This window comes from Oryx dammah, unplaced genomic scaffold (genome assembly GCF_014754425.2).
Source record: "Oryx dammah isolate SB20612 unplaced genomic scaffold, SCBI_Odam_1.1 HiC_scaffold_20, whole genome shotgun sequence".
In the NCBI taxonomy this organism is placed as follows: domain Eukaryota; kingdom Metazoa; phylum Chordata; class Mammalia; order Artiodactyla; family Bovidae; genus Oryx; species Oryx dammah.
In genome coordinates this window covers 37,012,813-37,084,901 of record NW_024070204.1, presented here as the reverse complement: position 1 = coordinate 37,084,901, position 72,089 = coordinate 37,012,813, and the positions used below count along the sequence as shown (strand labels likewise).

Here is a 72,089-nt window from a genome sequence, read left to right as displayed (position 1 = left end):
TCATTATAACTCTAACCTTAACATTGATTAGTAAGATTCAGTAGTACCTCATGAAATGTTACCTTCTAGAGGAAGGATTAGTTTGAATATGAGATAATTTCAGTTTAGTCTTTTTAATCTACAGTCTCATTTTCTTGAGCGACCACAAAATTCTTTATAAATAGCAGCTTGCGAAAAAAAATATGGGCTCAGGTTCTGCTGAGAGAAAAGAAAATGGCTCCCTGGGAACAGAACCTCAGTTGTGGCTTGACTCCTATCAAGGGCCAGAGCAAATATGAGCCCACAGAATGAAGAGGGCTGCTTCCGGTTTTGAATTGCTGTTGCATTCACTGCAACATAACTCATTGTTCACCAAGCAAGACGTAAACTGTTCAAATGGACTGGATGTGTCACTCATTGGAACTAGGCAAAGGGCTTAAAATCCTAGCTATTTCCTTATGCAAAGGATTGACTGTACTATTCATTTTCTGAGATAAACATCCTTAAAACTGTTGGCAATTTGCAATATGTGAGCAGTGTACTTTTGGATTTGGGGATGCATAGCTGTGGTTTTGAATTCTCCTTCTGTTGCTTAGGTGTATATCCTTAGACAGTTTTGTAAATCCCTCTGAGTCCCAATTTCCTTATCTTTGAAATCACTAATGTCTGTCTTCTTAGGGTTGTTGTGGAGATTTTAAATGAAATGACGTAAGTAAAATCTTTGGTGGACTATGTGGGAAGGGCCACCAAAAGGAAGAGGCACAGAAAGCAAGATTGTAATGAGCCAGGAGATTGTAATGCCCTTTTAATGTGCTCTCACTGAACCCCATACAAAATTGATTTTGAAACTTACTTAGCAAATCCTGCATTTGGCTTATCTCTCTCTGTCAATGGCGAACTTCTTAAAGGAAGACACTGTCTTTTTTTTTCCTTCTTTTTTATTTCAGAATTTGACAGAGTGGCTGACTCAGTTATTTTTGATTAAATGTTTGTTTGTTAAATGAATAATAGAATAGCCTCAGAGACACTGTGACCTGAGAAAGATTTTGTCACCAGAGGCAGTAAAGTCTTCGGACAACTGATCCATGGATAAGCCACAAACTATTGATCTCAAATGCTCTTTTACCAATCCTAAATTAATATTAGAACTATTTTTTAAAGTACAGATTTCAAGAAATGATGATCTGTGAATCTGTAATTTTAACAAGCTACCTAGGTTATTCTAATTTGCAGTCAGATTTTTCTTTGTCAGTTCTCAAGCTCTTGGCAGTCTTACTAGTGACTCAACACAAATTTAGTATTAGAGCGCCCAAGGTCAACTAGCCAGGTCCCACCGAGAAGACTGAGAACAGCAGAGGCTAGCAGGAGAGGGAATTCTGAGAAATCTAGGCAAGCTTGCATGCAATACTGATCTTGGATGGTACTTGTCAAACTTCTCTGATTATTTAACCAGGACAGGAAATCAGAATAAAAATCTGAAAACAGGCTGGCAGGGTTGGAATTCTATCATCACTTGGAATAACAATATTTTATACTTCAGTTCCTTATCTGTAAAATAAAGATAATCATATTTCTACTTTATAAGATACTATGAAGACTAAATGAAATAATTATATAAAGCACAATGCTTGGCATAACTGTGTGCTCAATTCATACTACTATTACCTTCATCACCAGCATCGATAACAAAACCATTATCATCTTTTCAGGATCGAACAAGTCCTTCATGAAGCCTTACCTGACTTTTCCAGTTCATAAATATTTAAATCTCTTTGAAGAACCTCAACAAATAAATTATGAAACAATTTTAGCATCTAGTTCTATACTCTCTTGTATAATGATGTTTTTCAGTAATATTTTCCTATCTTATTCTTAGATCTTTGCCTTTTGAAGCAAAATATATGCTTACTGATAGCCTATAGCAAAAACGTCTCTTTTGGGTCAGAAATACAGTCAATTTCAAAATCACATATTAGGTGAACAATTATATTCTAAAAAACAATACCAATTACAGTCAATTCCCACTGGAACATTATAGAACATCATCAACAACAATCAAAATGGAGGTAATTATTGTCACTCTGTAACTTGGGCTTGGAAAATTAATTCCAACCACTGAAACACATATAATATGCTTTAGTTTTAAAAATAGGCCATACACATGCTTTGAGGTCACAATTCTAAACACTAGTTACATTTTTGCATTTTTCAAGAGAATTCTGTATTGGAATTTTGGATTGTGCAAATATGAGACAAACTTAAAGCTGAACATTCAGAAAATGAAGATCATGGCATCTAGTCCCATCACTTCATGGGAAATAGATGGGGAAACAGTGGAAACAGTGTCAGACTTTATTTTGGGGGGCTCCAAAATCACTGCAGATGGTGACTGCAGCCATGAAATTAAAAGACGCTTACTCCTTGGAAGAAAAGTTATGACCAACCTAAATAGCATATTCAAAAGCAGAGACATTACTTTGCCAACAATGATCCGTCTAGTCAAGGCTATGGTTTTTGCAGTGGTCATGTATGGATGTGAGAGTTGGACTGTGAAGAAGGCTGAGCGCCGAAGAATTGATGCTTTTGAACTGTGGTGTTGGAGAAGACTCTTGAGAGCCCCTTGGACTGCAAGGAGATCCAACCAGTCCATTCTGAAAGAGATCAGCCCTGGGATTTCTTTGGAAGGAATGATGCTAAACCTGAAACTCCAGTACTTTGGCCACCTCGTGCAAAGAGCTGACTCATTGGAAAAGACTCTGATGCTGGGAGGGATTGGGGGCAGGAGGAGAAGGGGACGACAGAGGATGAGATGGCTGGATGGCATCACTGACTCTATGGACGTGAGTCTGAGTGAACTCTGGGAGTTGGTGCTGGACAGGGAGGCCTGGCGTGCTGCGATTCATGGGGTCGCAAAGAGTCGGACACGACTGAGCGACTGAACTGAACTGAGAAATAAAATTATTTGACCTCACTTAACTCTAAACTTGCTGACTCCTAAACACAGCTGAAGAAGGTTTGATTATTATTTTCTTTTCTATGTCACGTTATCAAAAATGGTTATAAAATAGATAATATCTTTCATCAGTTTCAAATGATATTACATTAGGTTGAGGTTTCCCTAATATATGTGTACAGGGACATGCACACATGCACAAATATTGATAGCTTAACAAAAAGTAATTTTATTTCATAAATGAATTCCTCTTGCTTTACTTTGTTTAGAATAATTAGGTAATTACATAATTGCATTTTCTTAATTTGCTTTGTGTTTGATCTTAAAATTTTGAAAATATATGGAATGATTAAAATCATTAAAGTATGTTAGTTGCAAAAAGAAAAAAGGAGAAAAATGGAAAAATTCCACCCATAATTGAAACCATGTACAAGCTCCTGTGTCCTTGTCTTTTGAAGTAAAATGCTGACTGAAGAGTTAATGATTGGGAAATAGGAAGATGTAGAGACAAAGAATAGCTGTTGGGTTGGGGAACTGGTAACAATTTAGACTACAATTCTGCTGCATGATGTAATCAACAAACTCCCAGTTCCCTGAAAGATATAGATAAAGGCCTGAGACACGTTCTGAAGTTGTTCTTATAGGAAGCAGACTGCTCCAGATGAAAAACTGCTGACCATAAAAACATAGACCCTAGACTGGGTCTATGAAACCAGAAGGCTGATGATGCTTGAAACTTCACCTTGTTGCCAACCAATCTGAGAACCAATCCATATTTTATTTGTCATTTCCCCCTCTCTCAACATACTAGCAATTGCGAAGCATGACATTCACATGAGGTTTTTATTACTGTTCAGTTACTAAGTCATGGCTGACTCTGCAAACCCCATGGACTCTAGCACACCAGGCTACCCTATCCTTCACCATCTCCTGGAGCTTGCTCAAACTCATGTCTATTGAGTCGATGACACCATCCAACCACCTCATTTTCTGTAGTCCCCTTCTCTTTCTGCCCTCAATCTTTCCCAGCATCAGGGTCTTTTCCAATGAGTTGGCTCTTCACATCATGTGGCCAAAGTATTAGAGCTTCAGCTTCAGCATCAGTCCTTCCAATGAATATTCAGCATTGGTTTCCTAATTCTACTCTAAAAATTTCTGTATATGGCTTAGCAAGCTTTCAACAATTTTAATGATTTAGAATTATGAATGTTACAGCTTATAAATATATCCATAGAAGTGAAATCAAAGGACCCATATAACATATTAATTAGTGGCTCTAACTCTGTACACTAAACTAAGGAGACAAACAATTCTAGCAATCCAATTATCACATTGAAGGGCAAGTCTCGCAGAGGGCAAGGTCAGAAAAATCTCAAAAGCATAGCCAAAACTCATGTCAGAAAAAGATAAGGAAGGCATCTGGTTTTTAGAGGTCAGAATACCAAATATGTAATAATTCTTGAAAGATATATAATTGGATTCTGAACCCAGGAGTGAATTTTATAGCCAGTTTTTGGAAAACAGGAAAAGTACCTCAGCAACAGAGGAAAGGGTCAAAACAGGCGGGGGTTGACAAGAATTGTTTCCAGGTGTGCGTTTTGATTTGTAGACTTCTAAGATTTTTTAGAAGCTTGGATGACAATCAACGAGGGCTGGATGCCATAGTCAAAGGAGGTTTCCTGGTACAGCTGGAGCAAACCTTGAAGCTCCCAGTGTTCTGGCAGAGCCTTGGGTTCTGATCAACCCTGAGGGGAGTGGGAGAGGTCAAACACAGGGGTTCACTTAGTGTTACCCACCTTGGCCAAGTTGTTCAGATGAGACATTCTCAAAGCACTCAGTGACGTTTGCATTTCTGGTTAGAAATACAGATACATTTCAGTTCAGTTCAGTCACTCAGTCGTGTCTGACTCTGCAACCCCATGAACTGCAGCACACCAGGACTTGCTGTCCATCACCAACTACCGGAGTTCACCCAAACTCATGTCCATTGACTTGGTGATGCCATCCAGCAATCTCATCCTCTGTTGTCCCCTTCTCCTCCTGCTCCTAATCCCTCCCAGCATCAGAGTCTTTTCCAAAGAGTCAAATCTTCACATGATGTGGCCAAAGTATTGGAGTTTCAGCTTTAGCATCATTCCTTCCAAAGAACACCCAGGGCTGATCTCCTTTAGAATGGACTGGTTGGATTTCCTTGCAGTCCAAGCGGCTCTCAAGAGTCTTCTCCAACACCACAGTTCAAAAGCATCAATTCTTCGGCCCTCAGCTTTCTTCATAGTCCAGCTTTCTCATACATGACCACTGGAAAAACCATAGCCTTGACTAGACGGACCATTGTTGGCAAAGTAATGTCTCAGCTTTTGAGTATGCTATCTAGGTTGATCATAACTTTTCTTCCAAGGAGTAAGCGTCTTTTAATTTCATGGCTGCAATCACCATCTGCAGTGATTCTGGAGCCCCCAAAAATAAAGTCTGACACTGTTTCCACTGTTTCCCCATCTATTTCCCATGAAGTGATGGGACCAGATGCCATGATCTTCGTTTTCTGACTGTTGAGCTTTAGGCCAACTTTTTCACTATCCTCTTTCACTTTCATCAAGAGGCTTTTAAGTTCCTCTTCACTTTCTGCCATAAGGGTGGTGTCATTTGCATATCTGAGGTTATTGATATTTTTCCCGGCAATCTTAATTCCAGCTTGTACTTCCTCCAGCCCAGCATTTCTCATGATGTCCTCTGCATAGAAGTTAAATAAGCAGAGTGACAAAATATAGCCTTGACGTACTCCTTTTCCTATTTGGAACCAGTCTGTTGTTCCATGTCCAGTTCTAACTGTTGCTTCCTGACCTGCATACAGATTTCTCAACATGCAGGTTAGGTGGTCTGGTATTCACATCTCTTGAAGAATTTTCCACAGTTTCTTGTGATCCACACAGTCAAAGGCTTTGGCATAGTCAATAAAGCAGATGATTTTCTGGAACTCTCTTGCTTTTTCCATGATCCATTGAATGTTGGCAATTTGATCTCTGGTTCCTCTGCCTTTTCTAAAACCAACTTGAACATCTAGAAGTTCACGGTTCATGTATTGCTGAAGCCTGGCTTGGAGAATTTTGAGCATTACTTTACTAGCATGTGAGATGAGTGCAATTGTGCAGTAGTTTGAACATTCTTTGGCATTGCCTGTCTTTGGGATTGGAATGAAAACTGACCTTTTCCAGTCCTGGGATCACTCCTGAGTTTTCCAAATTTGCTGGCATATTGAGTGCAGCACTTTCACAGCATCATCTTTCAGGATTTGAAATAGCTCAACTGGAATTCCATCACCTCCACTAGCTTTGTTCGTAGTGATGTTTTCTAAGGCCCACTTGACTTCACATTCCAGAATGTGTGGCTCTAGGTGAGTGATCACACCTTCGTGATTATCTTGGTCATGAAGCTCTTTTTTGTAAGTTCTTCTGTGTATTCTTGCCACCTCTTCTTAATATCTTCTGCTTCTGTTAGGTCCAAACCATTTCTGTCCTTTATCGAGCCTATATTTGCATGAAATGTTCCCTTGGTATCTCTAATTTTCTTGAAAAGATATCTAGTTTTTCCCATTCTGTTGTTTTCCTCTATTTCTTTGCATTGATCTCTGAGGAAGGCTTTCTTATTTCTCTTTGCTATTCTTTGGAACTCGGCATTCAGATGCTTATATTTTTCCTTTTCTCCTTTGCTTTTCACTTCTCTTCTTTTCACAGCTCTTTGTAAGGCCTCCCCAGACAGCCATTTTACTTTTTTGCATTTCTTTTCCATGAGGATGATCTTGATCCCTGTCTCCTGTACAATGTCATGAACCTCTGTCCATAGTTCATCAGGCACTCTATCTATCAGATCTAGTCCCTTAAATCTATTTCTCACTTCCACTGTATAATCATAAGGGATTTGATTTAGGTCATATCTGAATGGTCTAGTGGTTTTCCCTACTTTCTTCAATTTCAGTCTGAATTTGGCAATAAGGAGTTCATGATCTGAGCCACAGTCAGCTCCTGGTCTTGTTTTTGTTGACTGTGTAGAGCTTCTCCGTCTTGGCTGCAAAGAATATAATCAATCTGATTTCAATGTTGACCATCTGGTGATGTCCATGTGTAAAGTCTTCTCTTGTGTGGTTGGAAGAGGGTGTTTGCCATGACCAGTGCATTCTCTTGGCAAAACTCTATTAGCCTTTGCCCTGCTTCATTCTGTATTCCAAGGCCAAATTTGCCTGTTGCTCCAGGTGTTTCTTGACCTCCTACTTTTGCATTCCAGTCCCCTAGAATGAAAAGGATATCTTTTTTGGGTGTTAGTTCTAAAAGGTCTCGTAGGTCTTCGTAGAACCGTTCAACTTCAGCTTCTTCATCATTACTGATTGGGGCATAGACTTGGATTACTGTGATATTGAATGGTTTGCCTTGGAAACAAACAGAGATCATTCTGTCATTTTTGAGATTGCATCCAAGTACTGCATTTTGGACTCTTTTGTTTACCATGATGGTACTCCATTTCTTCTAAGGGATTCCTGCGAGCAGTAGTAGATATAATGGTCATCTGAGTTAAATTCACCCATTCCTGTCCATTTTAGTTTGCTGATTCCTAGAACGTTGAGGTTCACTCTTGCCATCTCTTGTTTGACCGCTTCCAATTTGCCTTGATTCGGACTTCCCTGGTGGCTCAGAGGTTAAAGCGTCTGCCTCCAATGCGGGAGAACTGGGTTCGATCCCTGGGTTGAGAAGATCCCCTGGAGAAGGAAATGGCAACCCACTCCAGTATTCTTGCCTGGAGAATCCTATGGACGGAGGAGCCTGGTAGGCTACAGTCCATGGGGTCACAAAGAGTCGGACACAACTGAGCGACTTCACCACACCTCACCTTCACCTCACCTCACCTTCACCTCATGGACCTAACCTTCCAGGATCCTATGCAATATTGCTCTTTACAGCATCGGACCTTGCTTCTATCACCAGTTATATCCACAACTGGGTGTTGTTTTTGGTTTGGCTCTATCCCTTCATTCTTTCTGGAGTTATTTCTCCATTGATCTCCAGTAGCCTATTGGGCACCTACCGACCTGAGGAGTTACTCTTTCAGTATCGTATCATTTTGCCTTTTCATACTGTTCATGGGGTTCTCAAGGCAAGAATACTGCAGTGGTTTGCCATTCCCTTCTCCAGTGGGCCACATTTTGTCAGACCTCTCCACCATGACCCGCCCGTCTTGGGTGGCCCCACATGGCATGGCTTAGTTTCATTGAGTTAGACAAGGTTGTAGCCCATGTGAGTAGAATGACTTGTTTTCTGTGATTATGGTTTGTGTGTCTTCTCATTGATGCCTCTCACAACACCTACCGTCCTACTTGGGTTTCTCTTACCTTGTATGTAGGGTATCTCTTCACGGCTGCTCCAGCAAAGCAGATAACATTTAATAGATGTCAAATCCAAATATTTGGATTTGGAGTTCTGGATCTAGATGTTGCCTCGTGTTCAGTTGTATATACCTCTGTCCCCTGTGAAGTCTTCATCTACTTAAATTTTCTCTAAGGGGATAGTTTTGCCTCTAACTTACCAGATGAGGATTCTACAAATACTTCTATTTGGTATTAATTGTTTTCATTCTCCAAGAGTTCTTTCCATGACTAAATTTTGTTTTGATTGTACCCTTATCTCTTTGGTTCTGTCTATCTTGATATAAAGTACAAATAGAATATTTCATTACTTATTGAATGCAGTTGTAAATTTTTTTGTGTTTAATTTTCTCTAGACTAGGATACCAACTTCAGTATTCTTGGATTTCCCTTATGGCTCAGCTGGTAAAGAATCTGCCTGCAATGAGAGAGACCTGGGTTCAATCCCTGGGTTGGGAAGATTCAAGACCCCTGGAGAAGACAAAGGCTACCCACTCTAGTATTCTGGCCTGGAGAATCCCATGGACTATACAGTCCATGGGGTCACAAAGAGTTGGACACTACTGAGTGACTGTCACTTTCACTTTCACTTTCAATATAAACCCAAATCCTTTTAAGATTAATCCTTAAGTTCATTGCCCTTCCTTGATCATTTCTGGGGCTCTTCTTTGAACCCTCTTCAGTTTTCCTATATTCTTCTTAAAAGAGAGGAACTGAAGCTGACAGTAAATCTCTAATTAGGATCTGCTGCACAAATGGCATGTAACTGTATAGCTGTTATGTTATTTTTTTCTATTAACATATTCCATTTTAGTGATGGTACCACATTGCCCAAGGTAAGCATGTCTGTGGTGGTTTTTAAAGCCAAAAGCTCTTTGAGTCAACTTCCTTATCAACAGAACTCAACCTAAAGAATGAAAGGGAAAGAAGTGCCTTTATGAAAGCCTCCCTCTCAGCTCTATGTTTTCAGTGACTCATCCCTGAAACCAGTTTTTTTTTTTTCCTTTCCTGCTATGACAGAGATCTTTTGTTAGATTGTCCTTAGAATTTGTTTAACAGTTGCTAAATGCCAATGGTGCTGACAAGAAGCAAGAATTAGGATCAGCTTCGGTAGTAAAGGTATCATATTCATAAAGCTCCGCAGTGCTGAAATGGGGAATATGTTTATTTGGAGGGTATTATCACTCACAAATAATTGGCTTTCACTTACTAAGTTTTAGCAAAACTATATATTTTTGCTGACTTATTAAGTGGTAACATTCTACAGACCATTTTTTTTAGGTAGCAAGATATCATACTTTAATCTTATTTAGTAGAAAAACAACCAAATGGATGATATTCATAGGCAAATAAAGTTAGTTGGATTTTTGATAAAGCAGCTTCTGCTGTTAGAATGTATACATTTATCTGTTGTCAATCAAAGATGCCAGTAACTAGACAAATTATATTATGTAAATTAACTAATTAAGGAGGAAAGGGGATGATAGAGGATGAGGTGGTTCAGTAGCATCACTGACTCAATGGACATGAGTTTGAGCAAGCTCCAGGAGATGGTGAAGGACAGGGAAGCAAGTCCATGGGGTCGCAAAGAGTGAGACACAAAGAGCTGAGCAATTGAACAATAATAACAAAACTAAGTGTGCATGCGCATGCTAAGTGGCAGGTGGGTTTTTTTTTACCACTGGCACCATCTGGGAAGCCCAAATAAATAAGTAAATAACTAAATGTCTGCATGCTAAAGATGCTCAGTCCTGTCTAACTCTTTGTGACCTCATGGACTGAAGCCTACTAGGCCCCTCTGTCCATGGGATTGTCCAGGCAAGAATACTGGAGTGGGCTGCCATTCCCTTCTCCAGGGGATCTTCCAGACCCAGGGACTGAACCCAAGTCTCATGTCTGCTGCAATGGCAGCTGGGTTCTTTACCACTAGCACCACCTGGGAAGAAAATAACTAAATCAACTGCCCTCAAAATGAACGAAGAAAGAAGGAAAAAAGAAAAACAAGGGGAAAATGCAAGCAAATAGAATCCTGCAAGTGCAGGTAGCATTTAAAATTAAATTTCTCTGAAGAAGTTAATATAAGTTATTTTGGTAGATGTGATATATGTGCCAGGCAGGCAAAAGAAAACTGAATATGAAATGTGTGATTTGAAGTTGCCTTTCTGATGTTATTGATGCTTCTCTGCTGGCTCAGTCAGTAAAGAATCTGACTGCAATGAGGGAGACCCAGGTTCGATCCCTGGGTCAGGAAGATCCTCTGGGGAAGGAAGTGGCTACCCACTCCAGTGTTCTTGCCTAGGGAATCCCATGGACAGAGGAGCCTAGAGGGCTATAGTCCATGGGGTCGCAAAGAGGCAGACATGACTGAACAATTAACACTTTTCTTCCTTCTGATATTATTATTTGTACTCTTAGTCTTAACCTCTTAGGAGCTTGAAATATTGAGTTATACATAAAGAGAATCCATTTTTCTTAGCTGCGTATTGTTATACCAATAGAAATTTAGGAGCACCCAAAGGCAGTTACTTTATTAAAATGGGAACCATTGACTAGATTTGTGTGACTCTAATAACAGAGAGGACCTGGCAAACTAGCTGGTAAGAGTAGATTCTTTGTAAGTTGCTTTTAGTGAGAGGGAAACATACTGTAGGGATTCCTTTAAAACAAAATTTAACAAATAATGGAAAACTAGAGTGGGATAAACAAAATGTGTTACATCAACTGGTAGCATCCATTTCATTGATAAGACACACAAAATGAGATTTGAGATGCTCTACATTCACAAAATACATGGGAATTTTCTACCTTGTATTCCATTTGGAGATGATTAAAAATGGTTCAGATCAATCTCAGGCTTGTCAAAAAAATATGTTCTTTAATTTCTAAGGCTTCCCAGGTGGCTCAGCTGGTAAAGAACTCTCCTGCCAACGCAAGATATGCAAGAGATGTGGGTTCAATCTCTGGATCGGGACGATCCCCTGGAGAAGGAAAGGGCAACCCACTCCAGTATTCTTGCCTAGGAAATCCTATGGACACAGGAACCTGGTGGGCTACAGTCCATTGATTTCTAATATTTTTTCCTTAATTCAAGTAAGTGTCAATCCAACGTCTTTATCTATCTTATTCAAAATGTCTCATCTGTCCAACATGTTTGTTCATACCAAAGTCTACTCTTTTCTCCCTTCACCGGGAGTATGATAGCTATTTGCAGGAAATATTCAGTTCTGTTTATCCAAGTTACATTGCATGAATTGCATAAATTCATTTATGATTTCTTTAAAATATACACAACAGAGATTATGGCTGGCTTTTTAAATCAAAATTATGATCAAAAGAATCTGCTAGATCAAATCTACAATTCAAAATCACCAAAAGAGGGAAAATGTGGCTTAAAGGGCAAGCTTACTTGTACCTATTTGTAACAAGTATACCCTTCTGACATTATATGTGTGTATCCTTAGGGGCATAAAGAAATAAATACTTGATTCTTGGAGAAAGAATATGTCTTGAAGTGGCTGTGAAAATAAAGGCAAAAGAAACACCAGTGACTAACAGGAGGCGGGCTGTGTGTGACTAGTAATTATTATAATCTGTAAAATAGCTCACTGTTCACCATGCAAGATGAGGGATTTGGTTTGGCTGAAGATGTTACCTACTTGCCCTGTACTCAGAGCTCACATTAAAGCTCATGTGTTCACTGATTTGTTTATCCCAAGGCCTTGAAGCAGCGTGAGTGCTGTGGGTGGTGCTCTTGCACAGTAAGTGCTGAGAGAGGCTTTCTGAGTCGTTCACGCAATGAATGCCTTCTGGGTACACATGGCAAAGTGCTGCCAAATCATTCCTTTCCTTCACATTTTAAAGAGTGCTCATTCAAGGAGACTGATTTGAACTTCAGTTCTGCTCTTGCTTAACTGCTCGTCACTGGCTGAATTATTCAAACTCAATGAACTGTTCATCTCTAAATAGATTCATAAGGATATTATTAAGATTAACTGAGGACATATATGTAAAAAAAATAATATTTCAGGGCAACATGACTCATGGCAAAGTGAGTATTATAATTGGATATACATAAACTTACACTTGGCCAGTGAAAAATTGGGTTATTATCAGTTTGATATGTGACTTGGAAGTGTTTCCTGCTACGGCTGGAATAGATTTCCTGATGTTGGGTTTGGCCACGGGAATTGCTTTGACCAATGGAGTGTTAGTGGAAGTGTAAAGGCTATGAAAGGCAGCATATGTTCCCCCTCTCTCCCTTTCTCTTCTGCATTGGCCCGAGGAGAACATTTCCAAGTTGGTCTGTCCTTTAAAAAAAAATGAGGAGACATATAGAGTAAGTGAGCTCAGACTGCTAATTGGAGGCAAGTGCACGATCCACAGTTTATCTTTAGGCCGAGAAGTGATAAATGAATACTTGTTGTTGTTAGTTAGTGGAAACTTTAGAGTTGTGTGTTACCTAGCCCTATCTTAGCACTAGTTGACTACTATATGGTCCCACTCAATTATCTTGAATGCAGAATTGATTTTTTTCCAAAGTTGTTCAGATGATTTACCATTTAATCTCTTAACATGTCTGTAAGGCCATGAATATGATAGTCTTTGTGTACATTTATGGAAATTTGGGGACTAAGAAGCAAAATATCTTTTAGCATTAAATCTGGTATCTTAACATAATTTTGTATATTATTCATAAAGCTTGCTGTATATTTCATTGTATTTATTTTAAAATATGCAATACAAATAGACTGGTTTATATATACTTTATCTCTGTGATAGCATTTATAAAATTTACTTCTAACAGGCATAGTCCTCCTCTTGAGCCACATCTGCTGATATCAGATAATAAAACATTCTCAGAAAATTCTGAAAATTCCAAGTCCTTGAGGTCTGTCTTCACTGGAAGAGATCTAGAGTATTGGTTTAATTATGTTGCTGAAATATGGGGATAAAGTGATGAGGGGAGCTCTCCATTTTATGCAGTGTTTACATGCATAGCCTTAACTTGACAGCTTCAACTTTCTCTGTGTATGTAGGGCTGAGATATGCTGAAGTACAAAAAAGAAAAAAAAAAGGCCCCAGAATAGAAGATGAAAGAACAGAGATGCTTATTTCTGTCTCATAGTTTAATAGTAGTAATAGTTTTAAAGTGACTCATCCTGGAAGGGACAACAACTCTGATCCTCATGGTTACTGGTGTAATCAAGTTTCTTCTGAGATATAACTCTGCTATCAAATAGAACACCTTTATTATGTCATAAGGGTAAAACTAAGTCAGTGACATGCTCCACTTTCTAGCAGAGTGACATCAGACAAGATACTCTGGAGTGTCAGTTGCTTTATCTTTAAAATGAGAACTGAAATACTCATCTTGGAGAGTTATAAAATATAATGGGATATTTGTTTAAGTACTTGAAACACTGGCTGGCACATGCTGAATCTAGTCAGCATATCCTGTTGCAATTCTAGCCACCATAGAGGTTCTGTATCATAATGGCAGGGGATCAGCATTGATCTATAGGTGCTATTCAGGCTGTTGTTATTTTTGAAATGAACTTGAGATCTAGATTTCCACTTGAATAAGATCCTCAGAAGGAACTTTTGCTTTCTCACACCTCTACATGACTGCTCCTCACACCATGCCCTGGTGTGGTCCAAGCACATATGCTGTGTCCCATATTGCAGCAGTCCCCAACCTTTTTGACACCAGGGACCAATTTCGTGGAAGACAATTCTATGGACAGGGTGGGATGGTTTCAGGTTGACTCAAGCACATTGCATTTGTATACTTTATTATTGTATTAGTTCTATCTCAAATCATCAGACATGATGATCCATTAGATCTTGGAGTTTGGGAACCCCTGCCGTATTGGATTTGGTCAACTGGAGCCTTCTTGGACCCTCACTTGTTCTCACAGCCTGATTTCTACCAGTGTTGCTCTTCCTTTCTCCCCACTCCACCCCCACTCCCAACCTGGCTGCCTCTAGTGGTACTAGAGATGCACAGTGCAAGCCATATATTTCTCCACCAAGTATTCATTTGAGATTGTTCATGAAAGAAGAAGATCTATTCCTGCAGAGCCTTAACAGCTCAGCTTAGTCAGCCCCTGACTACCGCGTAGAGTTCTGTGGTCTGAGACATCATAAAGCAGGCCTGAAGACAGCTTTACCATAAGCCTAGATAGGAGCTAGCAAACCCAATTTGGCTCCAAACATACTCTGTCTTGCCTACTCCCTAAGGCATACCCTACTCTAAGGCAGTAAAATGGATTTCATCTTGGTTGCTCGTGAAACTGCCATCCTCAGTGAAGATCCCAAAATTTTCCCTGAAGGTTTCTTGGCCTGTATGACCTCATGGTCTCTGGTAGGTGGAGATTACCTTGTATTTTTGCTGCCTGAGTGTAGTAAGCATATTCAAACCTGTCACCTTCACCTAACACACTCACTAGAACTGCACTGACCAATATGGTGTTGGACTACCTGTGGCTACTGAGCTCTTTAAATGGGGCTAATCTTAATGGAGATGTACTGAAATTTTAAATGTATACCAAGTCTCAAAAGATATGCTTAATATGAAAAACATTAAATATCACTAAATAATTTTTATATTGATGATGTCAAAGTATTTTGGAAACATTGAATTAAATAAAATGCGTTGTTAAAATTAATTTCATTTGTTTTTCTTAAATACAGTTACTAGGAAATTTAAAATTACATATGAGACTCATATTTCCATTGGACAGACTGCAGCAGTTTCTATGGGCTCAAGCCATGTGGGAATATAAATTTCAACTCTGTCTAGGTCCCAGTAAAGTTGATTTATATGTCCGCATTAGACAAAATATAATCAGAAAAGCAGAACCATTAGGAGCCATCTTCATTCATTCATTCACGTATTTATATTAAGGGTTTTATTACAAGGGTTTGACCTTCCACAGTTGTGAGAGTTGATGAGCAGGCACAGTGAGGCTGTTGTCTTGTATCTGATCCTAAAGCTGGAAGTCCACAAGGATAAGGAGATGTGTGGAAAGTGGAGGTGAGCAGGGAGAAGCTGGAAGCCATAAGCATCTGTTCTTATTCTTTCACCTCCATGGCCTGGGTTTCCTGGAGAAACTGGGGCCTTTTTTCATCCTGGAGCTAGCTACACACGCACACACAAACACACTTTGGAAAAGCAGAGAAATCAATGGAAGAAGTAGTTGTTTCAGACTTAGCCCGTTTCACAACAACAAGATGAGCCAGAGGATAAGTGATGATTTGTATGACCTGGGAAAATGGTTGCTGATTTACTTCAGTCCTCCAAATTTGAGTTTGTCTGTGGCTCACCACCTGTGGATACATAAAGGGATAGGAAATCATTGTAGCCAAGTAGATACAATATAAAACCACTGCAGTGTCTCCTCACATGTGTCTTTTAAACAATGCTTATGATCCATCCTCTGTGCCTAGTGTCATCAAGTATATAGGTATATCCTCTCTTGTCTTTCTCTTCTCTTTGTGCAGGTGGTGAACACATTTGCATTTGTCTTCTTGGGGTATCTCTGTTGCTGTTTCTTTGGGGCCCATTTCTTTCTCTGACTTTCTGTCTTTGTCTTCCTATGTCCTCATCACTTGGTCTCTTGCCTGTCTTCCATTCTCTTCCTATTTTATGACCAAGAGACTAAATTTCTTTTAGCCATTTTTTAGTCCATTTAGTGAAGATATTTTTGTGATCTCTATTCCTAATGTTCAAATAGACCACAGGGCAATTTGGACTTCCTTCTAGAAAAAAATAAACTTTAAAAGAAAAGTTGAATGGGCCCAGATTAATGTTTCCTATAGGTAAATAGCCTGGAGAAATAGTCTAATCAATATTAAAAGTAATTGATTCCAAGCTTTAATGGATGCCTTCAAGCAGCTCTGACAGCGACCTTGCCTCACCTCTGCCACCATGCTGTGTTTGACCAATACTCCTGCTGGTTGTTAAAGAATATCTATCACTTCATTTCACTGTTTTTCATTTTCCAGGTTAAAGATTGCTTCATGCATGGCAGAGCAGATAGCCACCTCTAAAATTAAGGGATCTCTTGAAAGTTTGCTTTTCCAAAGTGTTTTCTAGAGATCTTTTAAAACCATCTCTATTTCTATGACTAAACAAATTATTAAACATATTTCCCATGTGGATTTTCTTATTCTTTGTCTCACTCCCCTGTGGACTAGATTAACAAGACATTTTTTCTTCTGTAGCCTAAAGGCATGGCAATTGGGTTTGGAAGTAAGGTAATGTGGAAACCTAACACCTCCAGTGATTCTGGAGGCATTAAGTAATAGGGAAGATTTGGACTTGTTGGAGAACAGCAGGAACAGTGGGATACTTGAGTGGAGAAAAAAAAATGTTAGGAGACAGGCAAGATGGGAGAGCCCAAACACATTTTCTCTGCTTCTTGGCTTAACTGGGACAGACCTTCTGCTGCTGCATATCTTCAAAAAAATCTCACACCTGAGTTTGTTATGAGTTAGAGATATCTTGCTATCTATGTGGGTTCAGGCTGTCTCTGGGCAGGAAGGGGTAATGTTCAGGATGGAGAACCATTCATGAGAGCTAACCCTTTCTCTCATGGGCACATAAACTCACCCACACTGTACACCCACATCTACTTACAATTGGAAAAGGTGGAAGGACAACAATAACATTGATATCTGACATTGTTATAGAATTTTAGATTTTACAGAATGTTTTCGCATACATGGTCTCAGAATGAAGAAAGTAAGAGCCAGTGACAACAATCAGGAACAGCTGTGGAGAGAATGAATAAGAAAGAATAAAGAATACACAGAGATTTATATAGGGGAAAAAGTGCCTGTGGGTGGGGACTAGTGAAAAAAGTAAACATTGTAGAGAATGGCAGTTAACTGGAAAACCTGGAACCTTGTCACTCGTCTATTCAAACAATGACTATTGTTTTCTGTAAGTGCTTTTCGGCATCTTGAAAGGAGATGCAGCAAACTGGAGAGTGCCAGTATGTCACAGTCTAGACTCCAAAGTTAGTTAAGCACATTTGGAAGAAATTTGTGCCAAGATGTCAGCAAAGGACAGCTCTGCAGGCTGCTTTTACTTAGTAGTCCGTATGAACTGTGGCCTAAAAAAAACTTCAAGCCTTGAAGGATTTGGAACCCTGAAGGCCCACGTGTATTCCATTCAGCTCTTTGGCTCTGGGGAAGCACAGCTGAACAGCCCTCATGCTGTCACCTCATTCAGCACTCAGGATCTGATGGCCAACTAAGAGTCCAACCTGACCTCACTGACATAACCAGGACTGTGTCATAGGACTCAGGACGGACTGACTTGTCAAGTCTGAGAAAACAGTTCTATGGGTCTCGCTACCCCATCCCAGAAAGCTGATACCAAGAGGGAGAAAGACCAACCACCTGTGCTCTTGAAGGATTGATCCCGCTTAGTTCCTTAGTTCCTTAGTTCCTTTCGTGTTGATTAAATGCCTTTTTTCCCACCTAGTTTATGGTGGCTACATCCAAACTAAGATGCTTTTGATCTTAGCAGCAAAGTTGCTTTTTCTTCTCTTTCTCTTCTCATTGCTGCTCTCTCCAGCATCTCTTTTCAGGCATCCTGGATAAGCAGAATTGGACTGTTCAGAATAGTAGGCTTCGTGAGACTTTTCAGATTTGTTGTGGTCTTCTCTATAGCATGGCTCTCCCTGATGCAAGAAAAAAGAAAATAAAAGCCACATGCTTTCAGACCTGACTGCCCCTTAATAGAGGCATCATAACTGGGCTTGTTTTTCTCATTTTCAATGGGAGGTGATCTTGTTGGGTTGTCTCCAAGTTTGCTTGAGTTTTGATAATGTGTGATGGAAACAGCTTTAATGCCTTCTGTAAGAACCCACAGATTTGCTTCTTGTCATAAGCATATGTTTCTTGTCTCTAAATTACCAGCAGATTGGCCCAAAGTTTTGGAAGCTTTCAAAACATGAAGATGAAGTTTTATTCAAATATAGAGAATTTGGGGGTGTCTCTTACAATAGGTCACTAAATGGTATCAGTGCCCAGCTTGTCCCTGGCTCAATGGTAAAGAGTCCACCAGAAATGTGGGAGACCTGGGTTCGATCCCTGGGTTGGGAGATTCCCTGGAGGAGGGCATGGCAACCCACTCCAGGATACTTGCCTGGAGGATCTCCATGGACAGAGCAGCCTGGTGGGCTACAATCCATTGGGCTGCAAAGAATCGGATATGACTGATGGACTAAGCACAGCACAGCTTGTCAATACGAATAAGGGGATGGATTTGAGAGGGTATGGAAAATGTAGGGTGTGCAAAAGCTGTGATGAAGAGATGAGCTGGAAAATGATGGCTTCTCTGTCCTGCCTGGAAAGTGTCTGGGGCCAGGGTATGTGGTGACAAATTGGAAGGCACCTATAGACTGTCCTTGCAAGAATGTGTAAAAGTTAGGTCATGTGAAGCCTGGGAATCTGAAGACCCTGTCCAGAGACAGGTTGCCTTACTTACTGGTGGGCTAGGTCCAGAAGCCTGGTAGGGCCCAAAGGATGAAGATAATATCAGAATTATATTCTTTTTCAGGTAAGGACTCTAAGAAAGGAGCTCTCAGTGCAAGCTGATCTTATACAGTATGTCCCCTACATATGAACAAGTTCTGTTTCAAGAGTGCCTTCTTAAGTTCAATTTGTCTGTAAGTCCAACAATGTTAGCCTCGGTACCCAACTAACACAATCAAGGGGCTCAGACAGCAAAGAATTTGCCTTCATTTCAGGATATCCAGGTTCCATCCCTGGGTTGGGAAGATTCCCTGGAGTAAGAAATGGCTACCCACTCCAGAATTCTTTCCTAGAAAATTCCAAGGACAAAGGAGCCTGGCGGCCTACAGTCCATGAGGTCACAAAGAGTCAGACATGACTGAGCAACAAGCACTGTACTGTAATGGGTTTATAATACTTACACAAGTAATATATTAAAACAATAAAATAATAAAGAAAATATTTTTAATCTTATAGTACAGTACCTTGGAAAGTATATGTACCAGCTACATTACCATTGCTTTTATGCTTGCTTTTGGACATCCTGGGCTTGAAAGAAACATACCGTGCTACTGTACTCTATACAGTGCTGTGCTGTGCTTAGCCACTCAGTTGTGTCTGACTCTTTGCAACCCTATGAACCGTAGCCCCACCAGCCTCTTCTGTCCATGGGAATTCTCCAGGCAAGAATACTGGAGTGGGTTCTTGCCCTCCTCCAGGGGATCTTCCCATCCCAGGCATTGATCCCAGGTCTCCCACATTGCAGGCAGATTCTTTACCATCTGAACCACAAGATAAACCCATGAATACTGGAGTAGGTGGCTTGTCTCTTCTCCAAGGGATCTTCCCGACCCAGGAATCAAACAGGGGTCTCCTGCATTGCAGGTGGATTTTTTTTACCAGCTGAGCTACAGGGAAGTCCCACTCTATAGAGCACTGGACGGTAAAGTACACAAAAGCACAAGCACTTATAGTGGATGCACATGTGATGATGTACACCAGACACATGAACTAACCTATGTGATTGAACATGTGAATGCATGTTCACATCTTTGAAAGTTGGCAACTTGAAGGTCCATACGTAGAGGACTTACTGTAAACTACATTGCTTAGAACAGACATCTGGGAGATTTACACTGCATTTCACTATAGTAAGATGTCATGAGTTGCTTTGATGTGACACATTAAGTTGTGTCTTCAGAAATGCTGAATTAGGTCATGTCTACTGGCTAAACTCCTTTCATTGAAAACTACAAAGAGAGTAAAAATATGCATAATATTATTTTTCTGCTATCTCTTTATCTTCACTATACCAAGGAACAATATATGATTTTAACCTGGTAAGACTGCTTGGGGACTAACCATTATTTCAAGGACAAACCAAGGATTTGGTTTATATGTTCAGTCTTGTATCATGCAGTTTAGCGAGGAGACACAAAAGTAAACTGAGTAGGCATATTCTTGAATTATTTTGCCATATTATCCATAATCATATTTTGTAATTATTTGTTTTTTCTTGTAACCATGCTCATTATAGAGCTCTTGAAAAGTACAGAACATAATATAAAATATTACCAATAGTTTCACCAGCAGAGGCCATCACTATTAACATTTGGAAACACTTTTTTGTGGTTGTTTTCCTTGGCTCTGTAAATCATATTATTAGCAAAAAAAATTTTTTAAGTTAAAAACCAGGCATGATTCTTATTTTCTCTTATTAAAGAGGGCTGTAATAATCCAGCACTGATTCTCAGCAATGTTTTCAATAGACCAAACTTGTCTGCTGTCTCAAATATTGTCAGCTCTGCCCACTTGTCCACTCCAAGTGCCTCACTTGGGATTGCCTCAGGCCAACCACCCCGTTTCATCTCATCAGCTACTGCCTCTCTCTGTCTTCTCTTGTAGCTATTCATTCATCCCCATCCTGTACTCCTGTGCCAAATTCAGTAACATGTACGTATTCAAATAGGGATTTCTCAAACACCCAGAACCCACTGATGACAAAACTTGTATGTGAGATCTACCGATGACTGAGCTGGAATGAAAGGTCCCCATTATCCCAACCATGTTGTACTTAGAGTCCTTAGTTGAAGCTACATAAGGGCTGATTAGAAAATGTTCACTTACTGGTGCTTCAGATAGGTTCCCATCCCCACTCCCATCCCCCACCCCCTGCCTTTCTCTTTCTGCTTTAGCCTTAAATGTATAACTTGTTTATGAAGACATTTTACATTTTACTATCTGAGAATTTACCTATTTTCTCTTGTTTCTCTTCCAAAAAAATACTATCTTATCTTCTAGCTGGGTCTCTATATGCCCTATTCCAGTGAAGGAATTTAGCTGGGATCATGCATCTAGTGAGACTATTCCACAAGAACAAAGTTTAATGAACAAACTTGGAGTCATCCTTGATTCCTCTCTTTATCTCATCTGCTAACCTCACATGCACCCTTTCACACTCACAAGCACACACATATGCACACCCACACCTGTACTAATCCACACACGCACACCCCTGTTCTACCAGCAAGTCCAATCAGTTAAGATTTCAAAACATCTCTATAATTTAGCACAGTTTTCTGTACTTACTATCACTGTCCTTGTCCAAGCTCCTGACGGGAAAAATTGTGAAATACTTAGAAATGAACAAAAGCAAAAAAAAAAAAAAAAAAAACAGATGTCTTTTGAGAGTAATTTAATTTTTCTGGTTATCTGTGACTTTTATAGTCTTTGAGCTATTTTACAAGTTTTTTAAATTGCAGAAAACTGATCATAATATACATGATCTTATTCATATAAATGCAGTTGATTATTGCCCTGTGGTTATGGGCCAGTTTTGCATCTGCATTATTTGAAATTCATTTCTGAACTTTGGAGTGCTTATACATATGTCTTTTTTTTTTTTGAAGACTTACTTTTAATATGCTGTATACATGTAATAGGAATCTGGGGACAGATGATTGAGAAAATAGAGGCTCTATCAAGTTCTAGAAATAGTCAATGAAAAAGATGGTATATTTCATGATGACCAGTGAATCAGGTGGAGGTGTGGATATATCCAGGAGTAGGAGCCTGTAAGGATATAGTGCCAATATTGTTATGACACTCTGAAAGAGTAGACCACTCTATCCCTTTTTAAAGATTTTTTTTAAAAAATTAGGATCATTTTAAAAGTCTTTATTGATTTTGTTACAATATTGCATCTGTTGTTTTGGTTGCATTCTTTTTTTTTTTTTTGGTGGTGAATTATGTGGGCTGTTAGCTCTCTGACCACACCTCCTGTGTTGGAAGGCAAAGTTTTAACCACTTGACCACCAGGGAAGTCCCTAGACTGCCAGGGAAGCCCCCATTTTTATCCACTTGTCAGTCAGATGTAGTTAATCATAGTTTCCAGACTCTTATCTTGAGAATTAGGTAGAAATTTAATACTTACTTATTTCTGATCTCATCAATATAGTGACTTTGTGGGTTTTTAGAATATCATATGTATGTAATTAATGCTGGGCTGGTATAGAATGAGTAAGTAACTTGTATGTCAATATAGTTACTAGAAAGAGAGATAAAGATGATGACTTGATACACTGATGACAGTAGAACTAACATGGGGAAAATAAATGTTTTGAGAGTAGTTTGGATAGTAGATGACATATTCAAAAGCAGAGACATTACTTTGCCAACAATGGTCCATCTCGTCAAGGCTATGTTTTTTCCTGTGGTCATGTATGGATGTGAGAGTTGGACTGTGAAGAAAGCTGAGCACCGAAGAATTGGTGCTTTTGAACTGTGGTGTTGGGGAAGACTCTTGGGGGTCCCTTGGACTGCAAGGAGATCCAACTAGTCCATTCTAAAGGAGATCAGCCCTGGGATTTCTTTGGAAGGACTGATGCTAAAGCTGAAACTCTAGTACTTTGGCCACCTCATGCGAAGAGTTAACTCATCGGAAAAGACTCTGATGCTGGGAGGGATTGAGGGCAGGAGGAGAAGGGGACGACAGAGGATGAGATGGCTGGATGGCATCACTGACTCGATGGACGTGAGTCTGAGTGAACTGGAGTTGGTGATGTACAGGGAGGCCTGGTGTGCTGCAATTCATGGGGTCACAAAGAGTTGGACACAACTGAGCGACTGAACCGAACTGGATAGTGAGAGAACCACTCTTTCTCTCATTCCAAGTTTTTCTTCATCCTATTCTCCATCTCAATCTCCTTTCATCTTTTAATCAGTTTGTTTTTCTCTGTGATGTCCTATTTTTTCTGGGTACTTTTTACTTTCCATTGACATTTGTCTACTGTCTACCTTCTTGAGAGAAGGAGTATGGAAGGATGTCAGAGCACCAAATATATTGCACTCACTGGCTCTGCTGAGACTTTTGAGAAGAACAAATACATGAAGAGCATAGATTGATGGTATGGTGATACTGATGTTTTAATGATAACAGTGATGAGATCATTAAAGCATTAAAGCCTCTAGACCATGAAAATTGGGCATTGACCATGAAATTAAGATTAGATAACAGAAGAAAGGTAATGTCTTCACGTAGATTCTTTAGAAAGTAGAACTTCATCCAAAGGCTTAAGACCTAATGTTTTATCAAGGAGTGAGACTCAAGGAGATGAAGAAAAGCCTGGGTCACCAGAGAAGGAGGAAGAGCAGTGCAAAGGTTCATTATGAAGTTGACCACTGCCACAAGTGACTAGTTGTGGGAACTCCCACATTTGCTTAAGGGCACATTTCAAATGCATCTCAAGATTATCTCAAGGGAATACAAATGGAAAGCAAATCCATCAGTTTACATTCCCCAGAGGTCATAGGTTTATCCCATGGGATAATGACTTTTCAGCATTTTGAGATTGCATATATTTGAACCTCAAGAGCTTTTGTAAGGTGTTTACTACTGTGTAATTAACATGCCGTTAGGCAAAAGGTCAATGATCTGAGGCAGGGTATCATCAGATTGTACTGGCATGATGCCAGGTGGCCAGAATAAGAGACAGGTGAGGCCAAGAGAACCCGAAGTGGTATAAATAACTGTTTAAAACATAGGGAAAGCAACAACATTTTTAAAAAAAGGAAGAGAGAAGACTGAATGAGACAAAGAACAAGTAAGAAATTTGACCTCACATAATGCAGTTAGTTTCTTGCAACCTCAGACTCTTCAGCTGTGAAAAGATGGGAGTTAATGTTTGTTGAACCGTGAAATCATCTTGTGATCTTTAAAAGCACTAATGCCTAGGTCCCACCCCCAGATGTTCTGATTTAATATGTCTTTGATGCAGCTTGAGCATTGGAATTTTTTTATATAACTGCCTAGGTGATTCTAGTATGTAGACAATATTGAAAATCTTCATCTAGAAATTCTAAGGGCTCATTTTCTTATTTTATTATTCTATCTGCTACTATTTTATTATTCTTTTATTCTTAAAACATCTAAGGAAAATTATACTCCAATCATCTTCTGCCAAATAGGCTTTGTAAGAAACTTCAAACTCAGTGAACTCCTGCTTACATTTCTCCATTTGAGAACTATATCTCAGTTAAGCAGATTCCTCAGTTTGGGACAAATTATAAATGAAATTAATTATTTCAATTGACTTTTGATTAATATGTTTTTGTTTTCCCAAAATAATTCTGTTGCAATTTCTATTGACTTCATAGTAGAGTTCTTCAGAATGTCTGCCTGGTGATCTTTCTTATTGCCAAATTCTTTTGGAGAAATTACTAACTGGAAACTCTTTTTTTTCTCATTTTGCAATAATTGGACAGTTTTTAAATTATTCTTCTCTAAAAGTATGAAATACTAAGTAAATAAAATTTTTAAATAAAATGTATATAAGATGAGAGAGATAAAAATGCCCACATATCCACTACCCATTTTTGAAAAAACACATTTTTATTAAATCAAAATTTATGCTTTGGCATCCTATCTTATTCCATTATTACCACTGAATGGTAGTCACCATTGTAAATGTGTGTGCATGTGCTTGAGAGAGAGCCAGAGAAAGAAAATAGAAAGACAAAGACAGAGAAGAAGGAGAGAGAGAAAGAGAGAGGGAAAGAAAAGATGGCTGCAGGAACAGAAAGGAAGCATTTAGGACCATTACTGAAATGAATGTACACAAATTTTCCCACATTTTAGATGGAACTTAATTACACATCCCTCCTAAATGGCATAAAGACTGAAAAATATAGTATTTTTATGTGCCCAGAATGAAAATAAAGTTCTTTGGGAAACACATGACATACTCTCTGTTGTACCTGTCCATGGAATTCTCCAGGCAAGAATACTGGAGTAGGTTACCATTCCCTTCTCCAAGGGATCTTCCTAATTCAGGGGTTGAACCAAGTCTCTTACACTGCAAGCAGATTCTTTACTATCTGAGCCATCATTGATTAACATTCAGTTCAGTTCAGTTCAGTTCAGTTGCTCAGTCGTGTCTGACTCTTTGCGACCCCATGAATCACAGCACGCCAGGCCTCCCTGTCCATCATCAACTCCCGGAGTTCACTCAGACTCATGTCCATTGAGTCAGCGATGCCATCCAGCCATCTCACCCTCTGTCGTCCCCTTCTCCTCCTGCCCCCAATCCCTCCCAGCATCAGAGTTTTTTCCAATGAGTCAACTCTTCGCATGAGGTTGCCACTGGAGTTTCAACTTTAGCATCATTCCTTCCAAAGAAATCCCAGGGCTGATCTCCTTCAGAATGGACTGGTTGGATCTCCTTGCAGTCCAAGGGACCCTCAAGAGTCTTCTCCAACACAACAGTTCAAACGCATCAATTCTTCGGTGCTCAGCCTTCTTCACAGTCCAACTCTCACATCCATACATGACCAATGCAAAAACCATAGCCTTGACTAGACGGACCTTAGTCGGCAAAGGAATGTCTCTGCTTCTGAATATACTATCTAGGTTGGTCATAACTTTTCTTCCAAGGAGTAAGCATCTTTTAATTTCATGGCTGCAGTCACCATCTGCAGTGATTTTGGAGCCCCAAAAAGTAAAGTCTGACACTGTTTCCACTGTTTCCCCATCTATTTCCCATGAAGTGATGGGACCGGATGGCATGATCTTCGTTTTCAGAATGTTGAGCTGTAAGCCAACTTTTTCATTCTCCACTTTCACTTTCATCAAGAGGCTTTTTAGTTCCTCTTCACTTTCTGCCATAAGGGTGGTGTCATCTGCATATCTGAGGTTATTGATATTTCTCCCGGCAATCTTGATTCCAGCTTGTGTTTCTTCCAGTCCAGCGTTTCTCATGATGTCCTCTGCATAGAAGTTAAATAAGCAGGGTGACAATATACAGCCTTGCCGCATTCCTTTTCCTATTTGGAACCAGTCTGTTGTTTCATGTCCAGTTCTAACTGTTGTTTTCTGACCTGCATACAGATTAACATTAATCAATGTTAATGTTTTGATTGACATTGAAATTGTTTTCCTTTATTACAATTGAGTTGCTCTTTTTTGTCTCTCAACATTCATGTGCATGGATTTCTCTTATACAGACTTTTGCACTTTTTAAAAACAGTATAAAAAGTGTATTTTATATCATCTCCAAATATAAGCATATACTCACATAAATACTTAAAACCGGGAGAAAATTTTCACCAAGAAATACTTATTTAATCTTTAAAGACACCAACTTAGAGTTTTCAATTTCTATTGTTTCCAAACTGTGTAAACTTTAATACTAATTCTCGAGTAGAAAGACCTGCTGAGATGTTATGTATTTTTGTTCAGTGTCAACAAACTTTTCAACCATAATTTTTCCATGAAAAACAACTCGCTTATTTCAGAAAAATGGATTTTTTCTATAGTGTCCTTTTTACCAAGATCATCTGATCTCTTTCCTGAGTCCAGGTGAGGCCACGGATGAACCAATCTAAATAAAGGAATTTACTCAAGTCTGATGGGGAAACACTGATTTCATGATCACAACCTATTTTACTATTAGTTTTTTTTCTTCCAGTTTTGTCAGTGGGTAGGAAAAATACCATATTCCTTTAACCTGGATTTCTTGTAGAACTTATAAGGAAAAACATTTTACTTTATGAATGTTCATGGACCTCTGTATGGATGTATGGATAGATCTGTGTATATGTGCAATTGTTTAATTATACATTTCCTATAAAATTATTTTCCTCTCTCCTTATATCTCTGCTTATATTTTTATATTTTAAGAGTTCTTTATGTATATGTGTGTATGTATATATATATAAAGTGTATGTATGTGTATGTATATTTCTTAATTTTATAATAACCACAATGACAGTATCTATAATTGAAGAGTACTAATAAGAAAGTCATTTTGAAGTCAGTTAAAAGAAAAAGTAAAACTGCGTGTTGAGATAATTTAGTAAGTTTTTGCATTAGTCTGTAAGAAAAGGTTGTGAAATGTAAAAGAGCAAAGAGGAGACACTAGAAGCTTCAAATGAGTGTTTTCCAAAAATTTAAGTTGGGTAGTTAATTTATTGCCCATAAGAGGTGGTGCTGGCAATGCTGACTATAAATTATTGTCTATTGCCTTGGAGAAAGGTACTGCCAAGTAGAAAAATGGGAGTTGGTACAAAGAACAGTTGTTTTGGAGGGAATTGTCGACGTGGGAGATTTAAAAAGTATTAAGAAGCAGAAAAAATTCCCATAACCCTAGAGGGCAACTGATACCAAGATTTTAAAGTTTACATTTTTAGACCACTCAAGATCTTGAGATATTATTTTCAGATTTGAGATAGTATTTTAAGTACAGTTTTTAAACTGTTAATAAACTTTTAAATTAATAGTTATTAAAATATGTGCAGAATAGTCTTACTTACACATGCCATTTCCTCACTTTTGGATGATGTCATTCATTTCAATTTGCTATTTTTTTTTTTAATCAGTGTAATCTGAAATATTTTTGTATATAAACTTTAAAAATCTGATTATTACCTAAAATACTGTCTCAAAAATGTTATTATTGCAACGATTATGTTTGTCTTATGCCATCTGTCATGTGGCTTCTATTTCTCAGAAGAATTATGTCATATGTACATTCTCAAGCAATGTGTCAAAATTCATGTTTATCATAACTTCTATATTGAATACTCTATAAAAACAGACAAAAGCAAAAAAATAAAACTTTGCTAATAGGGTGAAAAATGAAATACCAGCATCACATTGTTGCCTTGTTTTTTGTTTTTTTTTTTTCACTTTTTATAGTATCTATTCAAATAGTCTAGTCTTTTAACATGGTGTGTATGTGTATATCTGTTTGTGTGCACACATGGGTTTGTGTACAAACTTTATTTATTTTGACTACTAAGACTCAGTATTTTTTAAATTGTGTTTTACATGTATCAATTCTTTCTACTTTTACTTTATTAATATTTTTGCAAATCCATTTCCCCAAGTTTGTTGTTTAAGAAGGTCATGTTTCAATATGCTGATTTTATGGAATTCTTTGTTACAATTAAAATAATCATCAAAGAAGTGAAATAATAGGAGCCTCAGGGGATCCTTGGGTCAGCAAGGGAGCCCTGGGCATTTCAAGTTACATTAGAAAAAATGAGAACATTTTTTAAAAAAGGAAGGATGCCAAGGATAAATACTGCCCATGGGTCACCAACAATCTAATAAGCACTTAATAAATATATGTTGTCTGCCTGATTCTAAATCCTGCCTGGGATATGCCTTATATCTACCTCTTCTCCAGTCAAGATGTAGCAGTGAATTTCTATTCTTCAATGAAGGCTAACATTCCTGTAATTCATGTGTGTTCATTGCGCAGTCCTGTCCAGCTCTTTGGGACCTCATGGACTGTAGCCCGCCAGGCTCCTCTGTCCCTGGAATTCTCCAGAAAAGAATGTTGGAGTGGGCAGTCATTCCTTCTCCAGGGATTCATTGTTGTTGTAGCTCAGGTGCCCAGTCATATCCGACTCCTTGCGACCCCATGGACCGCAGCATGCCAGGCCTCCCTGTTCCTCACCATCTCCCAAAGTTTTCCCAAGTTCATGTCCATTGCATCGGTGATGCCATCCAGCCATTTTGTCCTCTGACACACTCTTCTTCTTCTGCCCTCAACCTTTGCCATCAACAGGGACTTCTCCAATGACTCAGCTGTTCACATCAGATGACCAAAATACTGGAGTTTCAGCTTCAGCATCAGTCTTTTCAATGAGTATTCAGAGTTGATTTCCCTTAAGATTGATTGGTTTGATTTCCCTTAAGATTGATTGGTTTGATCTCCTTGCTGTCCAAGAGACTTTCAAGAGTCTTCTCAAGCACCACAGTTTGGAGGCATCAATTCTTTGGCACTCTGCCTTCATTAGAGTCTAGCTCTCACAATCTTATGTGACCACTGGGAAGACCATAGCCTTCTTTGACTATATGGACCTTTGTTGGCACAGTAATGTCTCTGCTTTTCAACACACTATCTAGGTTTGTCATAGCTTCCCTGCCAAGAAACAATCATATTCTAATTTCATGGCTGCAGTCACCATCCTCAGTGATTTTAGAGCTCAAGAAGAGGAAATCTGTCACTACTTCCACCTTTCCCCCCTCTATTTGCCATGAAGCAATGGGGCCGGATGCCATGATCTTAGTTTTTTTTAATATTTAGTTTTAAGCTGACACTTTCACTCTCCTCCTTCACTCTCATCAAAAGGCTCTTTAGTTCCTCTTTACTTTCTGCCATTAGAGTGGTTTCATCGGCATATCTGAGGTTGTTGGTGTTTCTCCCACCTATCTTGATTCCAGCCCTGCATTTCTCATGATGTGCTCAGCATACAGGTTAAACAAAGAGTGACAGCAGACAGCCTTGTCATACTCCTTTTTCAACCTTGAACCATCATTCGTTCTATACAGGTTCTAACTGTTGCTTCTTGACCTGCATACAGGTTTATCAGGAGACAGGTAAAATGTTCTGGTATTCCCATCTCTTTCAGAGCTTTCTACAGTTTTTTATGTGCCACACAGTCAAAGGCTTTAGCGTAGTTGATGAAACACAGTTCGATGACTTTCTGGAATTCCCTTGCTTTCTCTATGATCCAGAAAATGTTGGCAATTTCATCTCTGGTTCCTCTGTCTTTTCTAAGCCCGGCTTGGACATCTGGAAGTTCTTGGATTGCATAATGCTGAAGCTTGGCATGCAAGATTTTAAGCATGACCTTACTAGCTTGGGAGATTAATGCAATTGTTGGATAGTTAGAACATTCTTTAGTTCTATCCTTCTTGGGAATTAGGATGAGGATTGACTTCCCAGTCCTGCGGCCGCCGGGTCTTTCAGATTTGCTGACATATTGACTGAAACACCTTGACGGCATCATTCTTTAGGGTTTTGAATAGCTCTACTGGAATTCCATCACATCCACTAGCTTTATTAACAACAGTGCTTCCTAAGGACCACTTGACTTCACACTCCAGAATGTCTGGCTCTGGGTGACTGACCGCACCAAGATAGAAATCTGGTTCATTATGATCTTTTTTATATGATTCTTCCATGTATTCTTTCCATCTCTCCTTGATCTCTTTAGTGTCTACTAGGTCTCAACTGTTCCTGTCTTTAATTGTGCCTATCTTCAGGCAAAATATTCCCTTGATATTTCCAATTTTCATGAAGAGATCTCTAGTCTTTCCCCTTCTGTTGTTTTCTTCTAGTTTTATGCACTGTTCATTGAAGAAGTCCTTTTTGTCTCTCTGTGCTGTTTTTTGGAAATCTGTGTTTAGTTGGATGTACCTTTTCCTTTCTCCCTTGCTTTTCATTTCTCTTCTTTCTTTAGTTACTTGTAAAGCCTCCTCAGATAACCACTTTGCCTTCTTGCTTTCATTTTTCTTTGGGATGGTTTTGTTTTATGCTTCCTGTACAATATTATGAACCCCCATCCATAGTTCCTCAGGTGAACTGTTTACTAGATCTAATCTCTTGAATCTATTTGTTACTTCCACTGCATATTCATAGGGGATTTGATGTAAGTCATACCTGGCTGATCTAGTGGTTCTCTCTGCTTTCTTAGTTTAAGCCTGAATTTTGCTATGAGAAGCTGATGATCTGAGCCACAGTCAGCTCCAGGTCTTGTTTGTGCTGACAGTATACAGCCTCTCCATTTTTGGCTGCAAAGACTATAATCCTTTTGATTTCAGTATTGTCCATCTGGTGATGTTCATGTGTAAAGTTGTCTCTTGTGTTATTGAAAAAGGCTATTTTCTACAACCAATGTGTTCTCTTGGCAGAATTCAGTTCGCCTTTGCCCTGCTTCATTTTGTTCTCCAAGGCCAAACTTGCCTGTTACTCCAGGTATCTCTTGTCTTCCTACTTTCACTTTCCAATCCCCAATGATGAATAGAACATCTTTTTTGGTGTTATTTCTAGGAGGTCTTCTAAGTCTTCATAGAACTGATGGGCTTCAGACTTACCACTAGGCAAAATTGAGAAATCTTTCTGACTCCCTACTTTGAATCCAAATGGTTACCACACTTAGATAAGCTTTAGTGGATCATGTCCTTAGCTATAACAAAAGCCTATGGTTTTGACCCTTTTCTATGTAGTGTTTGAACTTGCTGACATAGTCTTGTTTCTTCACATAACACAGAAGCAGGAAGAGGAGCCACTGTTTGTTTGTTTGTTGACTGAGTAATACTTTAAAAATTGTACCTCCTGGGCAGATTAGGCAAAGTGATGGCTTAGCCAAGAGGCTTCTTATTAAAGCAAATAGATTTGTTGTCTCTCCTACGTTGCACTATATCTGAAAGAGATAAAAGCTTTGTCTCCAATGGTCATATCTCCTTATAAACAGATTCTTCTTCTAAACCTAATGGAAAGTTTTTTTTTTTAATTATTTTATCTTGAGTATAGTTGATTAACAATGTTGCATTAGTCTTATGTGTACAGCAAAGTGACTCAGTTATACATATACATATATCAGTTCTTTTACAAATTCTTTTCCCATTTAGGTTATTTAGGAATATGAGTAGCATCCCCTTGTTGGACCTTGCTGGTTATCTATTTTAAATATAGCAATGTGTACATGTCAATCCCAAATTCCCAATCAACAACCCCCGCTTTCCGCCCTGGTAACCATAGTTCATGTTCTCTAAGTCTATGAATCTGTTTCTGTTTTGTAAATAAGTTACCTCTCTTCTTGGTTTGCAGCTAGGTAGCTTCCTACTGTATCCTCGCAATGGCCTTTCCTTTGTGCAAATGTTTGGGGGGAAACCTAGGGGAAAGGAAAAGAGATGGTGAGGGAGAGAGAGTGCTCCATTTTCTGTTCCTCTTCTTGTAAGACACCACTTCTATTGCATTAAGCCTCTCCCTGCCAGGGTGTCAAATTATTCAAACAAGCCAATCACATCTTTCCATGATGAGCAGAATGTACTCCATTCTTTTGTTACTACAAAGTTTGCCTCCCACAGATCTTGCTTGTTCGCTCACTTCCTGAGTGCAACCCTCCATGTCCTCCTGCTTGGAACATTGTGTCTTCTCTTGTGCTTTAAGTATATGAACTGCTATCTGTCCCATCAGTCTCATGTCAGGTGTTGTGTGTTTAGTCCTTTCAGAACCCTAGGGCAGGAACCCTTCCCTCACTAATGGGGTAAAGAGGAGGTGATCAAAATAAAAAAGTATAATTGGTGATTGATTTCATTGTCCTCTCTTTGCTTGTGTGGTAGGATATTACATAACATTATTCGTTTGTATTTGTCCTATTGTCTCTAGTTTCTTTCTCCATCCTCTGGTTTTTATTTTCTGGAATAAACAAAATAAATATTCTCAGGAATATTTCAGGGCAGAAAGCAGTAGATGTCGGAAATCATACTACTTCCTTATGTTCTGTGAAAGCCTGAGCCATATAGTTGAAGAGAGTGATAGGGTCTTAGAGGATGGAATTGTTTGGAGGCTGGCAGGGGTTGAAAGAGAGCTACTGATTATAAAGTCTTCGACTTTGAAGTTCACCTGGAGACTCTGAAACTTAGTCTTATTGCCAACCTTAGAAAATATTCCATCCACACTCTCTTAGTGTGACATGGAGCAGCAGTCATTGGTTTAGATGGGCTATGTGGGCTTGGATCAATATGAAGAGGATAGCAGCCAGAATTGCTTCATGTAGTTGGACTGACCAATAAGTAAGTGGTCAATGTCTATTTTGAGTGAAAGTCTTACAATTCTACAGAAATGATAAAACAATAAAAGAAATCTTTGATGCCACCAAAATAAGAGATTATATATCCAATGATTGCAAGTCTAAGAATTAATGTGTGACCATTAACAGTGGTAGTGATGAATAGTAGGATGTTGCAAGGTGAGACAGTTTGCCCAGAACTCTATAAACTGAGATTGAATTTTGGTGATGCATAGAGTTTCCTGTTAAAATAAGTATCACTTCCTTTGTAAGTAGGAAAACTTCTGTGGTTCAAGTGACAGGTAGTTGGAAATATTACTTTCTTTTTTATTTTTGGTAAAAGAAATATATGGTGTAGGCAGGAGATACTCAGTCCAGAACTTAACCTCCACAGAAGCCAAGTCTGCTAATTGACAGAGACTTATTATTTGTTACTATTTTGAGATGCTCCTTTCTTGGTTTTGAAAGATCTTGTCAGACAGAAAAAAAAGCTAACTAAACAACTGTAGAATTCCCAAAGGAATGCCCCAGACAGTGTTTTCCCTAAAGCTTCTAACTCCTATGTCTACCTTGCTAACTTGCTAGAACAGTAGTGTAATGAGGTGAAAAATCACTCAGTCATGTCCAACTCTTTGTGACCCCATGGGCTGTAGCCCTTCAGGCACCTCTGTCCATGGGATTCTCCAGGTAAGAAATATGGCATGGTTAGCCTATCCCTTCTCCAGGAGATCTTCCCACCCCAGGGCTCGAACCCAGGTCTCCCACATTGCAGGCAGATTCCTATCTGAGCCACCAGGGAGGCCCAAGAATACTGGAGTAGGCAGCCTATCTCTTCTCCAGGGATCTTCCCGACCCAGGAATGAATCCTGCACTGCAGGTGGATTTTTACCAGCTAAGCCACCAGGAGTAGAATTAGTGATTGCAGGTGGGCAATTAAATGCTCTATTATAAAAAGGGAAAACTGTAACAGTAGTTTAGGTTTCAAAGCCATTAGGAAATTTGTTATAGAATGAGGTCCACATTTTGACATGTATTTGATGAATTCCCTTTCTGTCATTCACTGTGTTATCTGCAATGTTTGTGAGTAGGAAAGGTTGCTTTTGACCTCCATCATTCCCTGCCCCTTCACCTCTTCACATGAATTACTCCCTGAAGTACTCCTCGAAGTCTTTCTAGATTGGGGTTCCTCCAATTGTAATCTTCAATGGTCCTCAGACAAGTGTGAAAAAAATGTGACAATTAGGATGATTATCGAAGAGTCTTTCATTTGATAAATATTTATTTGATTTTTAAATTTAAAAAAAAGTGTGTTTCTAGAATATGCTGAAGGTGTAAAACCTAAAAATTCATATGTTTTGTAGCTTCTAGATAATTTAGTAGTGAAAAGTGAAAGTAGTGGATGAAGAGTCAGAAAACCTGGATTTGGGTTCTGGTTTCACCAGTTCCTACCAATGTGACCTTTAGTGTATTTTCTGAGTTTCATTTTCTGCATATATACAATAGAAATTCAGTTTCATGTTTTCTAACATCATACTGTATTGTGGAAATGTGAGAAGGTAATGAATGTCATGCTTGGAAGAAAAGTTATGACCAACTTAGATGGCATATTAAAAAGCAGAGACATTACTTTGCCCACAAAGGTCTGTCTAGTCAAGGCTATGGATTTTCCAGTAGTCATGCATGGATGTGAGAGTTGGACTATAAAGAAAGCTGAGCACCAAAGAATTGATGCTTTTGAACTGTGGCATTGGAAAAGACTCTTGAGAATCCCTCAGACTACAAGATCTAACCAGTCCATCCTAAAGGAAATCAGTCCTGAATATTCATTGGAAGGACTGATGTTGAAGCTGAAACTCCAATACTTTGGCCACCTGATGTGAAGAACTGACTCATTTCAATAGACCCTGATGCTGGGAAAGATTGAAGAAAGGAGGAAAACGAGAGAACAGAGGATGAGATGGTTGGATGACATCATCAACTCAATGGACATGAGTTGGTGTAAACTGAGAGTTGGTGATGGACAGGGAGGCCTGGCGTGCTGCAGTCCATGGGGTCTCAAAGAGTCAGACATGACTGAGCAACTGAACTGAACTGAATGAATGTGAAGATGCTCTGTAATTAGTGAAACAATTTATAATTTTAAATTATTATGATCTACTCCAAAGTTGTCCTTTTACAGATGAGGAAAGCAAACTCTTGGTTTATTGTTCATCCAAGTTCAAATAAATAACTCTCATAAGTAGACAGTTTTAGTATAATATTTCAGAAGCATCCTACTAAACCTTCTAAATACTCTCCACTCTAGTCGGTGCATTCTATCCCCTACATCAAGCACCTCTGTTTATGTTAAAAGTAAGTGAAAGATCTATCATTTTTACTGTGGTTATGTATTTCACCGCTTCTAGTTTTTTACTTGCAGTTACAAGAGGAATGAACTTCAATGGAAGTATATGATTTTTCAGTTGTAGGCATAAACTATTAATTCCCCAGGATTCATGAGTATAGCAAAATCATGTCATCTTGGTAAACTATAAGAGATTCCATTACTATGACTTGTAATATTTAGAGCTTTTGTTGTCATTTGCTTTGTTTAATAGAGGAGGATCTCTCTCAGTTCCTTTACTGTTAAATCTATAGTACTTAAAATACTACCTAGCATATAATAGGTAGATATTGCTGAATAAATGAAGTCTGGCTTTTATAAGGGGAACCCAAATAAGTTACTACTACTAAAAATCACTTATGTATACTTGGAAAGGATATGGTTGATAGATTAAAATGTATTGTGTGTCAACAGTTTTAGAAATGATACCATGATATATGTAGGAAAAAAAAATCTTCCTTAGGGTTTCCTTTGTTTTTGTCTAGGCAGGAGGTAAATGGAGAGGGCAGAGAAATGGAACAAGAATTGAAGGTTTGTAGAGAAAAGGAGCAAAACTTTACTCTGTTAAACTCAGATCACAAAAGATTCTGGAGTGCTAGAGAAGGTAGAATATATGGAGACAGAATATTAAAATTGGTCAGTAATAAGAAAAAGCACAGATTTATTTCTGAGCCAAGGTGTTTAAACAAAGAAAGCATAAGGACAAACAATATGAAGAAGACCCAGAGAGGCACATGGGCAGGTCCTAAACAGGAAGAGTTGCCCCCATTTTTTTCAAAACTTTTTTATCCTTTTCTATTTTTTTTAATTGGAGTATCATTGCTTTATAGTGTTGTGCTAGTTTCTTCTGCACAATGAAGTGCATCAGCTATGTGCATACATCTATCTCCTCCCTCGTGGACCACCCTCCCACCAACCCCCATCCCACACCTCTAGGTCATCACAGAGCACCAAGCTGAGCTCCCTGTGAAGTATAGTTGATTTGCAATGTTGTATTACTTTCAGTTGGTCAGCCAAGAGATTCAGTTATATATATATATGTCTATTCTTTATCAGATTCTCTTCTTTTATAGCCTATTACAAAATATTGAATATAGTTTCCTGTGCTATACAGTATGTCCTTGTTGGTTATCTGTTTTATACATAGTATCATGTATGTGTAAATCCCCAACTCCTAATTTACCCCTCCCATGCCCTTTCCACCTTTGACAACCAAGTTTGCTTTCTATGTCTGTGGGTCTATTTCTGTTTTATATGTAAGTTCAGAGGTATCACCTCACACTGGTCAGAATGCCCAGCACCAAAAAGTCTACAAACAATAAATGCTGGAGAGAATGTGGAGAAAAGGGAGCTCTCTTATATTGCTGGTGGAAGTGTAAATTGGTACAGCCACTATGGTGAATAGTATGGAGGTTCCTTAAGAAACTAAAACTAGAGCTCCCATATGATCCTGAAATCCCACTTCTGGGCATATATCTGGAGAAAACCATTATTTGAAAAGATACAGGCACCCCCAATGTGCATTGCATCACTATTTACAATAGCCATGACATGGAAGCAGCCTGTGTTCATTGACAGATGAATAAATAGAGAAGATGTATATTTACACAATTGAATGTTTATACAATGGTATATTGATATAGTGGAATATCACTCAGCCATAAAAAATGAAATAATGCCATTTGCAGCAACATGAGGGACCCAGAGATTATCATACTAAGTGGAATAAACTAGACAAAGACAAATATATAGTATCATTTATAAGTAAAATCTAAAAAAAAAAGATATCCATTTTTCATACCAAAATTTTTCTGTTCTTTACATGAACTCTTTGCCAATATGGAAAGGCAAAGCAATATTGTTACTCTTTTGATTTCAGGTATTTCAGGAAAGATCAGACTCTTACGTTCTCACAAGAGCATTTATGGCCTTTGAAATCAAATTCTGGCTCAGCTGGTTATTTAACCTTGTAGAAGCTCAGTTGCCTCATCTCTAAAGCACAAATACTAATAATGAGATTCGTTAAGATAGTTAAGTTAGTAAGTTACCGGCCTAGTGGCTTCACAAATGATCTTTCCTTTTCTCCATCACGCCTTCCTGTGCTGCTTTTTCCCTTTCCTCCTCCCTCTCCTCTCCTTTTTCCCTGCCTACTGTAGAAAGAAGTAACCCTTCTGTACTTGGAAGAACCATGAACTTGAAGGGAAATTTTGATTTAACCATAATTCATTAAATATCACCATCTCTAATATTCCCTCGGGTTTCCCTTTTGGGGGAAGCAAATCAGTCTGTATGTGGTTATTTAACAGTAGTTTAGGGGTTCAAATTTTATGTACTTAATGTAAGAACCACAGGTAAATGACAAAATGCTAAATTAAATATAGACAATCATCTTATAGCACAAAAATAATTTCTGTGGCCAGGTGAGGAAGGATGAGAACAGATCCTACCTACCAGGTTGCGGTTAAAAGAATTGGGACTACCAGGCAAAGGCAGTTTTCTTGGAAAACCTGCTGATTTTCCATAAGAATGAGAGAGGTCATTTTCATGCGACTTATTTATATTGTCTCTGCATTAGACAAATGTCTAGTCTCATCGTGTACCATACTTAAAACTAGAATAAGACAAAATACTGTTTTAAGTAAATGCTGGGTACTTTGGAAGAGGACATATTCATTTTCAAAGACTTTTAAAAAATTCTCTGAGAATGGAAATTTTTGCTCAATTTTAAATTTTCTTGATCTTACCCAGTTTGGGAACAAGATATTTACAAAATATCACATAATTAAGACATCTCTGCAGAGAAGAGAGCAAATCAAATACAATCCTAGAGAGAGAATTTCTTCAGTTTCAACATTCATTTCTCTGTTTTTCCTCCAAACTTCATGCTATTAGTCAAAACATGTCAGATTAAGATTAAACTTCTGCCCCTTGGGAAGCTTCTGCTGTGTCAAAAACATAATTGAAAATGAGAATGTGACTTTTGTGTTTTGTTAGCTTCTTATCCTTGCTATAAAAATTCTTGACTATTTCATCATATGTACAACCTCAAAGACAAATCATGCTTCTTCTGAGGAAAATTTACAGCTGCCAGCTGCTGGAGAGTTCATGTCCTAGGGGGATAGGAAGAGATAGGAAGGTACTTACCAGTTCTGAAAACATCTTGGTAAGAGTTTGAAATCTCAAAATAAGCAGACACCAAACATACTGAGATCCCATTATTGGGAAAAACTGTAGCACATGTACTTTCTCTGCCAAACTGGACTAGTTTTTTTGAATATTCATTTTGTACTCCCAAACAATGGCAAATAGATGGGGGAAAAGGTGGAAACAGTGACAGATTTTATTTTTTTGGACTTCAAAGCCACTGTGGACAGTGAGTGCAGCCATGAAATTAGAAGACACTTGCTCCTTGGAAGGAAAGTGATGACAAGCCTAGGCAGCATATTAAAAGGCAGAGACATTCCTTTGCTGAAAAAGGTCTGTCTAGTCAAAGCCATGGTTTTTCCAGTAGTCATGTACAGATGTGAGAGTTGGACCATAAAGAAGGCTGAGCAGCAAAGAATTGATGTTTTTGAACTGTAGTGCTGGAGAAGACTTTTTAGAGTCCCTTGGACTGCAAGGAGATAAAACTAGAAAAACGGTACTGAAGAATTTATTTACAGGGCAGCAGTGGAGAAACAAACATAGAGAAGAGACTTATGGACTTGGGGAGAGGGGAGGAGAGGGTGAGATGTATGGAAACAGTAACACGGGAACTTACAGTACCATATGTAAAATAGTTAGCCAACAGGAATTTGCTTATATGGCTCAGGAAACTCAAACAGGGGCTCTGTTTCAACCTAGAGGGGTGGGTTGGGGAGGGAGATGGAAGGGAGGTTCAAAAGGGTGTATACCTGAGGCTGATTCATGTTGAGGTTTGACAGAAAACAACAAAATTCTGTAAAGCAATTATCCTTCAATAAATAAATAAGCAGACAATCCTAAAGGAAATATTTATTGGAAGGACTGATGCTTAAGCTGAAGCTCCATTACTTTGGCCACCTGACTCAAAGAGCCAACTCATTGGAAAAGACCCTGATCCTGGGAAAGTTTAAGGCAGAAGGAGAAGGAGGTGACGTAGTATGAAGGGGTTGAATGGCATCACCAACTCAATGGAGGTGAATTTGAGCAAACTCCAGGAGATGGTGAAGGACAAGGAAGCCTGGTGTGCTGCAGTCCACAGAGTCACAAAGAGTCCAACATGACTTAGCAACTGAACAGCAACCCCAAACAATTAAAAGCATAGAAAGCAAGAGTGGCAGGAAGAAAATATATGTAATTTTCATTTACATCGCTATTTTATTTCTTGCCTTATGCTTTATCATTCAAGCATGTAGAGATTTATTTCAGAGCCCATATAGTGTGACCTACAAGTCAGTTCTCCATGGGGCATTGAAACAGGATCCTATGATCCTATGCACATCGTAGAAGTACAAGCATGGGATACAATACAGAAAAAAAAAAGTTCCTCAAGGTGTCAGGGGACCCACCTAAACAGCTGTTTTTGACTTAAGGGTCATCAATCAGCTTTCTGGTATCACAGCTCTATTTTGTAATCTGAATCTGAACTCAAAGCGTGGACGTGTCAGCATTTTGTTAATATTGTTTTGGTAGATGCGTGGCAGCATGCGGCATCTGGCTAGCTTGGAGAGAAGCTACCAGCTACATTTCTCATTAAGTGGGTGCAACTTGACTTGCCACAGGGCTGGCAGGCATTTTAAAAGCTGAGTTACTTACCTAACAAATGCCAGATGCCAGCTGGATTTATAAACATTTCAAATACATCTTGTTGAACTTGAAAATATTAATGTGCTACACTGGACATTCTGTGTTCTAACCATTTAGCTTTCCAAAGCTTCACACATGTGATTTAAGGAATGAATTACTGAGATTCTGGGGTAGGGAGTGAGAAGGGAGTGAGAGCTGGGGGTGGGTTTTGGAGGGGTGTGGTTTGACAGGAATGGACCTGGTTTCTGCAAGTCAAAGGGGATGGGATGCAAAGAGTGTTTACTTGTTTCTTTCTTTTTTTTTTTTTTTTTAAGGTTGTTATTTTAAAGGGTGAGGGAGGCTTATCTTCCTATTCTCTCAAAGCTAATAGTGGACTGTAATCCAGGAGACATTAGTTGTAGACTTCACTCTTACAAATTATGCAATCACTCTTACATCAGCACTCAGCCTTTCTGGGCCTTAGCGTTTGTACCCATATGCAAAATGAGTACCTACATTTTCCTAATCTACATATAGTCCAAAAATCTTAAGGATTAAACTGAGATAATACCAAAGGTTTTATCACTCTGATGGTTCTCTGAAAAGCTTATGATGCCACGGTATTCTCTATAAATATCTATTTGCTTCCGTTGTTATGTATGCTTTTAAATGTGTTATTTATATTGCTAACTTTTGATCTTAAATTGTTGCCAAGATGAAATAATGTATGAGCTCATCACTGAACTAAATAGGTGCATTCTCTGGGCTTGTTTTTAATATGTGAAAAGAAATGAATAGACATTTAGAGTGGAATTTTATTGTATAGGGAAAGAGATCAGATATTTGTAGTTAAATTCTTCTTCATAAAATGATACACTAGGTATTCCATACGTGGTATAGCATTTGAGGACATCAACTAAACTGTGGTTAAGTCCTGATTTTGCATTTTGTGCTTGGGTAATATGGCACCCCACTCCAGTACTCTTGCCTGGAAAATCCCATGGACCTTGAGGAGCCTGGTGGGCTGCAGTCCATGGGGTCGCTAAGAATCAGACACGACTGGGCGACTTCACTTTTACTTTTCACTTTCATGCATTGGAGAAGGAAATGGCAACCCACTCCAGTGTTCTTGCCTGGAGAATCCCAGGGACGGGGGAGCCTGGTGGGCTGCTGTCTATGGGGTCGCACAGAGTCAGCAGTAGCAGCAACCTTGAGAAATTAATTCATTTGAATACCCTGGGCCTCAGTCTTCATATCCATAAGGTAGGGCTATGTTTCAAGGTTAAAAAGACATACTGGTTGTAAAATAGTTGGTATTGTTCCTCGGTCCATAGGAATCACGCTATAAATACTATTAACACTGGCTATTATTTAAAAGACTGTGTTCCTTTAAACTTCCAAGAAAAATACTGATTGGGGCCAACTGAATATAAAATATATAGTCAGCTTTGTGGCTTTGGTGCAAAGATAAAGAGAACTGATGCAGATTTAAATTGAACATTTTTCAATTTTGTTCATCTGTTATGTTTCATTGTGTGCTTCAGGGTTATGAAGATAAGCAGAGTATGATAACTGTATGAAGAAATTTAGTGTGACTGGGGACACGGCGTGAGAATCAGAGTCTTCGTTGTACAAGTGATGCTCTGATGGAGAGGTCATTGAATTTCAAAGAAGAGACACCTAAGTCTGAATCAGTAGCACCATGAGGCAAGAGTAGGAGATAAGTGTCCAGAAAGACTTCTTAAATTTGAAAATGCCTGAGCTGAGTCTCTGTGGGAGGGAGGACTAGGGTGATGATTTCTAGCAAAGAAATAGGATAAAACAAGATACAGAGACCTGAAAAAGTATGGCAAGTTTATTAATATCAGTAGGTGTCTGAATGCCCTATAGGAAGGATTGTTTTGGAAATGTGGTAAGAGAATGGACTGTCCAAGAAAGAGCTATGTAAAAGGATGTGAGTTCAGTAGCAGACCTTTGGCAATATAAGAGTGAACGAATGGAGAGATGGGGGAGCATGGGCAGATTTAAAGCAACAAAACAAAACACAGACTCGGTCAGGATGTTGTTTCTGTAGTCCAGGTGAAAATAAGGATGTCGTGCATTAAGGTATTGACAGACAAAGGGAAGACAAACCCAGGAGAGGGAGATTAAAGTGGTGGAACCAACCGGCATGTGAGGAAGAGTACAGGATAGAAGGTGGCTCACACATTTCTGGGCTGGGTAACTCAGGGCACAAAATGCGCAACCTGTCCCTTAAAATCCTTCAAGAATATTTTTCTGTTTTCTTCTATCATTTCCTAAAGCTTTAAAAAAGCAATACGTCTTAAAGCAATTTCTGAGAAAATATTAGGTTTCAGAAATCTAAATAACATCTTATTTCACTCATCCACTCTCAGGTACATTAGTACCTCTTCACTCTACAGTAAGGAGAAGGCAATGGCACCCCACTCCAGTACTCTTGCCTGAAAAATCCCATGGACAGAGGAGCCTGGTGGGCTGCAGTCCATGGGGTTGCTAAGAGTCAGACACGACTGAGTGATTTCACTTTCACTTTTCACTTTTCACTTTCATGCATTGGAGAAGGAAATGGCAACCCACTCCAATGTTCTTGCCTGGAGAATCCCAGGGATGGGGGAGCCTGGTGGGCTGCTGTCTACGGGGTCGCACAGAGTCGGACCCGACTGAAGCGACTTCGCTGCAGCAGCACTCTACATTAAAATTCAATTTCATCATTCTTTCTACATAAGATATACTTAAACCAAGTGTGATGTTTGAGGCAAAAACATATTTTTAAAAATACTTAACCTAAATTTAAGGATGTGGATAAAAGCTTTCAGATCAACACACTGTAATACCTGACCTGAATCTCATTTCTGGACCTGAAATCCGTTTCTTTGGACTTCAGTTGCCTTATTTATAGAATAAGTATATGTTGGCTTACAATTTTGTTCTTAATTATTGGAACATGGAGAATAGGCTTCCATTTCCAGAAAAATGAACATACCTATATATAAACAAATACCATTCGATTTCAGAGAGGACTCTGGATCTTTCTTAATTCTATTTACAAATCTCGAAATAAAAGCCTCAGAGTTACATGGTCTATGAAAGTTTTCCTAGCAATCTGTGCTAAGTAGAATATGTATATGAAGAAGAAGCAGCCAAGGAATAGGAGAGAGTCAGAGAATGAGTAGAGGAAACTATGGTCCTATTCTTATCATGTCATTACTATAATTGCCATGTCAATTGTTGTTATTATCTTCACTATATATTTGCATTTATTACTGGGATTTTCCTTTCCTAAAGATTCTGACCTCTTGCTGTGGCCTTTCTCTATTTCACTTGGAAAAGATCCCTTAACATCATTCCTTCCAAAGAACACCCAGGGCTGATCTCCTTTAGAATGGACTGGTTGGTTTAGTCTTGGTGAACTCTTAGCTTTTGCTTTTCTGAGAAGTTATTTATCTCTTTCAATTTTAAATGAAATCTTGCTTGGTATCCGATGTTACAGATTTATTCCGTTCAGCTCATGTATGAAAATGCCACTCCCTTCTGGTTGGCCAAGTTTCTCCATAAAAATTGGCTAATGGCCTAATGAGAGTTCCCTTGATATGACTTTTTGTTTTTCTTTTGCTGCCTTTAGAATTCTCTCTTTAACTTTGGCCATTTTAATTATGATACGTCTTGGTGTGGGTCTCTTTGGGAGTCTGTGATTCCTGTACTTGCATATATGTTTCCTTCTTCAGGTTTGGGACATTTTCAGCTGTAATTTCAGCAAATATTTTGTTGACTCTTTTCTCTCTCTTTTGCTTCTGGGAGCCCTATAACTTTGATGTTGGTTCACTTGATGTCTCAAGGTCCCTTGAACTGTTCTCATTTTAAAATTTGTATTTCTTTGGGCTGTTCTGATCGGATGATTTCCATTATTTTGCCTTTCAGGTCACTTATGCTTCCTTCTGCATCACCTTATCTGCTCTTAATACCTTCTAGCATGTCTTTCATTTCAATTACTATATTCTTCTGTTCTGACTGGTTCTTTTTTGAATTTTCTAGTTCCTTGTTAAAATTCTTGCTGTGTTCATCCATTTCCCCCCCGCCTCCCCCCGGTTCAACTAGCATTCTTATTGAATTTGGCAAAAAGTTCATTCAGGTTATTCCATAAAATGGGACAGAAAAATTCAAAGAACTTTTTGGCAACCCGATATTATTAATGTTTTGAACTCTTTATCTGGCAAGTTGTTTATCTCTGTTTCATTAGTTGTTTTTTTTTTTTCGATTTATTCTTTAGTTTGAAACAAATTCCTCTGTCTTTTCATTTTGCTTAACTTTCTGTTTCTGTGATGTTAGGTGAAACAGTTACCTATCTTAGTCTTGAAGGGGTGTCCTTGTGTGGCAGTGTTCCTGTACAGTCTGCAAGTGCCCAGTGGCTTTGGCAGGAGAGCGGGATCTTAAGTGAGCACTAGTCTGTCTTCCCACACATGTGCTTTCAGATGTCACATTGCTAGGAAATGGAAATGGATATGGAAGGACTTAAGCCACAGCCAAGGCTTCTCCTCTGCTCAGTGGCCAATACCACGTTACTGGGGGGTGGGGGTGGGGGGGGAGATGTGTTCAGGTACCAAGTTGCTGGAGCAAAAGCCCTGAGGGTTGAGTCCAAGCTGGTTCTGTTCTCTGTTAGTGTGTGTCCTGGCTACTTCCAGCATTAGCACCGCTGCCCCAGGGGGAGAGTGCTGGAGCTGGGGCCAGAGTGGGCAGTCAGCGTGGTCTGGGGGATGTGCTGGGGCTCCCATGAGAAATCAGTCAGCGCCCTAAGCAGTTTCTGTTTGCTTGCTCCACTTTGTTTCTGGAGTAAGCAAGTATGCATGTACTCTTCACGAGCAGAGTCTAGATTTCTTATAGCCCTGCTGTCAGTCCGTCCCACTGGTTTGCAAACCAGCTAAGGGGACTCATCCTTCTGGTTTCCAATCCCAAGGCTGGATGGAACTGCTCACTCCCCAGAGAGGATCTCCCAGCCCAGGTAATCTCCTTCCTGCTCTGTGTCCCTCCTAGGGGCATGGGTCCTAACCTAATTGCTTCCCTTCCCCTCTGACCTGACTTTGTGTGAATCTTTGTTACAGCCTTGGTTGTCTAAGAGATTTTCTACCGGACTGCTGTTTGCTTTCAGTGAGAATTGCTCTATATATCGATGTAGTTTTGAAGTGCTCGTGGCAGGAGGTGAGTTCAGCATCTTCCTACGTCACCGTCTTTATTTCTTCTCCTTATCATCTTGATTTAATACAGTAAATTTTAATACAAAGAGTACTGTCAGGTAAACCTAAGTACTGGTGTCTTAGCGAGTTGCTTAATGTGCCTCTTTTTTTTTTAACTTACCATCTTAAGGTAAAATCTATTTCATGTGTCTAAATGAAAACCTAATTAAACCAAACCAAACAGTTCTTTCCTTACCAACCAGAGAAGAGCGCGTTTCTCCCCTTGAATCTGCATGTTATTTTAATAACATCTCTGACAAAAGGACGCAGAAATACTTGCAGCAGGTTACACTGGTGAAGATATAGGGTGGGCCAGAAGTGTGCTTACGGGTAAAGAAAGATATTGAAAGGTGCTTTTACATTTTGTTTTCTGACTTAATTAATCTGTCATTATGCATTATTATTTTAGTTTCAAATATAGTTTGTAACTGTCAGATTGGAAAGATAGCTTTGAGAACGAAATGCTAGAGAACTTTGAGATGTTTTTTTTTGAAGAGAAAATGGAGAAATTTAAAAATATGCCCTACATCTACACTTGTGTTTTCATTACTGCATAACAAAATGACGATATGCATTTATTTTTTTTCTCCAAAGCTTAGAGTTATGAATCATTTTCCAACTTGGGAGTTTTCAAAATTGAAGCAGTTTTAAACAACCCGTATCAAGTTCTTATTTGGTTATTTCTTTGGTAGACTAAAGTTTTCATCTCTGTAAATCTAAAGTTAGTTGCAACTTTGATGTGATATTTAACTCTTGAATAAATGTCATAAACAAATACAGTGACAGAATTATTTATGAATTTCAAAAGTTATATTTAGTATAAGATTTCTACCATTTTAGTAAGTTTAGCATATTGTGGTTTTTATTTTAAGATGGAAAATGTACTTGGTTTCTCAGGATTCCCAGGATTTAGAACAGTCAGTGAATCAACAAAACAAACAAGCAAGAAAAATCATTTATATGAAGAATACACAATCTATACGAGAATATGAAAATCACCAAGAAAAATGTTTCTGAGACTCTTTATATCCAGTTATCCAAGATAAGCCATTTAAAACATTCAGTTCAGTTTAGTTCAGTTCATTCTCTCAGTCGTGTCTGACTCTTTGCCACCCGCAGCACGCCAGGCCCATTTGAAACATTAACATTTCTTTATTCTGGGCACATTTGTGTTTGGTGTTGCAAATAGTAAAGGTGAAATTTTGCACATACCTGAATGCAATCAGGTATTCAAGAAGGGATAGACTTGAAAGACTTGTACTGGAAGGAAAAGACTTAGTGGTTAAGGTCTGTGAAGCCAAGTTGCGATATATTCACACTGGCCACATCACTTGCTGGTTGAGTACAAACTGGCAAATTACTTAATCTGAGCCTCAATTTTCTTAACTGTAAAATGGAGATAAGATTGCCTCTTTTTTATGAGATTGTTTTAAAGATTAAATGAGATGACATGCATTACCCCTTTCTAATGGTGCTATAGAACCGTAGGGCTTTCCTGGTGGTACACGTGGTAAGGAATCCACCTGCCTATGCAGGAGATGCGTGTTCGATCCCTGGGACAGGAAGATGCCTTGGAGAAGAAAATGGCAATCTGCTCCAGTATTCTTGTCTGGGAAATCCCATGGACAGAAGAGCCTGGTAGGCCACAGTCCATGGGGTCACAAAAGAGTCAGACACAACTTAGCGATTAAACAACAACAACAAATACGACTTTAATGTTATTGAAATGCTCTCCATTCCTCCTGTTCCTCTTATAATGTAAACACAGAGACTTTACTTATCTCATCCATCTTAGCATTTTTTAGAACATTGCATACACATTGTAAATATTGTTATAGATTTTGAGTCAGTGGGTTATCCTTTAATACCAGGCTAAAAAGATTTTGTATTATTTTCTATAGCAATGAGAGCTATTGAAAGATTTTAACTGTAAGGAGAGGTAGATTGTGGTGGTAGTGAAATAAGAATCAAGGAATAGAAAGCTAACAGCATATTAAACACATTGTTGGAAGTTGAGGTAGTGACCATTCAGTTCAGTTCAGTTCAGTCGCTCAGTCATGTCCGACTCTTTTCGACCCCATGAATCGCAGCACACCAGGCCTCCCTGTCCATCACCAACTCCAGAAGTTCACTCAGACTCATGTCCATAGAATCAGTGATGCCATCCAACCATCTCATCCTCTGTCGTCCCCTTCTCCTCCTGCCCCCAATCCCTCCCAGCATCAGAGTTTTTTCCAATGAGTCAACTCTTCGCATGAGGTGGCCAAAGTACTGGAGCTTCAGCTTTAGCATCATTCCTTCCAAAAAAATCCCAGGGCTGATCTACTTCAGAATGGACTGGTTGCATCTCCTTGCAGTCCAAGGGACTCTCAAGAGTCTTCTCCAACACCACAGTTCAAAAGCATCAATTCTTCGGCGCTCAGCCTTCTTCACAGTCCAACTTTCACATCCATACATGACTACTGCAAAACCCATAGACTTGACTAGACGGACCTTAGTCAGCAAAGTAACGTCTCTGCTTTTGAATATGCTGTCTAGGTTGGTCATGACTTTTCTTCCAAGGAGTAAGTGTCTTTTAATTTCATAGCTGCAGTCACCATTAGAGGGAGGAATAATTACTTAGATGTGATTTCATACAACTTTAGATAAATAAAGGTGAGTTTCAACTGTCCTCACCCTGAGATTAATAGCTCCACATTAGTCACTACAATATTGCAAAGTAATTAGCCTCCAATTAAAATAAATAAATTAATTAAAAATAAAATAAAAAGATTTAAAAAAGAATTCATTAGAAAAAAAAGTCTTGCCTTTTTGATTTAAAACTTTATAAAGACCTCACCATTCCTAAAGTCTTTTACTCCAAAAGCTAAGCTCCCAAAACTTTCCTTTTTAATTAGAACGTAATCATGGTTACATGGAAAGACCATGACTTGAACTGAGTGGAACCACCACTGATTCATCAGGCTTCCTACTTTTGAGGAACAGGGGAAATGCTGAAGTGGTGTGGTTCTATGCATGTTGTGGTCTCTCCTTGGAAATTTGCACATCCAGTCTGTTCCAGCTTGGCCCTTATTTGGTTTGGATTTATGTGATCAAAGGACAAAGGGGCCATTTCCCATTTTGCTCATGCATCTGGGCCAAAGCTCCAGTTCCCTTGAGAATTTCACAGGAGCTCTGAATTTTGCAAAGTTTTGCCAAGTTCAGAACAAGATGTAAAGGGTGCCATGCTGAATATTTGACCTTTTTATTTCTGGAGTTACTCAGTGTAAGAGAAAAATATGTAGTACTGCTTAGATTCAAAGCTAAAGGTTTCCAGCTATCACAGCAGATGTACACTAATACACAACATCAGATCTTCCCTGTCCCTCTATTTGCCTGAATGGAGAGCAGTTTGTCTTAGTTTTTCTTAGTTAGCCACATGAGCAACACTCTTTTGGAAAACACCTTCCTTCACCAACTGTACTATTAAGTCACTTTGAATTCTTTTCATCTTAGCAAGGAGTTTTTATAGAAGTCCACAATTCATTGTATGTTTACCATCTTTTGTCACTCAATAATTTGCTGTTTCATTGGCATAAATAAGAGGTGATTTCCATCCCTGAGTTCACTTATGAAACTGCTTTGGAAATGATTCTCCCACCACACAGGCATCTCCTGTCCATTGATACTTCCATTTTTAAAAGGACTGATAGTGAAGCTGAAACTCCAATACTTTGGCCACCTGATGTGAAGAACTGACTCATTGGAAAAGACCCTGATGCTGGGAAAGATTGAAGGCAGGAGAAGGGGACAGAGGATGAGATAATTGGATGGCATCACTGACTCAATGGACATGAGTTTGAGTAAGATCAGAGAGTTGGTGATGGACAGGGAAGCCTGGCATGCTGCAGTCCATGGGGTCATAAAGAGTCGGACACAACTGAGTGACTGAACTGAACTGAGCTGAACCTTGTCTCCTCATGCCACTGTCGATCCAAATTAGATTTCATGGGACAGCCCCAAATCTCCTCTCAAATTATCTTTACTCCCTTGCCCTACTGCTTCCATGATATGTATCACAACAAAATGTTGACCTTAGTTCAATCCAACAGTCACCTGTTCCCTGCCTGAGCTCTTCACCTGAGCAGGTGCTATTTCTGGAGATAATCTCATCAGTGTGCTGAGTGTCCCTTCTTTAAACACATGACCTTAAATATTGGGTGGCCATTCAGCAATTTCTGGAAAGCCTACTGCAAGTATATTTTTCCCACTTACATCATTATTTTTATCCTTCTCAGCCTTTTGCTATCTTAAATCTTCAGCATCTTTTTTCTTCTCATTCAGTCTTGGAAGATGTTTAATAAATGAAAATATTTGTTTTAATGACATAATTTTTAAAAAACTTTTCTTTGAGACACATTGTAAATTTTATTTTGTATGCATTGACTCTATCAGAATGCCAAAGCACTCTCAGAAAATCATACATTCTAGTTGCAAACTAATGACAGTCATAGCATGAATTTTTCAGTAGGTCATTTGGTCACAAACCTGTTGTGACATACGGATGAAAACTACTCCCCTTCCTTCCACAAAATCTAGTCTCCACTTGCATGCATACTGCTTCTGCACTCTACATATACATGACGGACAATCCACCCATTGTCAACTCAGTTAATCCACTGATCTTAACCCCTCTCACCCGCTCATTGGCATTGTTGTGACTATTGTCTCCCAGTCACCCCAAGGTCTTCTGCACAGTCACTTTCTCCTTTTCTGCTAAATCAGTCATGTGGGCAAAGCTTTTAATAATTTCTTCTTTCTTGTTCTCACACAGTGTCCACCTAAAGCTAATTTCTATGCAGCCCTTAACAGAAAATATCCTGGATGAGTTGTCTTCAGAAGCTTTTGTATTTTCCTATTTCCATTTTTCCTTGCATGGCTTCAGTTTGGAAGTGAAATGACTGAGTCTTATATAAACACTTAAGTCTTCTGTAAACTTACATAAATGTTGAACTTTTAATAAGTTTTGAATTTTGAAGACAGTCCTTCCTTGCCACCCAACTCCCTACAACCCAGTGACTCATCAATATGAGGTTCTCAGCCCCTGAGTCAAGCTCTCACGCTGCTTTGTGATTAGGGAGGAGGAGCATTTTGGAGGGGCTTGGCCACTGTCCTGTCATCCGTACTGTCTCCATCATGACATGAAATGACAGTGGAGGAGGAGGACTTTTGATTCCTTGTTTACTGGAAAGGGTGCTTTGGGAGGCTGGGCGATGTCCTGTGGTTTCTCTGTTCACGTGGCTGCATTATCAGGAAGGAACTTGACCAAATAAAGATGTGACTCAGGAAAAAAATATCTTTATACCCTCCATAAAAATTTTACTAGTGTACTTTCTCACCCCAAAGGATTATTCCTTCATATTCTAAATGTATTGAAAGGGTTAATGAAAAAATGTTTATCTCATAGTGTGACAGAAGCTCTGCGATCTTAAATTGAACTTGACAAAGTTTTTAATAAGAATTAAATGAAAATTAGGAAGGATTCACATTTAATGCCTTGATTTACTTGAAATTTTATTCTATTTGTGATTAATTGTGATATTTGAAGGAAATACGACCATAAACAAAGTAAACAGAATTTATCTACATTTGTTTCTCTATATTTCTGAAAATAATAACACACATTCATATATGTTCAAGCCCATATTTATCTGTATTTTTCAACACATTCCCTAACTCTGTCAATTTAGAAATTTATAAATTATTTTTTGAACAAGAATAACTATTCATCCTCCATCCTGTAGCATGAATGCTAATGTACTTATGAGTATTGTTGATATTTTAATTGCTCAAGAAGCTTAGTATAAAAGTATACTTCATAATTAGCTTATCAAAGTAATATTTTATTTCAGTGTACTTTAACATATAATTCAGAACTCTGTCTGTCAATCCACAGATAAAATGGGCCTCTTTAATGTGTTTGATGAATTTTTAAATAATTCTGGAAGGCATTGAACTAGCAACAAATGCAGCTTCTCTTAGCAAACTAAAAGCTGATGGTAGCATCTGCGGAGTTTGTGACCTATTCTTTACATGTAATCTATTTGACAGTTTACTTAGTTGACCAGGTAACTGTACACAACATCTGAGATCAACCTTTAAAAGTGAATTAAACATCACCATGTTACCATCTTTTATAAGTAAAAATACCCTTGCACAAAAATCCAGCCTTTGAAGATGTTTAATAAATGAAAATATTTGTTTCATAATTTATAATTTTTAAAAATTTCTCTTTGAGATACATCTTAAATTTTATTTTGTATGTATTAAAGCACTCTCAGAAAGCCATATATTCCAGTTGCAAACTAATGACAGTCATAGCATGAATTTTTCAATAGGTCATTTGGTCATAAATCTATACTGGCCAATATTCTGATAAATGTTTTATAGTTCTGAAAATAACTGAACCACACTGGAAAAAAAATTAAGTGGGAAAAAATTAAGCATTAATGAAAAAGAGAAGCATCTGGAAGGATTTTAAGTGTGTTCACCCACTTTGGAAAACAGTTTTAAATTCTTAAAATTAAATGCATGCAGTATTTCTTGTTATTCAGAAATTCTGTCTCTGAGGATATACTCACAACTGCTTATTTGCATTAGGATTTGAAGACAAAGATTCTGTAGCAGAACTGTCTGAATATTAAAAGAAATTGAAACAAAAAGCAAAATCCACAAAGAGCTGAAAGAATAAATGAAGCATGAAATTTTGACTCATTATATTTAAAATTAAAATAGAAATATTACTCAGCAATGAATATGAATAAAACATAGCTACATGCAAGATTAAAATTTAATAACAACATATTTTAAAGTAAATGTGTTTATTTTACAAGATTATATAGATTATAATTTGTTCACATGAATATTAAAATATGCAAAATAAAGAAGTGCCTTATTCAGGGATACAAAGATACTTGGTAATATTCTAACAATGAGCAATTATTATAAATGCAGAATTGAGAACAGTGGAAGAAGGGAGAGTGAAACAAAATGTTCAGGTGCCTATTGTGTTTTTACTTTATACCTTGTATATAATTTGTAAATATTACTTTGTAGCTATTCTGTATTTAGGGTTTTCCAGGTGGCACTGATGGTAAAGAACTCACCTGCCAATGCAGGAGATGTAAGAGATGCGGGTTCAATCCCTGGAGAAGGGCACAGCAACCCATTCCAGTATTCTTGCCTGGAGAATCCCTTGGACAGAGGAGCCTGGAGGGCTGCAGTCCATGGGGTCACAAAGAGTCAGACATAAATGAAGTGACTTATTACATAGCGCAGCACATTTTGTGTTTAAGAAAAATAAATTAAGCAAGTTTCTCCATTTAGGTTTGCAATCTGAGCTAAATATTCTCAAGGATAGGAAACATTTCCTTACTGCATGATTTGATCTCCTGTACTTTCTGGTTTTCTGTCCTCTAGGCTGATATTCAGCTATTGCCGGAACATCAACCAGAGATCAACAGAACAGGGATTGGATTGTCTTCTGCTGAGATGATTAGTTTCCTGATGCAGTGTTCTATTAATAGATTTCAAAGAACTGTCCAGTAGCACACACTTACTCTCTAGTATTATCCTTTGCTTTTCCTTTCCATTGCACAAGTTGACGATAGGATTGAAGTGGTAAGTCCCCAAATGTCCTTCTCTTCCCTGTGGGCCAATCAGATCAGGTCAGTTTAACGGGTTAGATTGTTCACTTGACCCATCACTATGTGCTTCAGGAAACAAAAAGCAGCAGTTGAAAATGTGTGGAGGATGTGCAGGCAGCTACTTCTAATACTATTAATAGAAAAACAACTCATTGTGGGTGGAGTAGCAGATTGCCTCCTGTGCTGGACAAGTATCTGGATAGTCTCAGGTCCCATTTCCCTCTGGAGTCTGGTATGTATTTTTGCAGAACAGGAATCTGCAGATAGCATTTACCAGCCTCCTATGAAAACTCAGTTCCTATTAGGTTCTGCAAATAAGAGGCACTAGTGAGAAAAGGTAGGGGAATTGGATTATAGTATTGTGGTGGATACATTGAGAGTTGTGTGAGTCTTGACCACAGGAATCTGGTAGAGGTCATACCTTTGATAGATCCCCACTTTGATGGATATGACCCCTCTTCAGCAATCCAGGAGTGACTGTGACAGATGATTCTAGTAACAGCACAGCAACAGGTGCAGGCTAAAGGGTTCTAGCCCAGCAGTTTTAGCAGCCTGACATCATGGTGTCATGCCTTCTTCCTTTTGCTTCTGTAGCTTCCTCATGTGGAAGTCGTGAAAGTCACTCTGACAGCAGGAGGTTTCCCACATCTTCTCACTGTTGAGACTGTGCCAATGTACAGTAATGTCATATAATGGGCGTGTCTTGCCATGATCATTACAAACACCAGTGTCTGAAGTGTAAGTATGAAGTTGTACTGAATCAGCAGAAGATACTTTTGAAAGGTCATCTAAAGATAAATTTATGCTTCCTTTAGGAGATCCATTAAAAGACTCTCCATCAGCATCATCCGACCCTCTGAAACTAGACTCTTTTAACCTATCCAGCTCAGCTAACATGTGGACATAAAATGCAATCTGACTGAAGGAAGGATAAAATCTTTCATCTCAAGTACTCAGAAAGGCTCAACAAAAGATAACAGAAAAAGATGGTCAAGTGAAAGGTACAGCAGAAGATCTTGTAGATACCTTCTTTGAAGCTGAAATGGAAAAGGACATTTGTCATGACCTACTGTGCTGTGCACTTCTCTCAGAAATGAAGAAGGTTTCCTAAGGGCTTTGTGTGAGGTCTTATTGTATTCATTGCTACCTCTTGGAGATTTCCAGAACAGGATCATGTGATCTTTGTCAGGAAAATCCTTGCATGGGAAATCCTTCTTCCATTAATAAATCAACTCAATGTCCTGATTATATTAATCAATATATCTTATGGATGATCTGTGATTCTGATTGAAACTATGAGGACTTTATGAACATCATTAAATTGAGTGACAATATTGGAGAGCTAGAAGCTTTCAGAAGTAAAGCAGCAGAAGAATTACAGTATCTTTGATCTCTGGATATAGCTGGTAGTGATATCAACACCATGAAAAATCAAATAAATAGCTTATTATTTGTAAAGAAGTATGTGGTTCAAGAATACAATGGCTGCAGTCAGACAAAGAAATGAATGTTGAAACGGGCAGCAAATGTTGGGAAATTTTGCATAGTTCCCCTGGACAGCATTCTTATAAGCAGTGTGAACTCCAATTTTTTAAAGATTACTTGCAGCAAACTGGAGGTCAGGTACATCTCTTCTTCTGAATGACAGTGAAAGGATACCAGGTTATAGACCAGTAGCAGCTAGAAGTTTTATCAAGTTGTCAGAGAGATGGAAAACATGAAACCAACCACACCAAAGATTTTAAGTGCAGCTTCTGTTGGAATTTATGAACAGTTTTTATTAGAAAGGTATCTCAAAGAGTTACTGTTGATGATTGTTTGGTGGGAAAGTTAGCAAACACTTTGAATCATGAAGATCAAATGCATGAAATTTCTAATGACATTCAAAGGAAAGTTTATGAATTGATTCCACCTCCTTCTTTTTGTTCCTTACTCTTCCAAAACCTACGTAGCCAATTCCTTGTGTTAAATTCATGTTTTGAAACTATTACTGGGTAGCGAGAGGGTCAAAGAAGATCCTCCTTTGTGGACCTTGGCTCTTGGTATGGACACAAAGAAGAATCTGAGGTCTTACCTGTGGCACAAACAAGTTTATTGAAAAATAACAGAAAAAAACAGAATGAGCACCTCAAGGGAGAAGTGGATACAGCCAAGAGAGGCATTGGCACAGGGATGATGAGGTAGGAAGTAAGGGAGTTTTAAACACAGGGCTTTTACATATTCATATAGGTGGGCATGAACTGACAGACTTGATTGACAGTTGCAAGTTACATAACAACAGGCTCCATTGTGCTTGTCTTTCCCATAATGTGGTCTGTTATAATCAGATGTATGTATGTATAGAATATTTATGAACCCTTAATGGGCTCCTGGCTGCCTAAGGTCACTTGAGGACACAGCTGTGCATCAAGGGCACAAGTGCCCAGTTGGAGAAGCCTCTGTGGTATCCACTGTATGCCTAGGGCACATGGGTAGTAGTTGGCTAAGTCTCTGTGATTATTTTGTAGCATGTCTGTGAGCTCTTCTGAGCCTTACAGGAGATTGTGTGTGGGGGCGGGGGGGGGAGGTTTAGAGATCAGCTTGCATCCTTTTCCCGCTAGGTCACTCCTCAGTTGCTCATGTCTAACTTCTTAACAGAAGTACTTGGTGTGTTTTCATTTCCCTTAACCAGGCCCAGACAATGTCATTGACATTTTCTGTTCCAGCTGAGCTGAGGCTCTTGCAGCACCACTTTTCATGGGTCTGAGAAGTGAAGGCATCTGTCTGCAAGTGAGAATAGAGATTTGGGTGTGAAAAAAAAAAAAAACCTAGAAACTGGAGAGTGCTTTGTGGATGTGTCCTTCTTAGTATCTCTTTACTCTATATATTGTGCATTTCCAGGAATTAAGAAGCCATATAAACTTTGACTGTATCTCCAGAAACAAATGGCAGCCAAATATTTGATGTAAGGTTGGTGTTAATTCTTACAGTATGAGGTTGAATTTTTTAAAAATTCAAAGAAATACCTTTCACAGAATGCTTATTTTCAATTCCATAAAACAGAGGTTTTGAATATAATGATGATTAAAATGATTAGAAGCCTTTTAAACTCTTCCTAAGCTAGATCTCTAGGCTTAATAATATTATTTTGTGAAACTAAAGTCTGATCATTATAATGAATTGGGCATTGAAAAATAGACTTCAAAATTTGACCATAAAAATGCATTATTTCAAGACAACAATCAATGATGTGTACATTACCTCCCTCAGGAGACATTGACATTCAAGAATGAAATTAATAAATGATTGTCCCTATTTTTGAATAACCTATGCTAGGGCTCTCTACTTTAGATTTTTTAAAAATCTATTTAAATCAAAAAAAAATAAAATAAAATAAATAAAAATCTAATTCCGCTTAAGTTTGTAGGCATCAAACCCCTCCTACTGTATGTAGTAGGGATCTTACACACAAAGGGAGGGGCAAGTTCTAAAACTAATCCTTGAGTGTGATTTTCATTTCTGCTACTGTTTTCCAACCTTAAAAATGTTCACATATCTTTCTATTTCTGCAGGGTAAGTGAGAATAGGGGAAATCATGACAAAGTGCTATTTGTGGGCAAGTTTTGGGAAAGCATAAAAAGCATGGGAGTTACTGAAGCTGGAACCTACTTGTCTACTCTTTTCACAGAACCATCTAAAAATAGCATGCATTTCAACATGTCTCCAAAGAGATGTATTAGTAAAGATGTTCTGGAATTCTATCCAAGTTCATGAGAATCTTTAAAGATGAGGGATTTCTGAACACAGATGATTCTGAATTCCCAAACATTGTATTTGGAAACATTCAAGCCCTAAAAGTCAGAACTGTAAAAATAGTGACATGAAGTGAGGACCAATGGATAAAAAATAGCACAACCGGGATCAGTGGCAAGAAGTGTCAGGAAGTAGAAGTACAGTTAAATAAGACGAACCTCATTGTATACTTTAAATCAGTGAGGAACAGCCACTGAGATCATTAAAATCTTCCATAATGGTTACATTGGTCCTATAAACTTGAGCAAACCCAAACTAAAAAGCCAACGAGAAAGATCTATCACTTTAGTTTCTGAGCATAGTAAACTGTGATATCACAGTTAAAATTTTTGGACATGAGCTAAATAGCATGAAAAGTAAAATACTGCACGTCTTCCATTCTCCCCATTTCCTACCCTCAAGACTCTTAGTTCTGTGCTACCAGTGTGAGTTGATTCTTGCTGGGTATGACCAAGGAAGGTTGCAGAGAGGTGATTATATTTGAACTTGGTCTTTAAAAACATACAGAACTTGGAAAGTATGAGAAGAAGAAAAGGCAAATCAAGTAGCACACACTTGAAGGGAAACATAAGCAGTGTTGTCTTATGAAAAGATTCAGTACCTGTTTGGGAAATACAGGAAGTACCTAAGACAGGAAGAGAAAGAGGATGGAAAATATTTAACTTTTTATTTTGAGAACAGGACATGGAATTTGGGACAAATTAATAAGGAATCTAAGGATCCCTGAGACCATGTCAGCAGTGAAAGAATGAAGAAATTCTGGTAGTCACATTGAGTGGTAATATTTTAAGATTAGGAACAAAAGTATCTGCTGTATTAGAAGGCATTACCTGGAGGGGAATATTCTAGATAAGTTACTTCTCTTATTGTCATGGTCACATGCATTCTTTCTGAAGCAAGAAACATAATATAATGTAACCGAATGAGCACGAAAAGCATGCAGCCAAAGCCAGAGAACTGAAATACGTGGCATCAACTGACTTGCCTGTCTGCATGTTTGAAATATTCTGGATTTATCAAAAGATAGAAGGAATGTTATCAAAAGATAGAAGAAAGTAGATATGTAAAATCATCAGAAAATTTAGGTTGAATTATCAGAACTCATCAAAATCCCCTATAGTTCAGATGGTAAAAGATCTGCCTGCAGTGCAGGAGACCCAGGTTCAATCTCTTGGTTGGGGAGATCCCATAGAGAAGGGAAAGGCGACCCACTCCAGTATACTTGCCTAGAGATTTACATAGACACCATGGGGTTGCAAAGAGTCACACGTGACTGAGCAACTTTCATTTATTCATTCATCAAAACTCAAGGAGGGAAATGTTCTCTCAAATCAGACCTTATACTTTAATTTTTTTAAATTTTATTTATTTATATTTTTTAACACCCAAAACATTTTGTATTGGGGTATAGCTAATTAACAGTGTCTTGATAGTTTCAGGTGAACAGTGAAGGAACTCAGCCATACATATACATGTATCCATTCTGTCCCCCAACACCCCCTCCCATCCAGGCTGGCATATAACATTGAGCAGAATTCCATGTGGTATACCATAGGTTTTTGTTGGTTATCCATTTTACATATAGCAGAGTGTACATGACCTTCCCAATGATTGCTGTACTCAGAACGCATATCTTGTTGCATATGTTTTCTTGAAGATAGGAATGGGGTAGAGAGCCCCATTTTACTTTCCAAGGCAATAGCACTCTTTTGGAATTGCAATTTACCTTTTGTGGCCAATGGACTTCTAAATTCTTAACTATAAGCCAGACAAAGAAAGATCTCCACAGGTGAACTTTTTATCTAATCTGAATGTTCCAGCATTTTAAAAGATCCTGGCATGTCACAAAAACAAAACACTCCTTCCACACCCTTTTCTGATTCTGATTTTCATTTAAATTCAGGAGAAATTATCTTGGCAATATGAAGGAATTGTACTCCCTCTCTCTTTGGGTCAAAATAAGTATAAATCATTTCTTTTAAATGGAAAAAACCAACACAGGTTTTCCCCTCTTTTTAGCTATTTGGCTTTGTTTATTTTTTTTTTTTAATAAAACATGCTGTTTGTTACTAAAATTAGTGATTACTTATTATTGCATTGATTAAATGAATAAATCTGGCAGAAATCTAAGTAGGCTAAAAGCCAATTGAGTAAAAGCCAAAATAACTGTGTATCATTTTTTTTCCTGTGAAAAGTCATTCAGTCTGAGGTTTTTTTTTGTTTTTGTTTTTTTTTTTTTGTATTGGAAAAGAATAATTTTGTTTTCTCATTGAACCCTCTTTCTTTTTAGCCTATTCTCTCTACATTAGAGATAATCTTGTTTCATTTAATTCACATACACATAGTCTAATTTATCTGTTATTTTCTTTTTAATGCCATACCCAGACAGGGATGAATCCCACTGTCTATTTTCTGTGCCATATTTTCCACTGTATTTAAATGCTTTTTAAAATAGTAGTACAGGGTTAGGCTTTTATTTTTGTGTATGATTGGGCATAGAAAATTCTTTTACAGATTTTGTATCTTTCTATTGTACTATATTCAATACAATTTGTCTAATCAACTGAATGTTTTAACCATTAATTTTGAACTCATCTAATGATAATGCCTTTCTCAACTTTATATAAATATATATATATATATTTGCTGCTAGGTCACTTCAGTCGTGTCCGACTCTGTGCGACCCTATAGACGGCAACCCACCAGGCTCCCCCATCCCTGGGATTCTCCAGGCAGGAACACTGGAGTGGGTTGCCATTTCCTTCTCCAATGCAAGAAAGTGAAAAGTGAAAGTGAAGTCACTCAGTCGTGTCCGACTCTTCGAGACCCAATGGACTGCAGCCTACCAGGCTCCTCCATCCATGGGATTTTCCAGGCAAGAGTACTGGAGTGGGTTGCCATTGCCTTCTCCGATATATATATATAGCTAAAAATGGCGCAGTTAAGCAGGAGTTGTAAATTGTCATTTGACATTTTCCCACCTCTTGTTTTGCTCTCAGGTTCTAGGCTGTCTAATTGGTTGTTACAAACATCTTGAAAAACATTTTGCTATCTTGATAGTGGTTATATGAGTTCATAGGATCTCTCTCCAAGGCTAAAATTTAAATTAGAGGGCAGAAAGTCTTCATTAAATTATACCTCCAGAATTAGCAACTTAAGCTTTGCTATTATGAAAAATGCAGAGAAATAATTTAAAGAATTATCTCACTTATTCCAAATTTGGTTGAGAGTATGAAAAGCACTTGGTTAATTTTTGCAAGTCACTTGCTTAAGCTCCCTTCATTTTATTACTTTATATATATAAAGCCTTAATTAGCCATTAGAAATGACTACTGATATTAATTGTGCATAGACATGAATTAAAATGTACCTACAAGGAATATATAAGTGGTAGACAGAAGTATGAATGATTAGGGAAAGCTGCACTTACATTGTGGTTAACCATTTTTCTGCAGAATTAGAAACATTAATGTAATGAGATATTGAGTTTTTAGTCTGTTTATGAGTTACTCCCATATAAAAACACTAGCTTTATTCTAGCGTGAGAATAATGTAGATAAATTTATATAAGACTATTGACCAGTTAAAAAGAAAGATCTAGTGTTACATAAATTTAGGGCACTTTTTATTGTGCAGAGAGACCTGATAGCAACAAAAATGAGAGCACTCACATTTAGGGCAAGTTCAACCTCTCCTGACTCCTTTCACTGTCTGCATACTGAGAAGTGTCAACTTTGGCTATCTAGCCTGCCTGCCATCCTTTTTCTGCACTATTTGTTCCATTCACCTACACATTTTCACTTGAATGTATAATATACACTTTTATCCATTAGGAATAAGACTAGACATTTAGAGCTCTTTCTGAATCTTGGGAAAGTTTGTGATTGAAAAAAAAAAAAAAGAAGAAGAAGAATGTCACCAAGTTACAAAAAAGGAACTTCAATATAAAAACAATTTATACCATTATATTCAATTATTTTGAGAGCCAGAAGCTAAATATATCATTTTAGGTGAACCATGTTTGATGTGAAAGGAGTACATTTTAGACTTTTTATTATATTGTAGGATATGTTTTCCAAAAGTAAGAATAACATTGATAAATGACCTTTGCTCAAACCTAAAATAGTCAAATCATTCTCAACTTCCTCCTTCAAAATATTCCTACTCACTGTTCTCCAACATACCAACATAGCACCCAGAAATCTGGTTTCATATCAGAAAACTCAGCTCACATTCCCTGTTTATCCATCTAAACATTCTCTCCTAACCCCCCAGAACACAATGCCTTCCTCTCATTTTTGCTGACCTTCCTTTCATGTAAGCCCTCATTTTTCTTAATACTTGGTTGAACTCTAGGATTCTAGTCTCAATTACCTTCTGTTCTAATAGTTTTCACACTTTACTATGTACAAATAACACACGGTACGCTTTTTGAAAACATGGATTTCTATGCTCCATGTACCAGTTAGGCTGTGATTCAGTTTATTTCGAATGTGATTTGGAAATCTGTTGGCATGCTCATCTTTTAAGAAGCTTCCCAGTTAATTTTGACCCATTCTTTGTGAAAAACTGCAAAATTCCTTGTCTGGAGTAACTAGAACTTTATTTCTAGATCACTTGTTTGATGCTTGTGAGTTAATTCATTGCATTCAGAATAAAAAATATCTTCTCACAGTGGAATTCAAATCTGTCTGTGCTCCAACTCTTGCCCATAATTCACCCTAGTTTCCCAGTACAGATCACACTTCATTTTTTTGTTTGTTTTGTTTTATTGAAGTATAGTTGATTTGCAATGTTGTATTAGTTTTTGCTGTACAGCAAAGCGATTCAGTTATATACACATATATATTCTTTTCCAGAATGGTTTTTCACAGCATATTGAGTATAGTTCCCTGTGCTATACCACAGAGTAAGAAATTATTATTTATCCATTCTATATATAACATTTTGTATCTTCTAATCCCAAACTCCCTTTCCTTTTACACTTCCCTCCCCATTGGCAAACCACAAGTCTACTTTTCATGAGTTTGTTTCTATTTGGTAGATAAGCTCATTTGTGTCATATTTTAGATTCCACATATACATAACATCATATGGTATTTGTCTTTTGCTTTCTTACTGCACTTAGTATGATAATCTCTAGGTCCATCCATGTTGCTGCAAACGACATTATTTCATTCTTTTTTTTATGGCTGAATAGCATTCTATTCTATATATATACAACACATCCTCTTTATCCATTCATCTCAGACCACGCTTCTTATTCTGTTTCACATATGCTTAACTTGACCAGCACCTTCTCTTTCTTCAAGCCTCAAATCAAGTGGTACCCCTACCTGGTGTCTTTACTGATTTTCTCTAGTCTGGGTTAGATACCTTTCCTTCACTTGCATCCATTGTGTACTTCTACTGATATTAAAATATGGGATCTGTTTTAGTATCTGCCATTTATACTAGCTTATGCACTTCTAGGCATTAGAGATTGTTTATTAAATGTTTACATCAGTAGCATCTAGCATATAGCTTGACAACTACTAACTGCTCAATATATCAAGTGAAATTTTAAAAAAAGTTAATGGGGTCATCTTGCCTTATATCTTTATATGCTTAGAGAATGTACAACAAAGGAACACTGGCCTAGGTAGGCTTAAGTAACTATGTAACGTCCAATCTCAATGGCCTATTACAGTAAAAGATTTTTTTTTTTTTTGCTCATATTACATAGATAATGCAGGTTGGTTAATCTCTTTGCCCACGCCACCAACTCAAAATCCAAGATGGCAGATGCCCTGACATATCAACCTAAGCCATTGAGGCTGAACTGAAAGTCCCTGTTGAATGCTTTAGTATGACATTACCCAGGACACTTTTCTTGTAATCTGTAAACCAGAACTTGTCACAATGCTCCCTAACCATTCAAGGACAGGAGTGTCAGAAAGCACATGGTTATTCGTTGAAGAGTACATAAATGTCTCTGCCACAGGACCTTTTGTAAGGAATTTAAAATCTCTCAAATTGAGCCCACAAATTGATCTGGAGACTTCATTCCTGAGATTGACTGCTTACATTGTTTACATACATGGAGAAGTAACTAGAAAATTTGGCAACCAATGAATCATAACTGTCTCTGAAGCCCTTCTAAATTGTATCATGTCTGTCAGATGGTCAGAGAAGTAAAAATAATGTAATTAATAATCTCTTTGGTTATATCTTTACCTAAAACTGATTGTATTAATAAAATCTGTCAGCATTTTAATCAGTTCTACATCATTTACTTTTTATTCAAGTTATATTTACTGGTTATAGTTTGTGTGTTCAATTTGTATACTATTACATGATAAAATATGAAGTATGTCCCAAGTATATCTAATCCACCAACAGGAAAATCTTACTGTTCTTTCAAATGTAGGTGACCTTGTTAATTCTCAGTTGTAGTATGCTGTGAAAGGCTAATACAAATAGAAACAACACCTGATTTGGTCATTTTGTCAAAATACACTGCTGACTAATGGTCATCTCTCTTATAATTTATAATATATTCAGTAGTTTACTTTTATAGATATTTGAGGAGCAGGGATCTGTAGTTACCAAACTAATTTTAAATAAAACAAATTTAACTCCTTGCCTGTTAAAATATAACCATTCCTGGGAGCTTAAGCAGGTGCAGTCATTGTGTTTAAGTTTCAGCCACATCCTACTGATTAATCTATTGGTCAATAACAGCACAATGTACCAAGTTTGAAAGCATGATGTAGATTAATGTAGCAGTTGTCAAAGACTTAGATAAATGTTCTTTTCACTTCTTAGCCCTACATTAGTTTTAATTCAAAAAAATGTGTCTATTGATAGTAGCAGTATTTCAAAATAAAAGAGGGAGTTGGGAAGCATTAGCTTTAATTTATTGAGTCAACTTACTGTCTTCACTGTGACAGGTCAACAAACTATTCTTAGCAGAAAAACAGACTAATATTGTGGAGGGTAATGGTACTAACAACTGTGTGTCTGCCATCTATCCCAAATGAAGTGATTTTTCATAACCCACTTCAAATTATGAGGGAAACTGAGGAACATGCCAGCAAAAGGTCTTCTGTGTATTACCAGCAATCTAAAATTGGAAAAGACATATAGATTTAACATGATACTCTCCTAAAGAGAAGAACTGTCTTAAAAAAAAAAAACTATGATTATATTGCCCATCTTAATTATTATACCTAGATTGCTTTATTCAGGTTTTTCTTTTTCTTTCTGGAAAAAAAAGTGAGAAAATTTTAAGATCTCAAGTTAATATGAAGAGAAATCAGAACACAGCTTATGACAACTTGATAAATTGGTTTCAGAGGCAGGAAGAAAAACATGTGTCCTTATTCTTAATTCATGGCTCCATGTGTTTCTGTGTTTTCTAATTCAATTCCCATTCCAGTGTTAACTGAAATGTATTTAAGTTTTCCTCAAAGACAATGATCTGGGATCAAGGAAGTGTGAGTCACAATACATATTCTATATATGTTCATTTTAATATTAAAAAATATTAAAGAGCTTCTTCACATTTAAGTTTATTTAATCCAACAAACATGCAGTTTTTCTTTTTTGGTTGAGTTACATCTGTTAACATTTCCCAGAACATAGCTTTCAGATGACACTCTGCTCTGTACAGTGAAGTATATGTGTAAGTGGTGGAAATTGGAAATTATTGGCAGACTCATTCTCCATTGGCTTAGGGTCCTCATAGGTGAGAGATATGTGGTAATGAAGTAGCTGTTGCAGTGAGTGATTACATGTGGAAATAGAATCAATATGTTCTTGGTTTCAAAGGAGAAAAGGAAAGATATACCCTTTTGAATGCAGTTCCAAAGAATAGCAAGGAGAGATAAGAAAGGCTTTCTCAGTGATCAACGCAAAGAAATAGAGGAAAACAACAGAATGGGAAACACTAGAGATCTCTTCAAGAAAATTAGAGATACCAAGGGAACATTTCATGCAAAGATGGGCTCAATAAAGGACAGAGCTGGTATGGACCTAACAGAAGCAGAAGATATTTAGAAGAGGTGGCAAGAATACACAGAAGAACTATACAAAAAAGATCTTCATGACTCAGATAACCACGATGGTGTGATCACTCACCTAGAGCCAGATATCCTGGAATGTGAAGTCAAGTGGGCCTTAGGAAGCATTACCACAAACAAAGCTAGCAGAGGTACTGGAATTCCAGTTGAGCTATTTCAAATCCTAAAAGACGATGCTGTGAAAGTGCTGCACTCAATATGCCAGCAAATTTGGAATACTCAGCAGTAGCCACAGGACTGGAAAAGGTCCGTTTTCATTCCAATCCCAAGAAAGGCAATGCCAAAGAATGCTCAGACTACTGCACAATTGCACTCATCTCACAGGCTAGCAAAGTAATGCTCAAAATCCTCCAAGCCAGGCTTCACCAGTATGTGAACCATGAACTTCCAGATGTTCACTCTGGATTTAGAAAAGGCAGAGGAGCCAGAGATCAAATTGCCAACATCCGCTGGATCATCAAAAAAGCAAGAGAATTCCAGTAAAATATCTACTTCTGCTTTATTGACTACACCAAAGCCTTTGACTATGTGGATCACAACAAACTGTGGAAAATTATTCAAGAAATGGGAATACCAGACCACTTTACCTGCCTCCTAAGAAATCTGTATGCAGATCAAGAAGCAACAGGTAGAACTGGACATGGAAAAACAGACTGGTTCTAAATTGGGAAAGGAGTACATCAAGGCTATATATTGTCACCCTGCTTATTTAACTTATATACAGAGTACATCATAAGAAATACCAGACTGGATGAAGCTCAAGCTGGGATAAAGATTGCCAGGAGAAATATCAGTTACCTCAGACATGCAGATGATACCACCCTAGTAGCAGAAAGTGAAGAAAAACTAAAGAGCCTCTTGATGAAAGTGAAAGAGGAGAGTGAAAAAGTTGGCTTAAACCTCAGCATTCAGAAAACTAAGATCATGACATCTGGTCCCATCACTTCATGGCAAATAGATGGGGAAACAATGGAAACAGTGAGAGACTTTATTTTTTGGGCTCCAAAATCACTGCAGATGGTGACTGTAGCCATGAAATTAAAAGGCACTTGCTCCTTGGAAGAAAAGTTATGACCAACCTAGACAGTATATTAAAAAGCAGAGACATTACTTTACCAACAAAGCCCCATCTGGTCAAAGCTATGGTTTTTCCAGTAGTCTTGTATGGATATGAGAGTTGAACTATAAAGAAAGCTGAGTACCGAAGAATTGATGCTTTGGACTTCAAGGAGATCCACCCAGTCCATCCTAAAGGAAATCAGTCCTGAATATTCATTGGAAGAACTGATGCTGAAGCTGAAACTCCAATATTTTGGCCACCTGATGTGAAGAACTGACTCCTTGGAAAAGACTCTGATGCTGGGAAAGATTGAAGGTGGGAGGAGAAGGGTATGACAGAGGATGAGATGGCTGAATGGCATCACCAATTCAATGGACATGAATTTGAGCAAGCTCTGGGAGTTGGTGATGGACAGGGAAAGCTGGCATGCTGCAGTCCATGGGGTCGCAAAGAACTGAACTGAATCCATCACTTAATATAACTCAATTGGCTTAAAAACCATTTTACTGGTATATTTTCTGAACTGTCACATGGAAGTGATCCAATCCAAGCCTAATACTCAAATAGCAGAGTAGGAATATCACACTGGAGAATTGATATCTTGTTTCCCTTGGCATCACAGAGTAACTGACTGTCTGAATTTGCACATTTATAGTACTTATCACTAAGGACCCAGGTGGTTGTCCTTAATACAAAAGAGAACTTGAACTCATACAAACACATGGGGAAGCCTGCCTGCTACTCATTTGTTCAAAATGAACTGATCATAATGTTCTTTTGCGAAAATCCTTTGTTTGTTATTCATAGGAAGTATCATTTGAATCAGCCATTATGTTCAGGAATAATAGTTTCAAGAAAGATACACTAGCACTCAAATATTCATTTAATATAGTAGGGGTATGTGCATCTTTTGATAGATTCTGATTTTTTCACTATAATTTTGATGTGGCTCTTAAGGAATACAATTGAGTTACTCAATGTAGATGCACGTATCCTAGGTATGAATAAGGGGAACCTGATTTGGTCATTAAGCTAATCCATCTTCAATATACAAAATCTAAGGGGGATGATGAGAATGTCTTAAATGGAGCTGAACATTACATTACACCAATATCTAACATTAGAAAATAAAACAAAAACCTACCAAACAAAACCCCTCCAAATAGATGAGAAAGGAATTATCTTGTACATAAATCATATTATGTTTAAACCCTTTTTCTTGAAGTAGTCTATGATGGATTGAACACATCAACCTAAAATTTGTATGTTGAAATCTTAACCTGCAGTGTGATGGTTTAGAGAGCTGGGGCTTTGGGGAGGTAATTTGATCATAAGGGCAGAGCACATATGAATGGGATTAGTGCCCTTGTGAAACAGACCTCAGAAAGCAATTTTGTCCCTTCTTCCATGTGAAGACTCAGATAGAAGATAGCCACCTATGAACCAGAAAGTGGTTTCTCACCAAATGTGGTATCTGCTGTCATCTTGATTTTGGACTTCCCAGACTCCACAACTGCAAGAAATAAATTTATGTTACTTATAAGTCTCCCGGTCTGTGGTGATCTGTTATGGCAGCCTGAATGGGCTAAGATATATTCTGAGTACTATTTGAGCATAAATAAGGAAAACATAAAAGTGTTTTACATATTGGAATGATGATATCAGTAAACAATGTCATCCTTTTTCACATGCAGTGTCATACACATAATTATTATGGTACCCTTAAGGTACCAGACCTGAGGGTAACAAACATGACTGTTATTTTATGCCCTGTAAATATACATGTGTATTAAACAGATCAGGTGTATTAAACAGATCTGCTAATGGTTAAGTTGGAATCCAGCATTTGCAACTTAAGAATTTTTTTTCTTTTGTTTCCAAGAGAAAAACCAAAGAAAAATTTCACCTGACTGTAATCATGGGAAAGTTGTATCAAATTCCTGGGTAATCTATTTCAGCATTATCAGATCAATCAAAATTTCATGGTTAAGTAAAAGAACAAACAGTGAGAAGCTTGCTATTTTGGTGCAGAAAAGAAAGAAATTTATATGATTTTTTTTCTGTTCTCAGAAGTGATTTATAGTTTGATGATAGAGTACAGGAGCTTTATGGCTCCCATTTCCCAACTTCTGCACAGTTGAAACAAATTCCAAGCAATGCCTATTGCAAAGTTTTTGTATTGATTACTGTTGACAACTATTATACAAAATAAAATGAGATTAATTGCTTAGCATGCTTCATAATAGTATATTTACTGTTATTCATCCATGACTTCGAGTTGCATCTTTAATTATTGGGAACCTTGGTAAACAGTAGACAAAAATCAAAGTTCATTGATTTGGATCTACAATAACTAATTTCTTCTATTTCTATTTCTCTTATTTATTCGATGATTAACTTATTAGTAACTAGTTTAGTCACATAGGCACCCAACATATCTATTTAGGGACTGTTTTGTACCAATATTGTGCTAGGCCTTCAAGGAAGATAACATTCTTGAGACCTAAGAGCTGCTAGTCTGATGGAGAGCAGAGACATTCATGGTCACTGTACCATGTGAAAAGAGCTAGAACTGCAGATAGCACAGGGTGACCAGGGGTTATACCCAGGAGTTCATATATAATTCAGACCAGAGGAATCAACAAAGACATTTTAGAGGAAGTGAGAATAACCTCAAGCAAGCTCAGAGGGATGGTGGTGGAAGGTGCATGAGTGGGGAGAGAACCAAATTGGGGGAGAGAGAATAGTTAGGATGTTCCTGCAATAATGAAGGAGAGAACTGTATAGGGACAGAGTGGGTAAAGAGAATGGAAAGGACTTTTGGGAAGTCCTTGGTGACTGGGGCATGGAGTAGGGAAGTTGACAAGCAGACTAGAGAGAAACAAGGACTCTCTCAGAGTGCCATACAGAACACGATTCCAAAATCCATCTGATTTATGCATCATGGCTTCCAACGATGGCTCCAAGAATGTTGAGCTCTGTCATGTCTTCTGGTTCTTTGCTGCTGCTACTGCTACGAAGTCGCTTCAGCCGTGTCCGATTCTGTGTGACCCCATAGACAGAAGCCCACCAGGCTCCCCCATCCCTGGGATTCTCCAGGCAAGAATAGTCGAGTGGGCTGCCATATATAGAGAGTCCTAATTAAGATGAATTAAACTAATTCAGTTCTGTAAACTGATCCAATTTTGTATCTGTTTATAAAAGTCCCAGGAAGATGAATCATATTCAGAGCATGATGATATCAAAGCTAAGAAAATGACATAACTAAATTACTTTAAAAATCATCTCTGGCTAATTATGAAAAGTCAAGTGGAAGAACATCTTTCCTTACTTTGAAGATCAGAATTTCTATTGCCAAAAAATACATTGACCAAATGATTTGCATAATATTAAAATCCTTAGCAAAATCTTTTCTATCTGGGCTTACCTAGAACTCCAGGTATAAAGAAAAATATAACATAAAGACCTTCACAAAGGAAACTTCAGTTTTCCCTGAGATAATAAAGGGTCAAAGTTTGAATCAGCAACGACTGACAGATGATCTATAATCAGTACATCTTGCTAGGGAATTTTTTTGGTCTATTCTGGGCAGATTTTAATCCATCTCTTGATAAAATTCTTCCTCTTTATTTATCAAAACAGTGGGGTGAATGAAAGATCACTGAATTTATTTTTAAATGACAGAGGAAGCCTCCCATATTTGTTTATCTTGTTGAATCTGCTTTTGTCTCCAAAATGGACATTAGTATCCTGTTCTCCACCAAAATTTACAAAACACTATGCTCTAGTCAGAATTTATCAGAAGTGTGAGCATGCTCAGTCGGTTCATTCATGTCCAGCTCTTCATGACCCTAAGGACTGTAGCCCACCAGGCTCCTCCGTCCATCGATTCTCCAGGCAAGAATACTGGAATGGGTTGCCATGTCCTCCTCCAATATTTCTTCCCAAGCCAGGGATCGAACCCTTTTCTCCAGCATTGCAGACAGATTCTTTACCACTGAGCCACTGGGGAAACCCAAAAAGTGTAAGAGTTATATAAAAATCTAACAAGGAGCTTAAGCTAAAATCATAGGATATATGTGACACTAAAGTGAAGCTGGCAAAGATAACATAGCAAAAGAGAAAATTCAAATTTTCCTTTAAATGTGCACTTAAGTTATCTTTCTATTGGACAGCTGATTAAAAGCTAACTCCCATACAGTTTAATATGGGATCCATGGTTTGCCTGTGGCAACTTGCATAAGTCATAAAGCAAGATTGTGGTGCTAATGGAAACAGATTATTCTAAGTCCCACAATAAGGTTCTACCCACTAAAATATCACTGCCACTAAACTATCATTAATACTGCTTTGAAAATTGACCGGTAAGAGTTTGACATTGTTAACTATGCTTCATAAATTGTTATCATTTTACATATTTTCTCAACTGCTAAATGTTTCTCAGTCAAAAAGATGTCAGTCTTTTACAGTATCTCTGTTGATTCAATGCCTTATGTTTTGTCCTTAATATTTACTTACTGATGAACCAAGAAGGAAAATATTTAAGCTTGTAGCCTTGAGGATTATAAATTCAATACCATTATTTTCACAGTTGGGGAAACATATCCAGAAACATGGCAGATCCAAAATTCTACTGCTAGTAAGAGGGCTATAAGGCTATAGGACTCTTGGAGCCCAGACCTCTGCTTTTCCACTTCCATCCTGTTCTTGCCCTTTATTTGATGCAAGAAGCCTGTTTCTTGCAGTTCTGATGAAACATTACCAGCTATGTTGCTTTGAAACTAGAGCTTTTGCGTTTTTGGCCTTTGCCTTGTTTCTGATAACCTGGAAGTACTCAGGGCAGGATAGGTTTCATGGCTATTTCTCTCTTAATGTACCTACATTCCATGAAGAGTGACACAACTGTCGATGTAACCCTCTTCTCTAATAATGTTCCACATGTTTCCCTGCCCTTTATTTTCTCAATCAGTCTTTAATATGGTGGTCCATCATCAGTACATTGTAGTGTGGTGGACCTTCTTCACGTGCTAAAGAGGAACAAAGGTGAGCAACTCCAAGGTGAGGTGAAGTCGCTCAGTCGTGTCCGACTCTTTGCGACCCCTTGGACTGTAACCTACTAGACTCCTCCGTCCATGGGATTCTCCAGGCAAGAATACTGGAGTGGATTGCCATTTCCTTCTCCAGGGGATCTTCCCGACCCAGGATCGAACCCAGGTCTCCTGCATTGGAGGCAGACGCTTTAACCTCTGAGCCACCAGGGAAGTCCAGAGCAACTCCAAAAGAGACCATAAAAAGTGATGTGCAAACATCAAATCTTTTGGCATTCAAAGCTCTTAACAGCTCTTTTTTTCTACTTGGGCTATCCAGATTACCTTATATAAGATATAAGAAACTTTTTGCTTCTGTTGAAATATATTTTAAATGCATTTTAAGGTTAATTCACATCCACTTTCCAGGAGACTGCTCCCCCACCCTCACTTAATTCAATATGGTTACAGCTATGAATGTCCTTGCTGTTTCTATTCACACTCGGAATCCAGCAGTTTGTCCATGGTCTTACCTTGTCTCTATACTTCCTGACTCACTCATCCACATTTATTTCTTCTAGCTTTGAAATTCCTCAACATTTTTTTTTTGTCTTTTTCAGCACTGCATTCTGTCTTGTAGTGATATAACCTGACACTTGGGCCTGATACTTAATTCTGTTTACATAATCTGTATGTATCTTATTCTGTCAATACAACTAGTTTCTTGGGTCTTTGAAAATAGGCTGGTGCTTATGTATCATTGGTTTTTCCTAAGATAGGTGTGTGGTGTTAGGACTATTCACCCATGGTTCTTCTCCTTTGGCACACATGGTCAGACTGTAGTTTTTCAATCCCTTTAAAGTTAAGTATAGCGTTATGACTTGCTTTGGGCAATGAAATGTGAGATAAGTGATATATGTCACTTTAGGCATACACAGTGTGTGGTTTACCTCATTCCCATTCCCTGCCATGATACCATGGAAACAGACATGAAGAGAGAATCTTCATTAGCTTGGATCCTTGAATGACTACAGTGTTAAGAGCTTACTTTTGAACTGTGATGGATATGTACTCTTGAGTGAGAAATAAATAGTTCCTTTGATATGCTTCTAAGATTTGGGCGTTTTTGG

At 38.1% G+C, this 72,089-nt stretch overlaps 1 pseudogene; it reads left to right on the top strand.

Moving 5' to 3' along the window:
* Positions 1–42,174: 42,174 nt before the first annotated feature.
* On the top strand, positions 42,175–55,015 carry LOC120879384 (annotated as a pseudogene).
* The last annotated feature ends 17,074 nt before the right edge of the window (positions 55,016–72,089 follow it).